Source organism: Centropristis striata, chromosome 14 (assembly GCF_030273125.1).
Source record: "Centropristis striata isolate RG_2023a ecotype Rhode Island chromosome 14, C.striata_1.0, whole genome shotgun sequence".
In the NCBI taxonomy this organism is placed as follows: Eukaryota; Metazoa; Chordata; class Actinopteri; order Perciformes; family Serranidae; genus Centropristis; species Centropristis striata.
In genome coordinates this window covers 8,376,599-8,448,687 of record NC_081530.1, presented here as the reverse complement: position 1 = coordinate 8,448,687, position 72,089 = coordinate 8,376,599, and the positions used below count along the sequence as shown (strand labels likewise).

The following is a 72,089-nucleotide window of genomic DNA, read 5'->3' as shown; positions in this document are numbered from 1 at the left end:
CTCATTTTGATATCCACTGAACTTACCAAATTTAGTTCTTCACCCGATAAAGGGTTAAGGCCAAGGGTAGACTGCAGCGTATCATTATTTCTGCAGAGAAGTTATTGGTTGCAACCATGGCCGGACATTGCATGGCATGTTAACTACTTCATCCATCTATACACAAACTAATTCTATATTCATGGTTCTTGAATTTTGCAATACTTTGTGATTATTTTATGTCTGAAGTATTCTGAAACACTACCTGGCAAACTCACACACATGCCAGTGATACAAAGCAGGACAATGAGCTCACTCACTCTTGAAATCATTTTAGCTGTGTGAAGTGTGTGATTGGGAAACAGTTCCAGTATACAGAAGTGTGTGGTGACATACAAAAAAGCATGAATTCAGAAATCAGGAAACATGTTATATATTTTACGCATGTAGTATAGATTAGATTAGATTACATTGCATTCAACTTTATTGCCATTGCACGTCACAAGTACAAAGCAACGAAATGCAGATAGCATCTAACCAGAAGTGCTTAAGCAATAATTGAGTGAATCATATTGCAATATATACAGGAATGAATTGTATAAAATGCAGTATATATAGGTATAGATTATATAATAAATAAAAATAAATGAATAAATGCAGATCTAACTGTACATTAGTGCAAGTATATCTATATATATATATATATATATATATACACACATACACACATATATACATACATACACACATATATATGCACATATATATACATACATACATATACACACACATATATACATACATACACACATATATGCACATATATACACATATATATATAAATATATACATAGTATTGCAGATGAGGATACATTATGTTCATCAACATTATGTGCGCTGTATATGAACAAGATGAAAGTGCCGTTTATTGAATATAAAACTGTGCTGAAATGTTCTTTGACTTAATTAGAGAGTTTATCTGCCGCAAGTGCAGTTACCTGTCCATAGTTAACATAGGACAAGAGTATTTGTGGATGATAAATGATTAGAAGAGCTCTCACAGAGTGCAGACCTCTGGCAAAGATATGATCTGATTATGTTAACAAAGTCAAAACAAGCAGTGGCGTAGCATAACATTTTACTAACTAGGTGCAGCCATTTCTATTTGAGTTTATGTTACTTGTTTGTTGCTCAGCTCAGTGGCTAATTCTGCATTATGGTCAAATGTGTCAAATGAAACAGTCATAAAATGATTGGGGCTTTAAGGCAGTTTTAAAAGGTGGTGTATGGCCTTATAATGATATGCAGGTTTTGCATTGACTGAATAAAAAGTCATAGACACCATATTATATTATCAATTAAACACAAAAAATGTACAATATATTTCACCATTAGCCCAGCCTTCCATGTAAACAGTATATTTTTCGTATCTTAGCTGTGAAACGCAGTAATATGGAAGAAATGAAGTATTTTATTTTAAATGAGGTATTGGTATTTGAAGACACTTCTTTTTTCCACAGTTAGGGCAATATAACTTGGACTTACCAGGAACAGATACTTTGTTTGCAGTTCCTTTGAATGTTCAGTCATAAAGGAAGATTGAGTCTTGCTTAGTGCAATTATTGTGGTAGCACTTAAGTTTTACATATTCAGTGGTAGCCAAGGTGTTAAAACACAGTTCCCATCATGGGTAAAGTCAAACATTGATCTTGTCGTCCTCTTTAGATGATATGAACATCTATACACATTGCACACATTCTTTTTAAACTAATGTGAACTTATTTTTATTTATTTTATTTATTGTCATTTTCTATTCTATATTCATGGTTCTTTCATTTTGCAATACTTTTTGACTATTTTATGTCTTTTTAACAACACCAATGCAAATTCCTTGTACACCCCAGATTCCCAAAAAGTTGGCACAATGTCTCAACAGAATGTGATCATGTGCTTATCCTTTTTGACATGTTCAGACAGATAATGTTTTGTTTTTTTGTAAACGGACACACTGAATTATGAATTTTCTATTTTTTCAGGGTTGTATGCCTAAACCTACGTGGAAATAAACCCTGTTGTGATACATTGGAGAAGAATATGACTTTTGTGGCACCTTGTCAAAACATTCAAATAACCCATCATCTGTGTGGTAGACAAGCCCAGGTGATTTTCATATACTTTGCATTAAAAAACCCCGAAAGACATAACCTTGGAGCTGCTGGGAAGAAATATTTTGTTTATTCTATTGAAACTTTATTAAAACATTAAAACATTTTCCACTGGGTACATGATGGTTTTAGAATGTTCAGCTCAAAATAAAATTAAAAAATACAAATTTCCTCTTAATTATTATGTTATTTTGGGATTAAAATGTCCCTTTAAGCCAATCTTCCACATAAAATCAGCCCTCCTAGCGACTATGAGTGACTGCATTTGCTTATTAGAACTAAACACAAAGTGCAGCTGAGGCTGTTGGAGATGTCATTACTTTTACAGGAATTGAGTCGTAAATCAGTTACGAGGATACAATTAGTACATAGGGGAAATTAAATGTATGTACTGTATGTAACTGAAGCCGTGCCCTTTAGTCTGAATATATGCAAGTCAAAATTAGATTGCTGTTAGACCAGTTGTTTATAGTACATGACGACACTGGCACCATGACAATACAAAGGGGATTTTGATGAAAGTGTTGATAACATATTTGCTTATCCGTGTCTGGCTCCTGCTGAAAGTTTCCTTTGTGAGATGGTATGTTGCTGACATCAATGGTTATGTTGTTGAAATGTTGCATACTGATGAGTATCTGAAGTATTCTGAAACACTACTGGGCAAACTCACACACATGCCAGTGATACAAAGCAGGACAATGAGCTCCCTCACTTTTGAAATCATCTTAGCTGTGTGACGTGTGTGATTGGGAAACAGTTCCAGGATGCAAACATGTGTGGTGACATACAAAAAAGCATGAATTCAGAAATCAGGAAACATGTTTTATATTGTATGCATGTAGTATAGAATATAAAACTGTGCTGAAATGTTCTTTGACTTAATTAGAGAGTATATTTGCCACAAGTGCAGTTACCTGTCCATAGTTTACATAGGACAAGAGTATTTGTGGATGATAAATGATTAGAAGAGCTCTCACAGAGTGCATACCAAGGTTATAATGGTTTTGGATTTTTCATTGGTTTTAGTTTTAATTTCGTTGTGATTTTTTTGTTTTTGTTAAGGTCACAATAAATGTTGCCTTTATTTCCTGTGTCTGATCCATCTCAGCCCCAATAAGTTTACTAAGTCATAAAACAAGATGGATAGAGTAGATTTCATATCAACCAAAAAGGTTTATGTATGAAAAAAGTTGACAAAGACGAAAACGAAAGACATTTTCACTATAATTTTAGTTAGTTTTAGTTAGTTTTGTAACCAGAAAATACAGTTTCAGTTAGTTATCTTTTTTTTTTTAAAACTGACACTAAAACTAAGCATTTTCCAAAAAATAGAAACTAATTAAAACTAGCAAACTCACTCTAAAAACTAATTAAAACTAACTGAATTTGAAAACAAAAAATCACAACGAAATTAAAACCAAAACCAATGAAAAATCCAAAACTATTATAACCTTGCACCAGGTACATCCAAACATATTACAAAAATATAACCGTCAGATGGAGTAAAGGATGCACACATCCAAGATCCATACAAAGATAGATAAACAATGAATCCTCATCCTTAAACCTCATTAATCAGTAATGTGTTTTAATGCAGCAGTATTCACCATAAAGTTGTTTTCATGGACATTTTTCTTCTTCTGTTGTCAGCCAGTGCTACAAATGTGAACATGAACACGGTTCATAAATACTATGTTGACCAGCAGTCTTTTCCAAGCTGCTGAGCTGCTGTTAAATTCTTATTTTATGATCATTGTCAGACAAGGTAGAAAGCGGTTGACGACGACAGCTGTGCTGTTATATGGGTTATATTGACGTTTAAAATGATTGATGACACAGAAGATGAGAACCAACAAAAGGTCATATTCAGGTACAGCCATAAAGCATCTGTTATCATGGCTAAATGAGCTGCCGTATTTTTACTTGGAAAACATAAACAAAATGTACATTGTCTATATTAAGCACGATAAACACAGATGCTCCTTGTTTGTGGCCATTGAAACAGTGACGGATAACATGGAGTGCAGCCAGAGCAGGGCACGTTTGGATGCTGTGTACATTAGATGTGTGATTATTCTGGCATGGTGGTGTGAAAGAAAACATGTCAGCTTCAAGTGTGTGTGTGTGTGTGTGTGTGTTGTATACGCACTGTAATATACATACACACACACACATATATATATATATATATATATATATACACACACACTGTAATATATACACACACACACACATATATATATATATATATATATTACAGTTTGTATACAACATAATACAACAATATAATAAGCCATCATTTTTGCATTTATTAAAATTTAGTAAATGACATATGTGTGTGTGTGTGTGTGTGTGTGTTGTATACACACTGTAATAGATATATTGTAAAAAATACTTTTTCTCACTGTACCAAACACCATATCTCTAACAGAAATATACTGTAATATTTAATGGTAAAATCTTAATCTAAGTATTTTCTTGTCAATTATATGGCAGAACAGCGTTTCTTTTGATGGAAAAACTTTTTGTTTTTCACGGTAAAATATGGAATAAAATGGCAATCTTAAACGGGAAATCAACAGTGCTAATATCATTTTACCGTAATATTACAAAAAGTTCTGGCAACCACAGCTGCCAGGTTTTTACCCTTAAAAACAACAGGTTTTTTTTTTACAGGAATTAGTCTTACAGCATGGCCATATATTTCATTCTTCAAGGCACTAAAGAGGTTAGAAATGTGTTCTTATTTAAGGTGGAACCTGAAGCTTGTGGCTATTTCATCTTCTGTGATTTTAGATAATACACTGGTCTATAAGAAACCTAAAAAAAGGTGAGGAAGGCAAGCTGTGATCCAGACTATGGATCAGTTCAGAAACTACAAAGACTCCACTGCATCAAGAGGCCTTGTGCTGTAGCTTGAGTCCTCGTCTTTTCTCTTTTAATCCGTGTGTGCATTGGTGCCCGTTTACTAATCCTGGGGTCCACTACTGCGCCTTTTGTCTTGTGAACATTCATGCATGAATAAAACTTAATACCTGTCTTTACTAAATCTAATCCAGTCCAACACAACATGTTCTTACTGGTTTTTACTGGGTTTTAACAGACAACAGCACACTACTCTGATTTTAGCTTCTCTTCATTGGCTCCCTATTTGTTTTAGAATTGATTTTAAGATTTTACTGATCACTTTTGAATATATATATATATATATATATATATATATATATATATATATATATATATATATATATATATATATATATAATTTATTTTTTTGTTTTTTTTCTTCATTATTGGTTTCTTATTTTTGCAGGAGTCTTGGTTGTTCTGTCAAAGCACTTTGTGAACGCTGTTTTTAAAGGTGTTATATAAATAAAGGTATTATTTATTATTATTATTATTATTATTATTAATAATAATAATAATAATAATAATAATAATAATAATAATAATAATAATAATACAGAGAGGCAGTGAGGTTGTAATGTTTTGTTGATTCTACGGTCATTTTGGAGGCTACTGTTAATTTATATTATAAAGTGAGGTGGACAGCAGGGATTGTGTTTTTTCAAGTGTCCAGTCTGTTTCAAGTCTTTGCCACCAAGTCCCAAGCCAAGACAGGCAAGTCCCAAGTTCTAAACTCTGAGTATTGACTCCTAAACAAGTCACAATGTGCGTTTCACCAAATTTTAACAGTAGACTGATCATTTATTTAATTTACAACATCATATTACATCATATATGCTTTTAGAACTTGTATTGCTTAAAAGAATTGCAACCAAACTTGCATGTCTTGCAGCAAGGTATCAAATATCTTCAAGTCCAAGTGATGTCACAGGTTATTTGTATCAAAGTCCAAGCTGAGTTTCAAGTTTTATTGATTTTGTCAGGTCTAGCATCATGAAATGTTATAACTCGAGTCCACAGCCTTCATCTGTATTTTGTTCACTTTATTTATATCAAGGAGGCATCGGTGTTCTGTTCAGTCTGTCACACGATGGATTGCACTTTCTTGAGAATGAAGCTCGTAAACAGGAGTTCCTACATTTAACACAACATATCTTGCTCCTTGGTTCATTGCCATTTTATCATATTGTGTGTGAGTGCCAAGTATCCCGTCATATGAGGAAGTTCAAAGTATTTTGCAGAGTGATAAAACAATAAAATAAGTTAGCCATTAATGCAAACAGACAAACACATAAAACAGCTTAACCAAAACCAAAACACAACTAATTTCGGTCCCAATTTCACATGGTGGTTTTACAATGACAGTCAGTACTTTTACAAAAGTACAGGAGCATCTCAATAAATTAGAATATCATAGAAAGTTTATTTCTGTTAGTAAGTCAATTCAAATAACAAATAACACATTATATAGATCCATTACACACAGAATGAAACATTTCATGTCTTAATTTATTAAATTTCTTCTAATGATAATGATTATGGCTTACATTTAATGAAGATATAAAATTCAGTGTCTCAAAAAAATGGAATATTACAAAAGACTAAATTTAAAAAGTATGTTTAATATGTAAATGTTGGCCTCTGAATAGTATGTGGATCTATATGACTCAATACTTGGTTGGGGCTGTTTGACTTGAACTACTGGAAATGGACTTTTACATGATATTCTAATTTATTGACATGTACTCAGGGAACCTGTGTCATAAAACGGCATGGTAACCTGAGATGAACTGTGAAATTCCTGTTTTGAACACAGTGTGTGAAACAGTTCTGTAATTACAGCTACCTGCCCTGCTCTCAAGCTTGTTCAATCTAAGGTTATGGATGTTAAACATGATCATGCTTTAACTTAAGTACATAAGCACACAGTTATCTGCTAACTATTTACTTAAAAAAACACAAGTCTGTCCAGTTTATTTAGGATTTTTAAATTTGTTTATTAAAGATTAAATGATAGAATTGAAGACTTAGGCAATGCAGTGACGGAATCTTGATTCATATTTGATCAGGGCTGCCTAGTTTGATCTAGGCGGTTTGATCTGAGTTTGGTGATGAGTGCTGGATGCACAGAAATAATAGCTTAGCTTAGCTTAGCATAACAACCAGGAGCCGGATTCACAAAGCATTCTTAACCCATAAGAACCCATGGTGACACCCTTAACAAACACTTTAAATCTTCTAGAATTTAAGATTAAACCCATTTATTTATCCAACCCATTAATAGGGTATTGCATTTCACTTCTTCTGACCATATATCCTGTCACAATTTTGATATATGTTATGGAGATGCAAACAAAAAGGCAAATGGTTATTTGTTTTTATTTATTATTAATTTGTTACTAAAAAAACAAATCTATTAATGTCACAATTTTGATAAATGTTGTGGAGATGCAATGAAAGGCAAATTTGTGTTTCTGTAAGCAGAAAATGTGTCTAGTTTTTTTATTTTAAAAAATGAAATATAATGAACACAAATACGTTTATGTCACATCACAGATCTTTGACATTTAGGGGTAGAATTTTTTTTAAAACATCATAAATGTGTTCTATGTGGTCCACTTGTTCTGTGGTATATCCCCCATCATTTTCCTTTAAGGATATTTGGGATTGGGTTCTTATGGGTTAAGAAAAAAGTGGCACTTTTTTCTTAACTTTGCTCTTAAGACAACATTTAAGAAGATTTGGCATTCATGATGAAATTCTTATCTTTTCTTTATTTTTTTCTTAACTTTCTTCTTAATTTTTTCCTAAGATAGAACCTGAGAACAAATGAGATTCTTGAAAACAAATTTCTTAGATTTCTTCTCATATTTCTTCACAACTTTAAGAGAAGCCCTCAGTCAGTCTGAAAACAGCTACAGTGAAAAGGAAAATCTTGATATGTATTTACTTGAACAAATTTGTATGACATTATTTTGTTTTCTGGTCATTCTGTTATTCTGTTACTCTAGTTATTCTGGCCTATTCCTAGATTACACTACAATATACTCTTAGTAAATCACAGAGGCAGTTGATGTATTTTATACTACTAAATTAATGATCTAGTGATCTTAAGTAAAAAATCTAAGAACGTCCTAAATGAGAAAACTAAGAAGTTCCTGAGACATACGACAATTCTTAAGAAAAAATGGTGAATAGCATTGAAGAACATTCTTAGGAACATCCTTTTTTTTTTCCTAAGAATTTTCTTAAGTTTTATCTTAAGAACATTTTTGTGAATCCGGCACGAACACAATCTTTTAAGATTTGAAGGCTGACATTACCTTCCACCAGGGTCGACTCTAGCCCATTTGGTGCCCTAGGTGAGAACATTAATGTTGAACAGCTCCGCTTGCTGTTTCACGGAGGGGGGGACTCCAGTGTTTGTTTGCCCATGGTGCCAACCACGCTATAAAATACAACTGTCTGTCTATATAATTATTAACTTACAAGTAAATTCGCAAAGAAGCACAGCTGGAGACCGCCAACAAAGTTAGAGACGAGAGACAATGAAAGTGCAAACCCTGTGAAAAATGTGCTTAACTGTGTTAAGCTAGCGTTGCTTTATTTCAACCTAGCTAGCAAGCTAATACAAATGAAACGTCTTCACACAAAACGGCATTTAAAAAAAGATGACATAACGTTACATTTATATTGGGACTTCTTCCCCTCCTCCTCTTTTCTTCTCTTTCGATACTGCACACCAGAGAGCTTTGACGGCCATTTCATCTTCCAAGATATATCAAAATATAAAGTATCTGTCACTTGACGTGACCTGACCTCTGTGACAGCGATCTGACCGTCTAAAGGGGGGCAAGGAAATGACCACACGTCACATGACTCAGCACCACAAGTGAGAAAAATGTCATTGTTTATTTTTTATTTTTTTCTCACTCGAAGGGTGACTGGCGGCGCCCCTCCAGCAAATGGCACTCTAGGCGACCGCCTATGTTGCCTATGCCTAGAGCCGGCCCTGCCTTCCACCATTTAATGGCAACCTCTGAAATACTGTTTTTCGATGACAAAGGCTCAGGAGAAGCATTCATGAGCTCACAAAACCCTGGATCATACTCCATCAGACATTTGTTACATGCACAAAGACTCTGAGAGGGTAAGAAATCATGATACACAGATAAACCCATGAAGACACCGAGAACACCACAATGGCAGTGATACATAGTTTGGAAAAGAGAATCCGAGCTTTTATTTTTGTCGTAGAACCTCAGGCTGGTAGTACTGTAAAATAAATTCACATTCTACACCTGTTTTCTGTCTCTTAACCCTCTGTTATGCAGGGTTGCTAAGCTACCACTTTTTATATGTGTGTGATAGAAAAGGAGGTAATGTGTCGTAAAATAGCACAATATTTTATAGAAACCCTCCTGGTCAAAGTCCGGTTGAGTGTTTAACATCTGAAGCATGAATTTGTTCCACAGAAAAGTAAACACAGTTAAAGGGACAGTTCACCCTAAAATCAAAAACACATTATTGCTATGAGAATGTTTCATGTAGGAACTGTACTAGAAAGAAAATAGATCCTACATGAAACTGCTTAAATGTATTTTGTATAATGTGATGTATTTTTTGGCACTTTGAGCAGCACTAGTGAAGTGGCTTTATAGTTCCATTTTATTAGGGAGATGGCAGACATATTTATGGCTGATATATCTAGCACTCTGCAGCTCAAACCAGAACAATGTAGATTGAAAAATCACATGCTAAACCTACCATCCGCTGAATTGGTTCTTACTTGATCAGTCATCCAATTTAGGAGAAATCCAGTTACTCTCCCACAGAAACAGCCTCGTAAGGCAAAGAGGAAGGCAAGACTAAATGATAAGTAGGTAGAAGTTCAGCTCAGTGTAAAATCAGGAAGATCCATTTTAACCCTCATTTATTCACAAATCCTTCTCTCATTCATTCCTCCCACTTCTGCTAATCAGCTGGTTATGGGTGTCCAGTCAGCTTTTTGTCACCAACTCCATCAGCCAATCATGTTCCTGCTGTAAAATGTTAAATTTGCTCTCCTCTCTGCTGCTCTCCATCCATCCATCCATCCATTTTTCATTTATCCTTTTTTTTTTTTTTTGAGGAATCATTGACGGCAAACTCTCATTTACAATGATATCGAGAGGACAGAGAAAACACAAAACAGCACAGACAAAACACATGCAAAAACATTAAAAACAGTTACAGTGAAAGGCAGAGTTATTGGTTATCACATGTAGAGAGTGCAGAATTTGGTGTTGTGGCACCTAGATTATTGTTCTGTCGTCTGGGCATCTGCTGCCAAAACTGAGCTCAAAAAGCTGCAGGCAAGGCTGCACGGTTGGTATTGGGCTGCTCCATCTGATCAAATGTTAACCGCATGCATGATTCCCTCTCATGGCTGATGGTAGATAACAGGTTAGCATCAATGTTTCAGTCAGTCTTGATCAGTGAAGCGCCTGACTTTTTATTTAATCAAATTGTGTGTAGAAACGCCGCGAGGGTCCAGCAATGGTTAGCTTGAAGTGCCTCACCCATGAACAAAAGGCCTTATCGCGATCTTTTAGCAATCACTCTGTGGAATAATCTGTCTCACTATCTCTGTTGCACTGAAAGTAAACAGGTATTCAAAAAGAAACTTAACTTTAAATCTTATTTTATACAAGCTGTAAACCTAAATGTTGCTCTTACCTTTTCTTTCCTTTTCTTGCCCTTTTTAGGTATATTGTGATTAACTTTACATGTAAATGTATGATTTGTTGAGAATATGATTTTCTTGTGTATATTCTGTGTTGTTCCTGTGGACCCCAGAAAGACTAGCTGGTTAATAAGGTACCAGCTAATGCGGATCCTTAATAAATAAACATGTATCCTTTTAAGGTTAAAAGTAGACCTAGCAGCTTGCGCATGTATGAAAAACGTGCACTGTACGTTGAGCTGTCAGTTCATAATTCTGGTTTACAGAATGGTTAAATACTACGCCTGGATACAGAGAGAGGCAGAGAACCCAGGACTGAATTGGAGACAGGACCCTCTTTTTAGCAGCCCTTAAGATCTGACAAATGGTTCTCCCGCTGTAACTAGGTAGCATAATTTGGATGTCTGATAACAAAGAAAACTAAAAGGAACATCAGCGTGCTCTTTGATTCTTTGAATTTTCTCACTCGAGAGGTAGTAATTCCACTACATACATTTTTCAGCAAAGGCATTGACATTACTTGCCTAAGGTTAGGGCAAAAAGTACATGGTTATGTTTTAGAAAGATAATCTGGAAAGTAAATCATTTCAGATAAGGGGTAAAAAAAAAAAAGATTCTTGAATTTATTTTTTTCATGCCTGAATTGATATAATTCAAATTCAATTGCTTCATTTGGGTCAGTTACTGCTTTACTTAACTGCCAGATGTGAGGTAGTAATGTAAAGCATGACACACATAAGTTAAGTTATAATTCTTCAAATAATATATTTTCCTGTTGATTTCACATCGGACATAAACAAAGGTCTTTGGGGTGAACGTCCTGTGTTTGTTTGACCAGCCACAACATCTACCATGCTCCCGAACTAGACCTTGTTGTACTATGCAGTACTACTGCACTATACTATACTGCTCTACAAAGTCTAACTGCTGTAAATACGCAAAGAGTAACACTGAGAAAAACTGCTTTGAAGTTTTTAACTTGCCAGCAAAATGGTTTATAAGTAGGTAAGAAATATGACACTTATTTCTACATGTATTGAAGATGTAGTTTTTATGCTCAAAAAATTTGACCTTTGACCCCAAAAAATTGTAGTTACTGTACACTTTTGCTGTTAAAGGTTCTAATAATAATGTTGTTGTCTTCTTTCAGCTTTTATATTTTGTTTTCAATGAATAAACATTTTCAAATTGGTTTTGTTATAAATGTATTTTAATGTGTTCAACAACTCTATTCAAAGATTTGTGTAATTTAGACTTAATATTATAAAGTAATGTTATATTTTCATCTTGATATAATTATTTCTTACTTTTTTACTTAATCACTATCTTGATAATAGTTTCCCTTTCAAATAAACGTATAACTTGTATTATTCTTGTCTTCACTTTTCAATACAATGAAGAAATACAAGGCTACACTGTATCAGGCCGTCTGCTTTGGTTTTATGTTTAAATTTGTATATATATCCAAAGCAGACTGTGGTAAGTGCAATTACTTCAGTCTGCTTTGGTTTTGAGTTGGAGGCTGTAGTTACTGCAATTTTTAAAAATCATTATTTCTCTGAAATAAAGCAAAATTGAAACCTAAAACTTTGTCACAAGATAAAACAGACATCAAGGAGATCATTTTTAGTTACAACTCAATTGCGACCAAAATTGTAGTTACTGCAGTTAGACTTTGTAGGGCAGAATACAATACAACATGTACATATATACTCTGTATCCTACCACAGCCAATAACTACTAATGTAAATCTACTTATAAGCTATGTTGGTGTGGATGACCTCCATTTTTGATTCAGTGTCTTAGATGATGATCCTAAGGGAGTTATTATAGCTGATCTGCATGAGCCTTTGATGGACCAATAACAAAGAGTCTTTTTGAGCGAGTTGGGCAATTAACATACTGAAAAAAGTGACTTAAAGATGTCTTCAGGTTATGATTAACAAATCCTAAAATATAAACTGGGGCATCAGGGGATAAAGACTGGAGTCCCTCAGTTGATTTCCTTTTTGTGTCACCGTTTCTCTCCATACCTACAGGGGCCCGGAGTCCGCCGATCAGAACATCTAAATTACAGTCGTTATTGGAAAGCCAGGTTTCAGTGAGAGCCAGCACACAGGCTGTACTGGATACCGAGCTTACCCTGGAGCTTATCTAATTTTAATATAGAGGCACTGGACATTCTCCAGGAAGTGGTCATTTCCATGATTTCCATCAGGTCCATAAAGTTGTTTTACACAGCAGACGTGCTTCCTGATATGCTTCAAATATTCTCTATCATTACCCGTCTCATCTCAACAGTTCTCCAAAGGCTGTCAGGCAGCTGTTTAGCCGACTTTCCTACACACAGTGATTACCTTCAGTAAACAGGCCCAGGTTATAACAATTTAACACATACAGTAAGTCCACTGGATGTATAACCAATGTTTGACCATTTGCTTTTATTGTTAGGCAGTGAACTCTAGTGGTTGAAAGTCATGTGACATAGTATAAAGGGCGAAAAAATCAGCTGAGGGAGGAGGTTGGGGTTAACCCCCAATTCTAAAAAAAACAAAAAAAAAGGACCTTGTATTGTTAGTGGTTAAACAACTACAAAGAGGCACAAAGTGATGACAAAAAGGTGCAACCATAAGCAAACATTAACGACAAAAATACAGTCTGTGTGTCTTGCTCCTATGTAGAGAGATGATGGGGCCTTTTACATGTTTGTGCCCAGGGAGCCCCTGTCTCATGAGGGATGTTTCCACTACAGCCCAATACCCGGAATGAGGCGGGTCTCACTCACCGAAACGCCCCTAATTTGAACATGAGCAGTCCAGAGCTGTCTTTTGTCGGGAATTTTTTGTCCCTGTTGAAGAGCGGGGTCTTTTTTCTCCCCTGAAAAAAGCCTGGTTACTGATTGGATAGAACGATAAGCAGGATGTGATGTAGTACTCGACGCCATAACAACACGCACCATTTGCAAAAGCCAGCGAAGCAGTGTGGCCAACTAAGCGACTTTGTTGCTATATTTAGCGACTTTTCATACCCCCTTAGCGACTGTTTTTCAAAAATGCGACTGGCGACAAATCCAGCAACTTTTTCTGGTGTTATTGGAGAATTTTTGAGACTCGTTTCTACCCCCCCTGGCCCCCGTGGCTCGTTAAGAAGAGTAAGAACGAGTCGAAGCGGCACAGTTCTCCTGCAGCAGTCTCTCCCAGCTGCAGATGGAGCCAGAGGGGATGTTTACCCCTTAGCATCCAGTCTGCAAATTGCTAATAGGCTAACAGTTAGGTCTGTAGCAGTACAGTGTGTATGTGCTGCTGCTGCAGGAGGTGTTCACCGGACACTCTGTGCACAGTTAGCGAAGCAGGTTAATTCACAATTACTATGTTTATGATCAGCGGAGACGCTGTGCATAATTAGCCATGCTGCTTTGTTTTATGATCAGCTGCAACGTTGTGCATAGTTGACAACGGCGACCACAGTTGAGTCCCTCTTGTTTAATCCATCGCAACATTCAAAAACCATGTGTCACCTCTGGAGTCTCTAAATCCCTCTGGGGGCTTTTTTTGTACTGGAGACACGCAGAGTGAGTGGAGATTTGAGAGGGTGTGGCCTGAGACTTTCCTGGTGGCCACTCTTCCCCCTAAGGGCAGCACGGCTATGATCCGCCCATGGCCAGCCATAAAGGTGTTTATTTAGATAACAATCTGTTGGGTCATACAAGGGCCAATTCCCTCTAGGGTACAGCTGCTGTAACCTTGACATTGGCTTGGGAACTTACAGCCATGGAAAAAATTATTAGACCCTTGTTTTCTTCAATTTCTTGTTCATTTTAATGCCTGGTACAACTAAAGGTACATTTGTTTGGACAAATGTTATGATAACAACAAAAATTGTTCAGAAGAGTTTAATTTAAGAGCTGATATCTCGCCATTTCCCATGGTTTTATTGATAATAACCAAAAACATCATCAATAAAACCATGGCAATGGCTAGATATCAGCTCTTAAATTACCTTTTTTTGAGGTGTTTTTATTATCATTATATTTGTATAATGATAACAGCTCACACAAGTGATTACGACAACAAATGTACATTTGGGTTGTTTAGTCAAGGTTGTATAATTTCCGGTTTGTTTGGTTTTGATGTAATAAACTAGCTTTGCATCAATATATATAACCCATGCAAATGAAATATGTCTGCACTGTAAATGGAAATGAATTTACATAGCTATTCATAAGCTTGGTACTAAAACCTCAAAATGTGGACACATAACAATATTCTTACAGTACAGTTCTTTGAGGTCACAGACTGGGAGAAAGGCTGCACAGTGGTGTACCATGACAGTAGAGTTCTGTGTTTCACTTATTGCAGCATGAAGTGTAAGAGCACCCTCTATGTTTCCTCATGTAGAATGATTGCATGACAGGCAGTGGTGGAAGAAGTACTTTAATAAGAGTTGCAACACCACAGTTAAAAAAACAAAAACAAATAATGGTTCAAGTAAAAGTCTTGAATTCATCAGTAAACTCTCCCACCACATAAAAATCACATTTATAAGTTGTACAAATACATCTCCCAAATGAGAGATTTAAGCACAAGATCAAACATACTTTATACTTTGAATTATCAACTTGTTTCTTTTTACTTTATTATTTCTATTTATTTTATTGTAAACTGTTTTATTGTAGTGTTATTTATCCATTAGTCTTTTTTTTAATTCCTGTGTTATTGGCTTTATTTCCATGCTTGTAAATGTGTGGCTAATTGCAATTTGTTCATATACACAGCATAAAAAAACAGCAGCTGTGGTTGCCAGAACTTTACCGTAATAAATATGGTGCAACTTTGTGTAATATCATGGTAAAATTATATTAGCACTGTTGATTTCCTGTTTAAGATTGCCATTTTATTCCATATTTTACCATAAAAAATAAAAAGTTTTTCCATCAAAAGAAACGCTGTTCTGCAATATAATTGACAAGAAAATACTTTATAAATGCTGCATAAATTAAAGATTTTACCATTAAATATTACAGTATATTTCGGTTAGAGATATGGTGTTTAGTACAGTGAGAAAGAGTATTTTTACAAAAAATAAATGCAAAAATGATGGCTTGTCTATATATATTACAGTATATTTTTGTTACCAGTGTATTTTATAGTGTATTTTTTTTTTAATGTAAAAAATACTGTTTTGGCTGATATATACATTTACAGTGTTTAATTGTTACTGAAACTGAATTAACCCATTTATCATTTTACTGTCATGGTTTAGCAGTTTTTCACCGTAAAATCTACAGACATTTTTTAAAGTGTAGATCCTGTATATTACGTAATATACTGCTGGGTTACTTGTGAATTCCCTATGGTGATCAAAAATTTAGTAATAATTAAGAGTTTGTAGCTTTTACCTAAATCTGTAAAGTAACTACAGTTATTTAATAAATGTAATGAGATAAAAAGTACATTATTTTTTTCAAGCAGATGTATAAAGCACTTTAAAAGAGAAAAGCAAAGGACATCAAAACTCTAATAAAGTAACTGACTAAATGTAGTATAGGCCTATGTTCATTTTTTTTCATGCATTAGTCAAAGATGTGGAATGCCATTAAAATGTTATCAGTTATGCACTACAGGGTCAGACAAGCTGCTGCAGGGATAGGGTTACAGAAAGTTTCCAGGAAAAGTTATGTTGTGTGTGTGTGTGTGTGTGTGTGTGTGTGTGTGTGTGTGTGTGTGTGTGTGTGTGTGTTTGTTTTTTTCCTCCACTGGCTTGTTATGCCGGTTTTTCTGGCTCATCCATTGTGACAAAGCTTTTTATTCAAGCATGAATCCAAAACAAGGAAATGTTGGTCAATGTGCAGGAACCATAACCTACACAATGCTGCACACTCACTATTGAAATCCATTTGCAAATAATAAAGACAACCTCATCTTAATAAAGACATCTCATGAAGGACAACTGAACTGAGGACATTTTAACATTAATTGTTCATTCAGGTTGTGTATTGTGTAATTCAGTGGTTCCTAACCTTTTTCTTGAGGGACCCACATTTTTACCATTGTGAACTTTGGTGACCCCCCCATTGTCCAACTCAATGTGACTTTCATGGTACCCTCTCTTTTTCTTTTTGAGATATTCAGCATTTTCGTCTCCCTGACGCTTCGCCATTTTTCCATTAGCTCTGTGTTTCAGTTGTTAGGCAAGGTTACCGCTAGGTGAGGTTACCGCTAGGTGGGGTTACCGCTAGGTGAGGTTACCGCCAGGTGAGGTTACTGCTAGGTGAGGTTACCGTTAGGTGAGGTTACCTGTGTATACTGCAGGAGGGATGTTACACATGTCCTTATTCTCGCGATATAGCCTTTATTTTTAAACTTTTCTATAGAGATTTTTCTATTTAAATACATGAATAAACGTTTAATGTAGCCCTTATTTGGTTGTTTTTGTCCCACTAATGAATTAAATGCTGACTCATCTATATTTAACACATTAGATTTATTACATCCCTTAAAATCAAGAGGGCTTCGCGACCCTCCGTGGATCTTTGGCGCCCCCCTGGGGGGGTCGGGCCCCCCTGTTGAGAATCACTGGTCTAATTTAAACCCTCCATCAATGCCCATAGGAAAAATGAGTTGTTCATGTGTTGCTCAAGCTCATCTCTTGAGATCAGTTTGAGCTTCTAATATTCATCATCATCATCATCATCATCATCATCATCATCAAACTTTATTTCAGACTCCAACGTCCATATAGACATACAATCACATACAATACATAAAACAAACATACAGCGTAAAAGGCGTTATATCACCTAATATTAAAAAAGTGCTTATGCAAATTCAGTAAAAATGCATCTAATTAATAATAGCAGTAAAAAGTGGCATATAAAAACAGTGTTTATACACTTCCTATAAAAGACACAAATACCAGTGTTTCCACATATAGGACTGGTATCTACCAGAAGTACACCTTGGATTGGTCAACTGTATAATAAGATTATTCTGGGACCCGTGCAGTCTGCATATAAACTTATACATCAGTCTTCTCAGGGTGGCCTGGAAGGTGTTTACCCCTACATCACAAAAAAGCTTGCTGGCACTACTACCCCTGGGCTTCTTGAGCAGGATTCTGAGACAGTCATTAGACGCAACTTGGAGTTTGTGCATGCTCTCTTTCTTATACCTCACCCAGTACCTCTTGTACATGCAAGAGGGTGCAGTAAGCTCTGAACAAGTTCACCTTCACTTCATCAGAGCAGTAGTGAAATTTTCTCACTATCATATTGGCTTGGACATATAGCATTCTTCTCTGTCTAAGCATGTCAGCATCATCCTCCATCTTATAATGGATGATGTGGCCTGGATATTTTTGCATTGGTACACACAGTTTCATTCTGTGATCATTTGTGAATTACTTCTCCTAAGGGACCCTTAGGAGCAAGATACACTGCAAAAAAGCCAACTTGTGTTTTTTGGCCTAAAACAGTGATTTAAGTTGGTAAAACTTGGAAATATGAATTATTGATATTTAGGGCAATAATGTAAGTTAGCACAACAAAGAAAGCCAGTTGTCTGCTCAAAAACAAGTTTGTGAGTTGTTCAAAACAAGGGACAATAGTTCTGCTAACTCTTATTTCTTTGTTGTGAAATGCGGGAAAGCGGTGAAATTCGGTCATTAGCGAAAGCTAGCGGCTAACTGATGCTAGCGGCTAACTGATGCTAGCGGCGCTGCTTGTTTCAGCTACAAGAGTAGCCATTAGCGTATCAATGCTAACTCAAAATTGTGGTCGCAACATTAGTTGACATTTCATAGCGGCAATCGTGACAATTCAGCACATTGCAGAAGCAGAAGTAAGGATTAAAAGTTACTACAATGTAAAATTATAAGTTAGTACAACTTACAGTTGAGTTGACAAAAATCTGAATTCAAAAACAAAACTTAAAATATTTAGTTTGTTGCCTTGTAATTTTGAGTTCACCCAACTTTTCTTTTTTTGCAGTGTATAAGCTAAAAAGAGACAAGCCATCACTAAGACAAAGGAGGAGATCTCATAGTTGTATGCTCCTGATCTCAATAATGTCTCAATTCAATTCTCCTTCAAAATAACCGAGACAGGGCTTGTCAGGGCCGAACAGAAGTTTTTCCCAGTAATTATTCAAGTTTCCATCAATGTCTGCTCCATAACCGAACACATCGATCTAATCAAAAAAAGGAAACAATTTTACAACAATCTTTTGACACAGATTTAGTGTTTTTATTGGAGACCTGTGAGAAAAGTTTAAGGCAATTTCATTACAGGTTAAAAGACTTCATTTTTCGCATCATTTCATAAGGCACCATCACCCCAACCCTTCCTATTTTTGTGTAAACAAAAGACATTTTGGCACAGAATATTGCGTTTAGTCTACTTAAATGATTGTGTCACAGTCATAAAGGCACTTCTATACTTCTATACAAAATTTATGCAGCACATGCAAATAATCCTTCTCTCCTTCAAAAGTGACATCTGCCTGGTAGACACACCCAGGAGATTTACATACATGATGCAAATACTTCAAACATCATCGTCTGTCTAAACAGTCGCTTCATGTTCTAGCCTTCCACAGGACATTTTGTTCAGATCATTATCACAGTCGAAACATGTTACAACAGAACTATATCATTTACACAGTCTTTCACAAAACAAAATAGATTTTTATCACATCGAAAGTGTTTTCTAGAAACAAACTGGTGCTCTGTATTTTGTCTTCTCTATTCTTTGAAAGATATGAGATGTGAAATGTGTACATATCAACCTAAAACAGCTGTTATCCTGCATTTAATTAATTAATTAAATTAGTTAATATACACCTTCAACAGGAGCAATTACATTTTGGTTCTGTTCCCGTCATACAGCCTTGGATGTGTTACGAAACAGGCCTTCAGGGCACTGGCAATGCCCTCGTCTCCAAGATATCACTTAAAGAGACACGTGCAAACCAGAAAGGTAATTATAACACAGAGACACAAAAACTGCAAAGGCATGCAAAAAAGCTGAGACAAAGAAACAACAAAGAATATAAAAAGTGGCAAAACAACCAAAAAAAGAGACACAAATGACTACGAAACAACATGAAACTACATAGAGAAACAATACAACTGTCAATTACATTACAACAACAAAGTGACAAAAAAAAACTCCAAAATAGAGACAAAAACAACTACTAACAGACATAAAACCACAGCAAGATGTGTAACGCCTACAAAGAAGCAAAAAACAACAACAAAAACAGGCTTAATAACTATAAATTCTGTGTCTTACTCCTATGCAGTAACAGGCGGTGAGGCCTTTAACAACCTGAGTCCACAGAAATTGGGACATTAAAGACATTTGTATGTTATGTTGAAACTGATACACTTATATTTTTGTATATATACACACTGGATTCTGCATTTGATGCATTGTCTTTATATTTACATTTTAAACATGAACCAGGGCATGCTGATTCATTATCCGTCCATGCTTAGACCTTGGATGAGTCATCACTTCTACGATGGGATAATGTATGCAGCAACAGAGTCACAGTAGAAATGAGAATTCTCTTGAGTTGTAAAACCTCGGCTTATCAGCCTGTTTTGTGTAAATAATTGTCTGTCAGGTAAGAGAAAGATCACGTAGGTTTATAAAACTTGAGTGATTGTTGCTTGGCTAGCTCCTGGATCATGTCATACTCGTGATTTCCAGGATGTAATCCAGTCTTTAACCTTTTGTTTTTGAGTGTTTCCCAGTAATGATTCCAGTTTCCATCAGCGTCTGCTCCATAACCGAACACTTCGACCTAATAAAAAAAGTAAATGATTTTAGAACACGAGAACAAAGCCTAGGTAAGATCTCACCATATGACTGCTTTGTCCATCAGTAATCACTAGCCCCTTTCATAGTGGCGTTTCATGCTGGGACTTTTACGTCTCTGTATTGCTCGCCCCCACTATGAATGCACCCGAAGCGAGATGCTGGGATCAAATGATCCCACCAATTTTCCGCCTCCAGAGGTAGTCACAGAGGTGGAAAATTGGTGGGACTGTTGGAAGCAGGACCACTATGAACAGGCCATCAGGGCAAAGCGGGATATTTGAAGTCGCGCGTGATGCACGCACGCTGCTAACTTGGCACAACGTCCGACCCTTATTGTCAACAAATTGGCATGCTAACTGTACACAGGAGCATGTCTATTTTTAATGTTTTTAAATCTCACTTAAAAACCCACCTCTTTTCTCTTGCCTTCAATTAAAGTTTTTTTTCCTCTGGCAAGTGCTAGGGAATAGTGTCCCCTAGTAATCCAACGGTGCTTTTAAAATTATTCCATCTTCTTTAAATTTATTTTATTTTAAATTTAATTTTTTTTTTTTTTACCTTTGTCAATTCTGTATTTATTGCACTTTTTGGACTTTTATGTGAAGCACTTTGGTGCGGCTCAGCCGTCTGCGCTATATTAATAAATTTGACTTTGACTTTCCCCTCTTTGTATGCGACCGAAAAAGGGGTCCTATGTTCCCCGGTGTGTTACTTTTTCCACCATAACTGCCAAATTCCATGGCAAATAGGCCATTTTTATTAACCCTAACCCTTTTTCAGAAAAAGGGTCCTGTGTTCCCTGGTATGTATTGCTACAGCGGAACAAAGGACCCTTTTTGGGAAAAACGGGGAACATAGGACCTTTTTTCTAAATGACATAGGGTCATCCCGGACACGTGGTGTCCCCTGCTGATCGTAAACAAACCGGCATCACATACTGTGCACCGAGTGTCCGGTCCTCGTTGTAAAAAAACGGAGGTCACTAACTGAACACATCCTGCTGCAGCACATACACACCGTGCTGCTACCGAGCTAACTGTTAGCAAATTAGCACTGTGCTACTGTGCAGCACTGCTGCTGCTCTGACTATCATCTTCTCCTACTATCCTCCCACCTCGTTCCGCGACGCCAGACTGCACTATGAAAGGGCAGAATATCACGCCTTCATATGATCACTATGAACGCCCTAAGGCGAAAATCCGGCACAGATCTTTCCGGCATTATAGCGGGAAATTGGAGGGACCGCACTATGATCCTATAATCCTCACCCCCCCAGACCCCACCCAGCCTCCAACTCTCTCCATGCAGCCAGGACTCCCCACTTCTGGATTTCACAGACAGGATGAAGAGCCTTGTGAAGATTGGAATCCAGCTAACACCTCGCCAAAATCCCTTATTTACCCCCCTTAACCTCCCACATCCAGCCCCTCCCACTCCGCCACCTCGGAAAGAACGCTCAACCAAAAGTCACTATCTGTGAGTCTGACTGATATGTGCCGGGTCCAGGCTCTGATATCAATATCAAGATTGCTCTGTTCCAGCAACAGTCAGGGCCCCATGGAGTTCAGTCAGCTTTCTCAATCCCTGTGATAATAGGTAACAGAAAAGGGATCAAACTGGTGAGAAATAAAAAGAGTTCAATTAACTCTGCCAATCTACTAAGTATAGCATGTCATCCTCGAAACTCACCAGCGTCTCCTGTTAAGGATTTACATTTAGCTCTTTTAAATATCAGATCTCTGGTTGGCAAATCTTTCTTAATCAATGATTTTATTCACAAGCACAACCTTGATTTTATGTTTTTAACTGAAACTTGGTTAAGTCAGGATAATAGTGCAGCAGTTCTTATTGAGTCAACCCCCCCAGATTTTAGTTTCTTCAGTGAATCAAGAATACATAAGAGAGGAGGTGGAGTTGCCACCCTGTTCAAGGACAGCTTCCAATGCAAAAATATGTCTTATGGTCAGTTTGACTCCTTTGAATATGTTGCCATTCAGTTAAAATCACCCTATAGAGCAATCTATTTGACCATCTACAGACCCCCGGAATATGATGCAAGGTTCTTTGATGACTTTGCCAAACTACTGTCTGTTGTGTGCATAGATTTTGAATGTGTTGTTTTAGAAGGTGATTTTAACATTCATGTTGATAATCCTGAAGATGGGTGTGCTAAAGTACTTTTAAATATTCTGGATAACTTTGGGCTTTCTCAGCATGTCACAGATCCAACACATAACAGAGGACACATATTAGATCTAATTATTACCAAAGGTCTTAATATCTCTGAGGTTGTGGTGAACGATGTTGCTCTTTCTGATCACTACTGTGTTTTGTTTAAAATGACCACCCTTGCCAATCCTACAAAAGGTGAAGCAGAGGTAATCAGGAAGCGCTATATAAATGAAAACACTTGTGCATTATTCACCCAGGACTTTACACCATCACCAACCCTGCCCTCAGCTCTAGTTGATGACCTTGTTAACAGTTTTAGTTCCAATGTTATGACTGTTATCGACTCTATCGCCCCAATTAAGACCAAAGTTCTGTCGGGGAGGAAAAAGTCACCCTGGAGAAACGCCACACTGGTTAAAGTGCAGAAAAAAGTATGTAGACAAGCTGAACGCAGGTGGCGAAAGAACAAACTCCAGGTATATTACGATATTTATAAAGAGGGTCTTCGCAACTATAATCAGGAACTGAAGAATGCAAGGCAGTCATATTTTTCAGAGATTATCAGTAGAAACAGTAATAATGCCAGCACACTTTTTTCTGTAGTAGACAGACTGACAAATCCCACAGCATCAGTCCCTCCTGAACTGCTGTCTAACAAGTCATGCAATGACTTTGCAGCCTTTTTCACAAACAAAATATTACAGATAAGACAAGCAGTGTGCAGCTCCAGCTCAGGAACGATAACACTGGTGCCTTCCCATCCTCTAGTCAAGCTAGGACATTTTACCCTCCTAGATTACACAACACTAACGGAAACGGTTTCAAAATTAAAGCCCACAACCTGCTGCCTTGATATTCTGCCTTCAAACTTTTTTAAAACTGTTTTCAACTGCATAGCTCTGGATGTACTGCAGATAATAAATTCTTCTCTCCAAGCAGGACAGTTTCCACAGACTTTGAAAACTGCAGTAATAAAACCTCTCCTAAAAAAATCTAATCTGGATTCCACAACAATTAATAACTATAGGCCAATATCAAATCTGCCATTTCTGGGGAAAATCATTGAAAAGGTTGTTTTTGAGCAAATTCATGCTTTTATGATGCGAAACAATCTTTTTAACACATTTCAGTCTGGATTTCGGCAACACCACAGCACTGAGACTGTACTTATCAAAGTCTTAAATGATATTCATCTGAACACTGATGCAGGCAAATCCTCTGTCCTGGTTTTACTGGATCTCAGTGCTGCATTTGACACAGTTGATCATAACATACTAGTCAGCAGACTGGAACAGTGGGTGGGGCTCACTGGCACTGTGCTACAATGGTTCAAATCTTACTTACAAGATAGGGACTTTTTTGTGTCAATTGGAAACCATGAGTCTGAGCGAACTAAGATCACATGTGGGGTTCCTCAAGGGTCCATTCTCGGGCCGCTTCTATTCAACATCTATATGCTACCGCTAGCTCAGATTATGGAACATCACAACATCTCCTACCATACTTATGCCGATGACACACAACTCTACATTTCAGTGTCCTCACACGACTACAGTCCCTTACTCTCATTGAGTAACTGTATTCATCAAATCAATGAGTGGATGTGCCAGAACTTTCTCCAGCTAAATGCAGAGAAGACAGAGGCGATCATTTTCGGCCCTAAAAATGAAAGATCTAAGATCAGCGCTCACCTTGGCTCTATGTCGTTGACCGCTACAAATCAAGCCAGAAATCTTGGTGTAATTATTGACTCAGACCTGATCTTCAACAGCCATCTAAAGCTTATCACTAAATCTGCCTATTACCACCTGAAAAACATGGGTCACAGGGTCTTCTGTCCAAACAAGACATGGAAAAACTCATCCATGCATTTATTTTTAGTAGGTTGGATTATTGCAATGGCATCTTCACAGGTCTTAACAAAAAATCAATCAGGCAGCTGCAGCTGATCCAGAACGCTGCCGCCAGAGTCCTCACAAACATCAGGAAACTGGACCATATTACACCGGTCCTTAAATCACTACACTGGCTTCCTGTGAGTCAGAGGATAGATTTTAAAATCTTACTGCTGGTCTACAAAGCACTGAATGGTCTCGGACCAAATTACATGCTTGATCTGCTCCCTCTCTACGAAGCATCCAGACCCCTTAGATCATCTGGAACTGGCTTGTTGCGTGTCCCAAAAACAAGAACTAAGCGGGGTGAGGCAGCTTTCAGTTATTCTGCTCCTCACCTGTGGAACAAACTACCTGTAGATCTGAGGTCTGCCCAAACGGTCAGCTCCTTTAAATCAGGACTGAAAACACTATTGTTTACTGAAGCGTACTCTTAACTTTAACACCTATCTGCTCTACTCTACTGCCCTTACTTTTTAACTACGCAATGTTTGACTTGTGCTTTTTATTATTTTATCTCTTTTTTATCCTGCTGTATCTTATTTTATCCTATTTATATTTTTATTTCTATTTCCCTGTTTTAATTGACTGTTTTTACTGTTTTCAATTGTGTCTTGCTGTTTTTAATGTTTATGTAAAACACTTTGAATTACCTTGTGTTGAATTGTGCTATACAAATAAACTTGCCTTGCCTTGCCTTGCCTTGCCTATGAAAGAGGCTAGTTTGTATCCACTTGTCAATCATTAGTGAGCTACAGTAACACTTGTCACATTCACAAGGAAATAAAAAATGAAAAAGTCAGATTTAAAAATTAACTCACCTCATCACAAATATGCAGGGCAAGAACCACAGCAATGAAGCCAGTGGAGGGATACGAGCCCCTCTTTCTCAGCCAGTTGTCATGAACATACCTCAGGAAAGCTGGATTGACCACCATCACCTGTTACCAATCACAATTAGATTTTCAACTTATCTCTATGAATAATTGCAAAAAAAATATTGTTGAATGCAAAATTTTAAACTCACCAAATCTTTGTTAGCTTTGATAAATGGTCTTACTGGCATATATGATCTGTAAGGAAATAGCATAAATGTCAAACTCAGTAATACATTATTGTATGTTGGTGTTGGTGTTGTTTCTTTGTTGGTCTTTTTTATTGAGTAAAATAAATAATAGTCATAGAAAATTATGAGACAATGGGCCCCTGTGGATTACTGATTAGCCTCTTTCTGTCATTTTGTGTCTCATATTAGTTATACTGTGTCATGATATAATTGTTTAGCTCATTTTTGATGTTGTTGTTTTGCCCCTCTTCCTGTAGTTATGCGTCACTTTGTAGTTGTCTTTGTGGTTGTATTGAATCTGTCTATAGTTGCTTTGTGTCCCTTTGTAGTCATTTATGTCTGTTTTGGGTTGTTTTGCCCTTTTTTATAGTCATTGTGAGGTTTTTTGTGTGTGTGTGCCAACAACAGAGGTTTTATATCTTTTTGTAATGACTGTTTCAGTCTTTTTTCGTTTTCTCTTGTCTGTGGTTGTGTTTTGCCCCTTTTTGTTGTTGTTTTGAATCTCTTTGTAGTAATTTTGAGTCTTTACGGAGTTGCTTTGTGTCTTTGTAATCAGTTTGTGTCTCTCTGTGGCTGTTTTGCCCTTTTTCATGTTTATTTGTGTCTTGTCTTGGTTGGAAATTGTCTCTTTGAGTGACATTTTGTATGTGAGAGCCAGTAGGTTAGGGCCCCTGACACTTTGGGGGCATTTTGGCCTGTACTTGGTACGCCAATACTGCCCTACAAAGCAAAAAGGCAGTAACTGCATTTTTTAGTCAAAAATGAGGGTAACGCTTTATAATAAGGTCCTTAATAACCATTAATTAACAAGTAATAAGGTATTGTTCTCGCTTTAGATCTGGTAGTTGCAAAAAGCATAGTTAACTGATAGTTAACTTATAATAGATGAGCAATAAAGTATATTTTAATATCAATAAGCAAACAAAATAAGATTAATAAAGGCATGGCAAAGACATCATGGTTGTTTGTAATGCCATTATTAACACTTATATAAGCTTATAAACACACAATAATGTTAATAAGCATCTTGTAAGGACTTACAAGGGCCTTATTACTTGTTAATTAATGGTTATTACAAGGACCTTAATATAAAGCGTTACCAAAATGAGTTATTATCATTTTCATGACATTCAAGGCATCCTTTGTTATGTGACAAAACATCTTATCTCAAATGTGTGTCGTTTTGGAGAAAAATGGTAGTCGTTCGTACAGTAACTGCAAAAAGCCCTAGTGAAATAAAGCAAGAGTACATAAACATCCATTACTGTATTCTTGTTATGTTTTACAAAAAAATACCCGTGTTGCTGCGCAGTGAAGTTACTGTTTCCAACACACACAGCTGATTTCGTGGCAACCTCACGAAAAATTATTTTGTGTATTGTTTGTTTTATTTTGGAGAATCTACTGCCTTTTTCCTTGGTATGGTGCCAAGTTTTTGGTAAGTAACACAAAGCAAGAATACAGAAACTGCAAAATAGTGTTAAATTATAAAATTAAATATGAGGATTGATATGTACAAAGAATAAGCCAATATAAAGTAACAAAACAGCCACATGTCCAATAATCTACCTACAACTACTTAGGCTAGATTACAGGATAACTTTAAAGTCACTTTTCTCAGTTCTGCACTTTGCGTAGTTACTGCCTTTTTGCTTTGTAGGGCAGAATAATCCAACCATGATGGCTCTTTATGTGATGCATTCACAGAATGAAAGAGCTGGCAGGTGGATGAACCACATTCATTCTCATTGTCATCCTGCTCTACCTCGCCCTCTCTATGGGCTCAAACCGGCAGGGCAGCATAGACTCACCACACCCAAGATCGAAGATTATTCAAAGCATCTTAAAACGAAAACACCCCTCATTCCCTTCAGTTGTATTTTCACTAAGACAGTATTAATTATCAACAGATTGCACACAATATTATTAATTAAATCTAACTACGTTACAAGTTGAGTTAATATCAACTTAACAGGAAGTGCCTGTCAATTAAAAACGGACTAATTCTATTGTGTTGGATTCATTCAAAATTCTCTTCAATTTAGAATTACATACACATAAAGATTATATTTAATGTGATCAAAATAAGTAGATTCTATCTCAAACATTTTTATATTAAAGTTACTTAAACAACTGCCTCAAAATCAAGGACACATTTATATTTAATACATTTTATCAAATATATTAAGTAAAATGAAATGACTACAGAATAATTTATTACAGTGTATACAGTTCAGGCCAAAAGTTTGGACACACACCTTCTCATTCAATGCGTTTTTCTTTATTTTCATGACTATTTACATTGTAGATTCTCACTGAAGGCATCAAAACTATGAATGAACACATATGGAATTATGTACTTAACAAAAAAAGTGTGAAATAACTGAAAACATGTCTTGTATTTTAGATTCCTCAAAGTAGCCACCCTTTGCTTACTAGAATATAAGACATGTTTTCAGTTATTTCACACTTTTTTGTTAAGTACATAATTCCACATATGTTCATTAATAGTTTTGATGAATCTACAATGTAAATAGTCATGAAAATAAAGGAAACGCATTGAATGAGAAGGTGTGTCCAAACTTTTGGCCTGTACTGTATATCTGTATTTCCACTGACTGATCTGTCATTGCCTATGTCCTTTAAGCACACAGAGCCCATCAGAGACTCTGATGGAGTAGAATTGCACTAAATGAGTTTCATACATAAGAAACAAGACAGCAACAGCTCCACACTAACATTACTCACTAGGCCTTGGATCATAAAGGAGAGGTCAAACTTGACTGACACCTTCTGCTTAGCAACCTAACAAACTAATAGAATGTTGCACAAAGACAGGATTAGGTAGTGGTTAGACAAGTTGTTGTAGTAGTGCCAGGTTTCATTTGCTTAATGGTGTCCAAGGGCAACATCTACAAGATGGATTGGCACAACATTTGGTAGAAATATTCATGGTTTCCAGAGAATTTATCCAAATGACTTCTTCCCTAGCGCCACAATGAGGTTGACCTTTAGGGTTTTAAATAAAATGTTTCAACAGCCAACGGATGGATTGCCATTGAAGTCAGTTGAATCCTTAATTTCATTGGGATTTATGTTCCCCTCAACATAAATTGTCAGCATGTTTGCTAACGTTTTTATTTAACGCCATCATCAGGTCAGCATTAGGATTTGTCCTGTACTTTAATTTATGACAAAAAAAATTTTTTCATTAACTACTTTCTGATTAAAAGCAAATTTGGCAATAAAAGCATGCTGAAATAAAATGATGACTGGCTCACGTCATACATGATAACAATAATCACACTGAAATTGCATTGTCAATGTTCTACATTGTCACACAAATATGCAAATGTGGCTGTCGAAACAGGACACAGGGGCATGTCAGTGTTTGAATTAAGGGTATAAATTAATAAGACAATAAAAGTACAAACAAAAATTAAAAACTAAACGTGACATACATTTATTAATTTATTTTATTTGGTTCTTTATTTACCTTTGTAATTATTCTCCTATTTATGACCTTTCACATTACATTTTCCTTTTATATAAAGTATTTATCTTATTATTTTATACATTTTTTAAATTGATAAAACATAATTCAGACAGGCCAATTTATTTATTTACTCTTTCATTGTCATGAAATAGTAAATTAATAATTTTATCAATTAGTGACATACACTGACAGTGAGTTCCAGTATTTTTGTATATCGTGTGTGTATGTGTGTGTGTGTGTGTGTGTGTGTGTGTGTGTGTGTGTGTGTGTATGTGTGTGGTGTGTGTGTGTGTGTGTGTGTGTGTGTGTGTATACATTTAAAAACACAATTAATTTAAACATGAACAAAAATATTTAAATTCAAAAACATTTATTTTTAATTAAATTTAATAAAATATATCAATTAATATAAACTGTAAATTAATAATTACAAACATTAAATAGGAAAGCAAATAAATAGGGGGGTGAATAAAAAGGTAAATAAAGAAGCAAATTATTTATGTCACCTTTTATCAACTAATTAATGCCTGCATTTATTTTTAATGTTTTGACACATTTCATTTATTAATCAAGTCATTTATTTATTTAAACGTACAGCTTCCTTCCTCGATATTATACAGTCTATGTTGGCACTATTTATTTATGTAATTAAATTTGACATGCTGTGTTTATTTACTCATAGTGAACACTCGGTCGATTTGCTGGGAGAGAATTATCAAATGCACATAAGTACATAAAAATATGACTCACCGTCCATGAAATCCTGTGCTGAGGGCCTTCATGACCCACTCGATATCCATGATTTTAAATGGAACCACCACAAGATGAGTTTTGTCGTCTAAATCCACAGCGCTCTCTGGATAGACGATCCGATGAGTTGTCTTGGTCCCCACATGTGCTTCATAGCCTTGAGTAGGACCACCGTTCATTCTGAATAACACAGAGGGACATGTTTCAAATGTCACCAGCAGAAATACACACTGTAAAAAATAATCTGTTTAGTTTACGGTAAATTACCGGCAGCTTTGGTTGCCAGAACTTCACCGTAAAAAATACAGTAAGTGGCTTTTCGACTGTAAATTAAAATTTTAATATCAGCAGAAACTGTAATTTAGACTTAACACTCCCGTTATTTGTAGGGTAATTGCGTCATTGTGACATTATGTTATTTCTCCATTAACTTTACATGAAAATGTTATATTTTTTACAGCAAAACTGTGTGTTTCCTACAGTTTATAACAGTAAAAGTAAAAGTTTTGTGCTATTCTTTGATTTACAGTAATTAAAAGTGTCTACTACGGTGATAAACATTTTTTTAATTTTATGCCCTATTTCTGATGTAATTTGACAGCGTTTACTGTAATTTCTACAAACACTTTTGACAGTGCATGAAGCACGTTTCTGTCATTAATATCTCATTGGAGGATTTACCTAATGACAATGTCATGGTAATCTATCATAGGTCCATATGGTGTTCCGATCAAATTCCCAGAATTCCCCACCACAGCACAAGTCCTGCAGTGGTCAGGGCGGGGTCCTTCAACACGTGGGCTGGATGGGAACATCTGAAACAGCTGGTCTACTGTTTCTTTGTAGAAAGAGAAGCTGCGTTTTTCCAACTGTAAACGCTGACAAGCATAGCAAACATAGATTGCTGTTAGACCAGTTATGAATAAATGATATACTATAAAAACATAATTGCAGACTACGGCTGGGCGATATGGACCAAAAGTCATATCCCGATATATTTAGGCTGAATATCAATATACGATGTATATCCAGATATTTTTATCACAAACTGAGAGTGTTCAGTCAAAGTCGAAGCCAAATATGACATGTCAAGAAGTTTTATTGAAACTGTTTATTTAAGTGAACATAAATACTGTATAACAACAGGAGAACCTTCTTTTTTTTTTTTAAATCAAAGCGCCATAAAGTGCACATTTAAATAAAAAATATCTTAAATGAAAGTAGACTATGAAATAAAACAGGCCAATCTTTTTCTGAAATAAATATATTTATATGAGAAAAGAATAAGAATTTTTTATTATCTTTTTTGGTCATTTTGTGTCATTTTGTGACTTTTTCTGATGATTTTGTGTCTTTTTGGTCATTTTGTGTCTTGTTCTTGTTATTTTGTGTCTTTTTCTGGTGATTTTGAGTCTTTTTTGTCATTTTGTGTCTTTTTCTGATGATTTTGTGTATTTTCTTAGTCATTTTGTATCTTTTTTGGGTCATTTTTTAGTTTTATTTTGTTTTATTCTGCACAAAGACATGTCGGAGTTGTTCTGATTGTGCTGAGAAAAGAATAAAGGACACTACAAAAGAACTAAATATGACAAACCCTAGTAAGGGCAGCATTTATGTATAAAGAAAGAAAAAAAATGTAACTACATAGATATATGCGATATGGTCTAATTCCATATCACATTTAAAAATATATCGGTATATCTTTTATATCGATATATCGCCCAGCCCTATTGCAGACACAATTACACCCATGATGATGACACTGTAATGTGATTATACTTTCACTTCCTGATCCTGATTTGCAAGTAGAGCAACTGTTTTCCTGCAAGGTAACAACTTACCCTCCACCAGTTGAAAGAGTCCTCCGTCAGTAGGTATTTTGCTGATAAAAATGGTTCGACAGACTGGTTGAAATGCTGCACAAACCACGGATTAGCTTCAGATAAACATCGCCGACAAGCACAGGGCCCTCCCAACACTTGAGGTGACGTATAAGGCGACATATATCCTCTCCAAAACAGACCGATCCCAGTCATACACAGCAGGAGAATGAGCATCTTGACTTTTGTATTCATCTTGACTTTTGTATTCATCTTGGCTGGTTGATAAGTGATAATCATTTCCATCTGTGGACGAAATACACCAGAGAGCAGAAGTTCTTATAAGCAAGTAAAAATAAACCTTTGCTCTGGGCACCAATTTGCACCCATATAACTGCAGAGAAGGCAAGCTATAAATAGACTTCCTTAAAGTTTTTTTTTTTTTTTTTTTATAGACGGCCGCCTATAAAGTTGGATTAACTTTGTTATCAGACACCTCTAGCCTGAGATCAGGAAGGACATGTCAAGCCAAAACAAATCATAAAAAATAACTAAAAACAAAACTGACTGAGACAAAAGACTGAGTTAAAAAACTGAGTTAAAAGAAAGCTAAATATTTTCAAATATAAAATCAAATTATGAATGCTATGTGCTTTAAACTTGGTACAGCTTATAAAAACAGGAGTTGAGACTGTCTCACCAAACTGGAAGGTGGAGTTTTTATGCCAGGGATGAGAATGTTCACTGTAAAAAAAAAAAATCTGTTTAATTTACAGTTAAACCGGTTAATCGATCTGTTTAATTTACAATAATACCAGCAGCTGTGGTTGCCAGAACTTCACCGTAAGAAATACAGTAAGCATATGTAAATGTAAATATCAGCAAAAACTGTAATTTATACTGAATAATCCCATTACTTTTAGGATAATTGTGTCATAATGGTATTCCTCCATTAATTTTACATGAACATTTTATATTTTTACAGCAAAACTGTGTGTATTCTACAATTTATGACAGTAGAATATTCATGATATTCTTTGATTTTATAATTAAAAGTATTTACTGATGCAATTTGACAGTGTTTTACTGCAATTTCTACAAACATTTTTTTCAGGGTCAGAGTATTTTCTTTTCAGTTGCTTTATTATCTGCACCTGTACTTTTTAATTTGCTCTGTACTGTGTGCTCAGTATCAGTTATCTGATGACCATTTAAATAAAAACCTAATACAAATAAAACAAATAGCTTAGCTTACTGTATGTTTAGTTTCAATTGATTGATAACCATTTAAATATAATTTTATAAAAATAAATAGCTCAGTTAATATGTTTGTATATTCAGAAACAGTCAGTTGCCTAAAATTTAAATAAATAATAAATGCAAGGGGGAAAAAAATAATGAACTTATCTACTGTATGCTTAGTGTCAGTTACCACTCACTATTTAAATAAATACTTTAAAATAAAATTTTAAAAAATAGCTCAGTAAACGTCAGTACTGTATGTTTAGTATCAGACACCTGCTGACAACCTTTAAATAAAGTACATAGATTTTTTTTTTTTTTTCATAAAATAGCTCAGTGAACGTCAAACTGGTAACATTAGTCAGAAAATGATATGAAGGCAGTTAAAATATAGACCCTATTAATATTTTATTTTTGTCCTACCTGATCAGAGAGGAAATCTACTCCATTATGTAAGCGTCAGAAGAAGAGTATCGGAGGTTGAACATCAACTGGAAGAATGCCCATTGGTGCGCTTGGTATCAATCCCAGGTACAAGTCTTCTGATAGGAGGATGGACATATCGCACAGGTGTGGTTTGTGCACAGGTGTCCAAAATCTCTCCAAACATTGAGAACAATAATACTGAAAGAGAGAGAGAGAGAAAGAGAGAGAGAGGCTTCCGTCATTATATTAAAATGTTTTTTTTAATAAATATAAACGGTTGCAAAGATGTAAAGTCCATTAGCCTCCTTTTAAAAGTACGTTCACATTTATGTTAAAATCTCTTCAACTTTGTTCATAAATAGCTATTTTTTTAGACTCAAGAAAAAATTATATAATAATAAAACAGCAGGGGGGAGTACCTCCGGGCACCAGCGGCTTCCTCTCCTCCTCTACACTGCGATAAAGACGATAAAATAAATAAATTCATTCATTCATTCATTCATTCATTATCCTTCTCCGCTTATCAGTATAGCGATAACTCCAGAGAAGTTAAACAATAATCCATAAATTGAGTAGTTCAGTATACTCTTTCCGTCGGTTCAAGATCAAATTAGAAAAGCCTCTTCAGCCCGCAAAATAAGCAGAATAGGCAAAATATAACTGCGGCAAAATACCGAAGTGATACAAATCTTTATCTTTTAACTATAAAATGACTGTAATGAGATAAACTTGTAGTAGCGCGTGAGAGACAGAGAGAGAGAGAGATGGGAGGGACTCGCGGTCAGCTGCTGCTTGTGTCACGCGCAACTGCAAAACCACAGCACGCGCAGCAGAAGAACACCTCCAATACTCACTGTTAGTCTCACACTCAATAGGTGAGATAAGAGGTTACTATTATCTTCACCCTGTTAAAATAATCACCTAACTAATGTTTTCAAGTTTTGCAGGAAACACAAAAAACTTCACCAAAAGTGTAACATACATATGACATTTCACTCAAATACCAAATACTCAAATAAATGACTTAGGCAATTTTTGAACATGCCTTTGTGACTTAAGCAAGATATGGTAACGCTTTATTTTGAAGGTGTCTACATAAGAGTCACACAAGCCTGTCAGAAACATATCATGAGCATTAATGTTACTTGAAAGTGTCATTAATGTTCATGACACATCCCATGTCATGTTTATGACACGCTCATGTCCCTCTTATGTAGACACCTTCAAAATAAGTTGTTACCAATATGAGTGTCAACAATAAAACTTTGACAAACTAAACTGATAACTAAACAATTTCCCTCTAGCTCTTCTTTGATGGGTTCTTACTATTTGACTGAGATCAATTATCTAACACTTCTAAATCTAAAGGTTTTTTTTTTTTATCTTGGTAAGAAACAAATAATTTGCAGTGCACTCTGCTTGGGCCAGTTCATTGCTGCTTTCAGCTTTAATTTATCTTGTTTTAAGAGTTAATTTCTTATTTTAAGGGTACAACATGCTTACTTCTAGATTTAATGATCTTAATTTAAGAAATCTTGTCAAGTGAAACTATCTGTCCATGCAGCAAGAAAATTTCCCTTGGATTTAGTGTTTTTATCTCGTTTTTAGACACCTCTTTTTTGCAGTGCACGTGGCTGAGCTCAGGGCATGAGGGCTTTTCTGAAATATGCCAGCTGTGACAGCACCGACCTGTTGCTAAAAGCAGCTATGCCCTTCATATGTGTAACATTAAGCCTTAATATAATTTAAACAGGGGCTATTTGTACCAGGCTGTAAACATGTTTTATTTCCACTATAAAGTTGGGCATTTTAACATAGAAGTCTATGGGGGTGACTCACTTTAAGAGCCAGCCTCAAGTGGCCATTTGAGGAACTGCAGCTTTTGGCAAATCTGCACTGGCTTCATTTTGAGCTTCGGAGGTTGCAACTGGGAAGGTACAGGGTTTTCACTTGATTATTTACAAAAACATTAATTATGAAACATGTCTTTATAGAGTTTTCTGTACTGTCAGGGTCTGGCACATATTGACGTCATCATATCAAACACAGGGCAGCAGAGAAACATCAGGGTGTTGGATGTTACAGGAATATAACATGCAAATACTGACTCCTCTCTCTCCATTGCAGGACGGAGAGATTCAAAAGATCCTTCGCTCCTACAGCCATCAGACTGTCTCATTCTAACAGAGTTACTAGACTGACTGAATTTACCCTCAGGGATAAATAAAGTAATTTTGATTTGATTTGATTTGATTAATCAACAAGAATACCAATTATTATTATTACTGTTACTGTAATATAACAGTCCAGCAGTCACTGACTGCAGGTGGTGTGCACAATAGACACTAATGTAGACAAACATACACTTACAGCACACATTCATTTTCATTTCACAAGTTCACGATCAGTTTTTTTAACTGCCATTTCTGTCACTGCGTTTCAACTGTCACGTCAACTACGACTTTTTCAACATTTCAGCAATTTCAAATGTCTCAGTTGCAAATATTAAGCAATGAGTACACATACAGTTGTTATAATAAGACAATAAATTCAAATAGTCAATTTGGCAATAGTCAAATGTTTGTCATGGTTTTGGTGCAATGTTGGAGTATAAACCCTACAGCAGCACTTTTTATTTCCCTCTGGTTTACTTCTTGATTTGCTGCTGCCAGGTTGTTTCAGGTTATAAATACATCCTCTGAATTTGTTCCGGTAACTATGGAGCTGTTGGCAGCCACAGAGCAGAGCCCAGGGACCAACCAAGGAAATAGCAGGAGTATTCCCAATACAATACATGCAGGTCTGATAACCCCTTAACAATACAAAGGACCATGGTGATCCCAGCTGACTCTCTGTCTTTCAGAGGCTGTAGCAGGCCACAGTGAAGATACTAGTATCATTGGAAAAGATCAAAGGAATCCATTGGTACCATGTGCAAACACTGGTGGCAGAAGCTCTATGTCCCAAGAATAATAGTTTTTAATTACTGAATGGAATGAAAGGTGAGCAAAATAGAAGCCAAATTTGGTATAAAATACAAAAATTAGGTGGATAAAGGCTGTAGCCATGGAGTCAAGCCCCCGGCACACGCTTTGTGCTGGCTGAAGTAGAGTTGCTACAGTGGTTATGGTCCTTCAAACCACACTTCAAACCCTTCTAGTCTAATCCTTTTGTAACCACTGTATATGTTGCATGTTCATGTACATGTCATTGATCATTTATTAGCCAGATGTGTTTCTATTGAAGTTTGGCAAATTTTCTTCAAAGATTAATCTTTTTTGGCATTTTTGCTTTTATTGAAAGCAATAGATAGAAAGAGGGAGACAGAGGGGAGGACATGCGGCAAAGGGACCTCAGGCCGGATTTGAACCCGGGTCCGCCGCAGGAAGGACTCAGCCTTAATGGTACGCGCTCTACCAGTGTGAGCCACTGGGACGCCCGAAGTTTGGCAAATTTTCTTATTAATAATTTGCCGACTTTTCTACCTCATGCAACCTTGCTTCCTCTGGGTTTTTTATGCACAAATTAAAAATGTGCATAAGCTTGATGGAAATGCTCTTAGTAATAAGACATTTGATTCATATAGCGCTTTTAAAGGTGCTCGAAGACGGTTAGCATGATACATTGACACAAATATAAAATACAGAGAAGAAAAACAGAAATGAGAGTTTATGAGTTCAGGTTTGGCGGTGGGAGTCAGTGGGGGTCTAGGTCTATAAAGAACAGAGCCTAACACTTCATACTGAGATTATGAATAAGAAGTGAGATAATGACATAAGAAATCTGCTGATACAAACAGTAAGTGACAAGTAGCTTTCCAGATAAATGTCAGTTCAGAAAATGACTGTTTCTCAGTGGCATAAGTCTTATATAAAAGATAATTTTTCCTTCTCTCTGAACGATTGGAGCAGCCTTAAACTGCACAAAACATAGCCATTTCAGACAGCAGATCGATCAAATTCACTTCCTGCCCTCCATCTGAATTTCGTCACAATGTGATGTCACGTGAAAGCAACCTAAAACTTTTAAAATGCTTTTTATAAACACACTGGTGCTCTTGAAGATAACAGGAAACAAAAAAGTTAATGCCGGGCACTCACACTTCATATCTGTTTTTTCCAGTGCAGTGCACACAGCAGAGCAAATATTGTGTCTGCCATTCATTTTAATGCCAGGAAACGTGCCAGTAGCTTTATCAGTGGTATAGTTGTAGTATTTGTCATTTATTTGTGGCTGGAGGAATTGTGTCGGTCCCATTCTCACGATCACGATATGATGTTTTTCAATGATGAGCTGATTAGATTTTGGGGGTCAAAGGTCAAGGACACTGTGACCACACATATGTCCCATTCATGAACGCAATATCTAAGGAACATTAAGGGTAATGTATTCCATTTGGGACAGATGTCCACGATGGACTCAAGGAATAACTGATTAGGATGTTGCTCACTGGAAATTGTTGAATTGAATCGAATCGTACATGTATAGTGATAACTTCCATTTTGCCGCCCCAAAAATACACTTTATTAAATTACTTTAATTCCTTTAAGTCTTCACCACATATGTAAATAAATCTGGACAGACATGGATGTAAACTGCGACTTTAAGGTCTGGTAAAGCCACGTGGCAGTGCCGGGGTATTTAGCAAGAAGGAAGAAGGAATTCCTGGCTTGCTCCTTAATAATTTCTTTGTAACTAGTAATATATTATGCTTTGGGGTGGAACTCAATGTGCCTTCTGTACAGGTTCCCTCTAATAGCTAACGTTTATATTGTCAGTTATTCCAGTTAGCTCTGCAACAGTTACACTTGGCAGTTACTGGATATTTTAAGTAGAAACCCATTTAAATGGTTATAAACTAGTTGGTGTGGTCCAACCTGTTTTATTTTATTTACACTTATAACATCTACAGGCTAAGTTATCGTATTTAGTTATTATAAATTATGAAGAGCTGATGCACTGGTATGGGAACTATTTCACTCTCTTACACACTGTGCTGACAACCTCATTTGAGATTAACAGTAATCTTGTGTAAATAAAAGTCACACACGGACTTCCATGCCGATTAAGGCTCCTGTGGTGTTTTATTGACTTAAAAAGACTTACTGAAGTCAGACTCACGACAGCCCATTTTGCTGTTAACACAAGATTGGACAAGCATCAGTTTAAAGTGCAGATCGCTTGAAACAGGACCAAAGTTGGAAAATGTATACACTGTAAAAAAAGATAAACAATAGCTACTCAATAAGAATTGAGGCGACAGATTGCACACAATATTAATTAAATCTAACTACGTTTCAAGTTCAGTTAATAACAACTGAACAGGAAGTGCCTGTCATTTAAAAACGGACTAATTCTATTGTGTTGGATTCATTCAAAATTCTGTTGATTTAGAATAACATACACATAAAGATTTTATTTGATGTGATCAAAATAAGCAGATTCTATCTCAAACATTTTATATTAAAGTTACTTAAACAACTGCCTCAAAATCAAGGACGCATTTATATTTAATACATTTTATCAAATATATTAAGTAAAATGAAATGACTACAGAAAATGTTATTACAGTGTAGTGTTCAAATAGCACATTGTAATTGTAGTTGGTTCTAACATGTCCTCTGTCTGTTCAGACAGCCTGCAGCTTTTGTTCTACAAGTTTCTCTTATCTGCCATCAGTGCACACCTTAACCCTTTATCAGGCAAAGAACTATATTTGGTAACTTCAGGTAATATTTTGAGAAAAAAGTTGCAAATTTATTAGATTGATAGAAGATTAAATTGATGGAAGTGGCAAATCTACAAGAAAAAATGTGCAGATTTAAGAGATTTAAAGTGGCAAATCTACACGAAAAAAGTCACAGATTTACGATAAAAAAAGTGGGAAAAAAGCAACTTTTTTCTCGCAGATTCACCACTTTAAATCTCATAAATCTATGCATTTTTTCTCATAGATTTGTCACTTTAATCTCGTAAACTTTTTTCTCAAAATATTATTTTCATTTTTTTTTTACACATTCTGGCAGTATGTAATATCCTCCAATATTCTCTAGGGTTGAAATTTGGAATTTGCAAGTATTTCAATGAGTGCCCTATTAAGGGTTAATAGCTGTATGCAAAAAATTCAACACAGACCGCCTTGTATTAACAGAGTAATACATTCAAGTACATCACATGTTTGCTAGTTACAAATAAATAAGTCATAAAACTACCTGATCATAAAATAACCCATAATAAGTCATACTAAGTAGTAATAAATAGTAATAATACATCTTGATACACACCTCATGCTCTTTTCTTCCCTGACTACCTGTTCCACCACACATCTACTATTCCTTTGCTCTCCTCTGTTTCTCTTTGTCTTTGTGCCCATCTTCCTCACATATGTTCAGTTCAGAGTCAGACAGATAGTGTTGTGCCCTCAGTGTGTTCCCATCAATCCTAGTCACCTGGTTCCCTCATCCACCAGCACATCTGTTTCCTCATCATCTCCCTACATATATACCATCCCCCTTTTCCCAGTTGTTTGCCAGATGGATTGAAGTTCTACCCAGTCTGCCTGTTCCAGCCTTTGCTCATGTTTCTCTGGCCTACCTGGTCATGGTCTGTTCCTGGTTTTGCCTGCGGCCCCTTGCCTGCTTAGTCCGCCTTCATCTCTCGACATGTTCTCAAGAATGAGTTTATGTGATTTCTTACGAAATATGAGTCACTGTTTCATACATGTTCTTAATGTTGTGACATTGAACTACTTGGTTAGGTTTGGGCACATTAACTACTTGTTTAAGGTGAAGAAAAAATAACAGGGTTAGGCTCAAAAGATCTACCTACGTACAGAACTAGGGTTAGGGTTATGGATGCAGTTCAGTTGGTGACATAGAACATGAGTGAAGTTTGCAATTGTATACAAACACCTGTACGTTGGGTCAAAGTGACATCCATGAATCTGTCTGAATGCTAAATAAACAGACAAGTTGTGGAATACCAACTAAATTAGGTGCATTATTTTTGCAAGAATAATTACAAACCATTCATGAGAACATCATACACCTCTTGTTATAATTGGGCCACCAAACAAGCAATACCATTGTAGACAGTGTTTGGGGGTGATGAGAGTCAGCACCTCCAAGTCTGAGGCCATGGTTCTCTGCCGGAAAACAGTGGACTGCCCCCTCTGGGTGGGGAGAGGTACTGCCTCAAGCGAAGGAGTTCAAGTATCTCGGGGTCTTGTTCATGAGTGAGGGTAGAATGGAGCGTGAGATGGACAGGCAGTTTGGTGCGGCATCAGCAGTGATGTAGGCGTTGTACCGGACCGTCGTGGTGAAGAAGGAGCTGAGCCTGAAGGCAAAGCTCTCGATTTACCGGTCTATCGATGTTCCAACCCTCACCTATGGTCATGAGCTTTGGGTAGTGACCGAAAGAACAAGATCGCGGATACAAGAGGCGGAAATGAGCTTCCTCCGTAGGGTGGCTGGGCTCAGCCTTAGAGATAGGGTGAGGAGCTCAGACTTCTGGAGGGAGCTCGGAGTAGAGCTGCTGCTCTTTAGCGTCGAAAGGAGCCAGCTGGTTTGGGCATCTGGTAAGGATCCTCCCGGGCGCCTCCCATGGTCCAACTGGTAGGAGGCCCCGAGGAAGACCCAAAACACGGTGGAGGGATTATATCTCTCTCCTGGCCTGGAAACGCCTCGGGGTCCCCCAGGAGGAGCTGGACGTTGTGGCTGGGGAGAGGGACGTCTGAAATGCCCTGCTGAGTCCGCTGCCCCTGCGACCCGCCCCGGATAAGTGGAGGAAAATGGATGGATGGATGGATGGATGGATTAATGGAGCCATTGCTGTTAGCCTAGCATCAACTTCAGTAGCATATGAAGCTTGTTGGCAGGAGCTAGCAGCAAATTGCAGATGAAGGACCGCCTGGCAGCACAGGAAAGTCCAGAGCATGGCTAACAGCAAGTCATCTGATTCAGGACAAGGGAACCGGGGCCCCGTTTAGACCATTGCTGCTGCGCTGCCCAGAAAGGCCAACTACACCAGGGCAGGTATTGGAAACACACCCAACATCGACCAGACAGCAGTTCAGACTGGAGCAGGGTGACCATGTCTTAGGCAGACCAGTCACCAAAGCTGACTGGCTAAGAAGCTACACCGGAACAGGGCAATCAGCCAGGGAACTGCCTACACACCATAGCAGGAGCAGCAGATATCAACCTGGGGAAAGAGGAGTCTGTGGTTATGGCGTCAGACTAACAAGCAGCAGGTCAGTGACGTTGGTATTAAGTATTTCAGGCAATCAGAAGCAGACACGGTAAAATATGCAAAGCAGGGCTCTTTGAAGGTGGTTCGGTGATTAGAGTATCTGATTAAAAAAATCAGTTTAATCACACACCAAAAAAATTTTGTGACACGGACACGAACATCAATCAGTAATCTTTTTTTTTCTATCTGATAAAAAAAAAAAAAGTGAATTCACAAAGAAAATGTTAAAATTTTGTCGGGAAGCAGCTGCCATAGCGTGTCAGCGTCCTCTCCTGCCATCAGTGCATACACATAACACAAACGTCAATCAGTAATCTTTTTTTTTCTATCTGACAAAAAACAACAACAGTGAAATAACAAAGAAAATGTTAAAATTGTGACTGGGAAGCAGCCGCCATATCGTGCCAGCGTCCTCTCCTGCCATCGGCGCATACACATACACAAATGTCAATCAGTACCCAGTTATTTTCTTTTCATTCAATGAAAGTTGGGCTGAAATTGATGCAAATGGTATTTGAGTAAAAAGAGTAATGCCTTCAGCTGGTCATTGACCATGATAATATATATAATATAAAAATGATGTTCATGTCGTTCGTCATTGTCAATTGGAAGACATAGTTTTCTGTTTAAAAATAAATTAAAAGTTAGCTTTTCATCATTCGATAATGGTGACGTCAAAAAAATTTGGACCACTTTGAGGGATTCTATTTTAAAGAATGGTGGTCTTTTTGAGTGAAACATGCATGAGACCAGCTGCAGTAAAACACAGCATGAATCTGCTGTCATGCCACGGCTACACTGAATGACTGCAGGTCATGGATGACAAACTAAGCCCCTCTCTGAATGAGTGCTAATGTAATTTCTTTGGTGAGATGAATGATAATGTAATTGTTCACTACTGATGGATGGTGATGCGATGCAACGACTGATGGAGTTGTCAGCCTGGTTTAGTGAACACAGCCATCTGTCAAGCCACCATCGCAGTACCCATTCTTCACAGACTTATGATGACAACTTTTTATTAGGTGATAAACAAGCTTTCCCCAGTGTTTTAGCAGAGGTTTACTGCAGAGAGGTATGGGCTGCACATGCTGGCCAGATTAGTTTCTGAGCACAAAGACATTGTTTTCGACTGAATCTCATCACGTATTGTGCAATAGATGTCAACATAGTAAAATTACAATTGATAGGGAGAGGGCAAAATAGAGGGGGAGAGAGAGAGATGCACAATGACAGCAATAATACCACCATAATGATGTATGTGACTAATGATGATATATGTAGTGGTGGTAAATAGAATCAGATAAGAGCAGTAGTAGCAACAGTAATAGTAGCAATAATAATAGATGCAATAAGACTAATGCTAATAGTCATAGTAGCTCTTTTATTATTATTTTCTCTTATTAAGTTTACTGATATACTGTATGTTTTATGTGGTAATTATGTTTGATGTATGTTTGTGTCTAGTTTAGTTTTAATGGTATTCAATGTGTTAAAGTTCTTATTTATTATTATTGTTTTATTTATTTATTTAGGTTGGTTTTGTGATTTTGTTGTTGTTGTTCTTTTTCTTTTCTTTTTTTTTTTTACTGTGTTTGTCCATTGGTGATTTATGTTGTGTTTTGTTTAAATTAATAATAATGATAATAATAATAATAATAAAAATAGTCATAGTAGCAGTGAATATAACAGGTTGAAATTGACATGAGAAGTTTGTGTAAGTTTTAATAGCATTAATAATAACAAGTATGACTAATAATGTTGGTGATAGTAATGGGTGTCTAGCAAGACCACAGCAGCAACAGTCCCAACCACAAACTATAGTGATGACTATACTGCCCTACAAAGCCTAACTGCAGTAACTACATTTTTGGTCAAAGCTGAGTTATAACTAAAAAATAAACCCCTTGATGTCTGTTTTATCTTGTGACAAAGTTTTAGATTTCAATTTTGCTTAATTTCAGAGAATTGATTATATAAAAACCACAAAATCCAAGTGTCTAACATGACCACAGAAGCAGGTGCAGCAACAGTCCTGGCCTAGCCAGAATTCACAATGATGAGGATAGTAGTAGTAGTCATATAATTAATAACAATAATGATAATGATAATAATTATAATAATTGTATTTGTATTTTACTTTTAAAACAAAGTTACAAGGTTGAATATTACTGCAGCACCAGGCGCAAATACCTCAGTGTTTGCTTACTTGTAGCGGCCATCTCTAAAATCACATCCACAACCATATTTAACACGGCTATTTAATATGTTTCTCTTCATAAAAGACAGGGTGATTAACACCTGTAGCAAATATACAGGTAAAGATCTAACAGTGGGTACTGTCCACCTGCTTGGCCACAGTAATGTTAGTTGGATTAAGTTGCATAAAGCCAGCTTTCAGGCTAGATGTCCTTTCACAAAAGTGCTGGTATTAACAACACATAATAGGTGAATATAAAGACTTTGCAAGTTTACATGCAAACACAGCCAGAGCGATGCAGGTGGATTACAGGTAGGGTGTTTGGTGTGAACGGGGCAGCAGCAGTGCAGTGAGATGTGCTGGCTGCTGTTAGGCTGGTGTGCATAAAGCATGACTCAGCATACTGGCACAACTCGCTCTATTGTTTATAGGCACAATACAGTGTCAGCTTTCAGGTTTTAATAATGGTAAGAGGCCCACATGAATAATTTAGGGTCATTTAACTCCTCTGCCCAACACCTTCGCCTCACTCTGTCGGTGACTCTCCACTCTGTCATCGACCGCCTCTTGTCTGCCATGTTGACATGCTTTGGCATTGTCTGAGCTGACGTCAACATTTCCACTGATCCACAGATAGCAGATTGCTAAAGGAGGCACCAAACATGACAGATACATATCAGAACAATAGGCATGTAAACAGAGGGCTAGAACTCAATGCCTCTGTCATGGTCTGACTGCCACTCCCTCATTCCTGGTGATTTTAATCCTTCCCTTGTGTTTCTTGTAAATGCCCTATTTGTCTTCTCATTAGTCCCTTGTTTATCTTCTCTCTGTCAGTGTGTGTGTGTGTGTGTGTGTGTGTGTGTTTGTCTTGGTGTGGTGATCCTTCTCCCTCCTGCTGCCATTCCGCCCACACACCTGCAACTCATCCAGTCATCAGGCTCCAGCAGTGAAACAACCCCAGCTCTGCACTCTTCGCCAACGTGGCACTGATGCAACGGCCAAACTAAGCTCTATTCTTGTGTTTAGCTGATACGTGTGTTTACTAGTGCCTCAGGTCTGATCCATGCCAGTGATCCTTCACTGTCTGCCTTTCCTGCCAGTGATCCTTGACTGTCTGCCTTTCCCAGCATCTCTGCAGCCTGTCAGCCCAGGTTCTGTTTCCACCATTAAAATATGGCCAAGATCGCTAAAAACTAGGGCCGGGACTTTAACGCGTTAATTAAGATTAATTAATTACACAAAAATGAACGCGTTAAAAAAATTGACGCATTTTAATCACACTTATATTTGCACCGCGGAACGTTTCTCACTGGATGAGTTTCAGGCGGACCGGTTATACTGGAGCACCAACTAGCGTTCATGAGTTCAGACAACAACAAACCACAGTGAACATGAAGGAAGAAGCTGATGAGACGCTTTGGTTGGCCCCGTGGATGATGGGACATTTCGTTACAAAAAACCAACGGATGGAAGCGTCGATAAGAGCATGGTTGTGTTGCTATGCAACAAGGAATTCACATATCACCGCAGCACATCCAGCCTCAAGTATCACCTCAATGCAAAACATATAGCAGCTAGCGGCTAGTGTGGTAGCTAGTGTGGATTGTGTTTTACTTAAAAAACCAAAGTATTATAGTTTACAGAAGGTCTACTTACCCATAGGCTACCTGACTTTATGAAATGTACTATATTTCTAAATATGCTATTGCTACACTTGATGGCAATAATTGCACTGGTCTGTTGGACTTGAACAAAAATAAACAATATTTTTGTTGCTTAAGCTTATTTATTCAGTCATTATTCAATGGTATACTAAAAAATCCATGTAAAAAAAAATTACTTCTCACTGTTCTCAGGTCAAATATTTATATGCGATTAAAATGCGATTAATTTCGATTAATTAATTACAAAGCCTCTAATTAATTAGATTTTAAAAAAATAATCGAGTCCTGGCCCTACTAAAAACCCATCTCTCTGACCTTTTTAGATGAAGTTGAACTGTAAACACGCATTTGTCTGATTACAGTTAACAGTTCAGGCCTAGTCCACACATATATAGGTGTTTTTGAAAACAGCCCACACACACAACCTTCATCTTAGGTCACTGAAAAATGATTTCTTTTGTAAAAGTTCTTCCAGTGTAAAGTTTTTGAGAAAGTCTGTTTTCAGTGTTCACTGAGGGGCGAAAAAAAGTTTTTGCAACTGCTGACAGCACCACGGATTACGCATCACTTGCAACCTCTAATCAGGACTGATTCACATGAGACATGGTATTGCGCTGATGATTTCAATTATTAATGTGCCATGGTTATTCACTTGAGGCTGATATATCAGTTACGAGAGGTGTAGCCTCAAATATACTCCCAAGCAAATGCAGATTCAGACACATACACACATTCAAAGCTCTGAAGAGAGAGAAAAGTGAAAAATATAAGCAAGACATGGAAAGCAGGGAGAAAGCAGTAATATTTTCATCGTATTTTAATTATTATTTCACAAATTTTCAAAAATGATATGAAAAGGAGTTTAATTCATTTATTTCTCACAACACACGTGTATTACTGCATCCTAAAATAAATGAGTTTAAATGGGCATCCTTTAAAAATGCACTCAGTTGCTGCCCTCTAAATATGCTCATAATTTTACTGTAACTGTGTGTTAGAGAATTGATCTTTGTGAATTTTTTTTTGCAATGAATCTCAATAGTGTAGAATGGGGGAAATTAAGCTGCAAATGTATGGATATTATTATTACCTAACATTATTTTCTCTGCAGTGCACTTGGAGTTGCAATTTCACAGTTTTTATTGGTTTGTTTGTGTCTGTTTAGTGGCTGGAAAAGCTGTGAATCCTTTTCTGAATTATCCCCCAACTTTTTGAAGCTGTTTCGCACTTTCATGTAGAGGTGAATGTGGCTGAAATAATACTGGTCCTTGCTAAGAAGTCTCTTTTAATGATACATTAATGCATGATAACTCTTCCACTATATCGAAGAGAGGGCAGCTGCATCTGCAAGTCTGAGGCTAGAGTCACAAATATTTTAAAATAATAGAGTGAGCTCTTTTTTCAGTGTTTTCAGGTTTTTCATTGGCCATTTTTCTTCTTCTTCTTCTTCTTCTATTTCTTCTTCTTCTTCTTCTTCTTCTTCTTCTTCTTCTTCTTCTTCTTCTTCTTCTTTGCATGACTGGTCAATATGACTTTAGAGTAAGTATACAGTCATGGAAAAACAAATCTTTAATTTCTTGTTCATTTTAATGTCTGGTACAACTAAATCTACATTTGTTTGGACAAATAAAATGATAACAACAAAACTAGGTCATAAGAGTTGAATTTAAGAGTTGATATTGACACGTTTTCCATGGTTTTCTTGATACACTGTAAAAAAAAACTAAAAAAAAAACTGTTGTTTTTACAGTAAAAAAAGGACAGCTGTGGTTGCCAGAACTTTACTGTAATCAATATGGTGCAACTTTTTTTAATATTACATAAAAAGATATTGGCACTGTTGATTTCACCGCTTTTTACCATATAAATATGTTTTTTCATCAAAAGAAACACTGTTTTGCCATATAATTGACGAGAAAATACTTGAAAAACCATAAATTAAAGATTTTACCGTTAAATATTACAGTATATTTCTGTTGGAGATATGGTGTTTAGTACATTTAACAGTGAGAAAAAGTATTTTTTTACAAAAAATAAATGCAAAAATTATGGTTTGTATATTACAGTATATTTTTGCTACAAACACGGTGCCAGTGTATTTTACAGTGGAGTAATGTTTTTTGGTTTGTTTTTTTAATGTAAAAAATACTGTTTTGGCTGATATATACATTTACAGTGTTTCATTGTTACTGAAACTGAATTAACCCATTTATCATTTTACGGTCTTTTACTGTCATGGTTTAGCAATTTTTTTACAGTGTAATAACCAAAATCATTATCAAGAAAACCATGGATCAGATATAATCATATCACCTGTTGGTTTGGCCAAGGACTGCTGATTGTTCCAACAACCCAATAGTACTACATATTTAGAATTTGACCAAAATCCCATTAGTTAGTCAGGCTATTATCTGGAAGAAACACACACACACACACACACACACACACACACACACACACACACACATCGGATTTGTTGGGAACCAGTGACTACCAGCCTTAAAAAGAATTAGTTTTCTGGTGTGACAATGCTCTAAGGAATGGTAATGAAAGTTTAGGCACAGAAACCAATTGGTTAAGGCTATGAAGGAGAAAAAAAACTCTATTCTGTGTATTTTCAGAGTAGCAGTGCTTTAGAGCATTTGTTTTTCTTTTCAGTAAAATTGCCAAATGGGGCAAATGGGATTTAAATCCAATGGGAACTTTTTTCAGACTATTGGGCCATTGGGCATGGCAGCTCTTGACAACACTTGATTTGTGTTTTCCATTTGGGTGGAGATTTCTTTTTTTTTTAAGCAGTGCTTTTGTGGATTGGATTTCAGATTAAATTGGCATCACTGTTCTGGTTGAGGAAAAGCCAAGAATATCTCACACATAGTTACTGCATTTCTTGTTTATTTACTAAACGCCCCATCAGTGACCTCACGGTCTAAGTTACCTTTGTTAATGTGTACAGTATCTGGGAAATCTGGAGTTGTTTTTCAGTTGTCCTCGCTCTATTTATGTGGCTCACTGAAGCTGAGCTGGGTGGAATACTGTACCACCCCCTAAGGGCTCTGTGACTGGAAACCCAGGATGTTGCCCAGCAGGTTGTTTACCAGCTCTCACCTGAGAATCCCCTGCCACCTTAAAAAACCTTTTTAGTATGGAGTTGAGTGGGACTGAATCCTGCTCTACTCAGCTAGTGTGTGTTCCTACTGGTAAGACGTACTGGTACACAGAGGCAATAATGCTAAATTTAATTTTAATCATTACCCATTTGCAGTAGCCACAGGGGTTTCTGTTGTCTGTTAGATTCACATGGTTTGCTATTTAATATGACTAAATATTGCATCTGTTTACAATTTCTATGTCAGGTTGGTAACAATTACTTTCACATACACAACTCGGTAGCCTGCCTGTTACCATGGAGGCTTAATTACATAACATTCCCACAGGTATGTAACAGAGGCCCTTCTGTTCCCTTCCCTTATCTTTAACACCTGCAGTCCTCAGGATGATTACAGCAACTACATCCTGTTTAATTACACTGGTGCGTAATGCACACCTTTGCCTTTCTGGTAATATCTTTGTAGGAAAGAGTTTGCACATCTAAACCTCCATACAAATTCCTTTGATTGACACCATCTCTAATATGCAGATTTTCCAAAGTGGAAAAAGCGTTCTTTGACCCATTTCTCCAAAGTGGCAACCTCTTGAACTGAATAATAAAACAAATGAAAAAGGGGCCAATAACTGTAGTTCTGCAGATGGCCACTTGAGGCTTGTGGCTCCAAACATTTAACAAGAACAAAGCATTCTCATCCCAAAGTCAGATACTAATTCTTTGTCGTGGCCCCCTGCGTCTGATATTGTCATGCCAACTCAATTCAAGAAGCTGCTGCAATACTCTCAGGAGCCATGGTGCCAGTGTCCCATTGCCTCTTAAATTGTTGTCAATACTACAAAAAAACTGTCTGTATGTTTTTCTCCCGACAGCCAACAGAGGGACAGCAACCATCAGTCATGGTGGGTGGAGAGAGACTTGGCGTGGTTGAACACTTTAAGTACCTCGAGGTGATCTTTGATTCTGATCTTAATTTTAAGTAACATGTTAAAAAATTCACAAATACAATTTAATTTATTTTAGCAAATTTCAGACATATACGACCCTTCTTGACTATGGAGTCACATTAATCAGAGAGTACTTTAAAACCAGTCAAGTCTCTCTTCAAGAGAACACTTAAAATTTTTGTATAGTTAAAAGTATTTTGTAAGTATAAAATATTGGACTTCGATAGCTACCAGCTGTTTTTGGATGTTTGTCTCATTTTTAAGGTTTTGCATGGACGAGCCCCTCCACCATTACAGGATTTCATAAAGGAAAAAACCCCTAGAGTAAACACCAGAGCACTGACTCGGGGAGACTGTGACATACAACGGTGCAGAACTAAATTTGGCCAAATGGTGGTGTCCATCAGAGGAACACAGTGGTGGAACACGCTGCCAGCTCATATTAGAATCTGTGACAGTTACACCACCTTTAAAAAGAGCCTTAAACAGTGGTTGAAAACAACCTCTTTGTCTTTTCTGTTCTATATATGAACTTTTAACCTCAATGTGAATCAGGATTTATTTTTTGTGTAAGATTTCTACATGTTTTATCAATTTGTCATGATACATTGTCTGTATGTTTTTTATACCAACCTTAGGACAACAGGTGAAAATGAGCAACTGTACTAACGCCAGCATATTTATATTGATGCTTTTGCTGATATATTGATTAATGTGCATTGTCCTAATCAAATAAATAAATGAAAAATAATACCAACCCTGGTGGCACCCTTATGCGTCCTTTTTGGACGTGTCAGGGCTGGTGTGTCAGTTTCTGTTAGTAGATCAGTCGACTAAGGTTAGGGTAAAAGAGCAGTGTTGGGCAGGAGTCCACCCCTCCTGCCCACCTGAAGCGGACTTTGAGCTCTTTATACTAATTCCATGACTCTAAACATGCAATATTGCTGTGGATGGGTTTACAGTGGAGTTAATGGAAAGCCCTGTATGTCTCATGCAACTATGGGTGGTTAGTGTCCTGGTACTATATGTCAAGGGCCACTACAGAGCATGGGTATCTGAGGAGTTGGGATGAAGAGGATATGTTGTATACTTTACACCCTGATATAATTTTGTGAAGGAAATTTGGTGTTTCCTGCATGGTGGGACATGAGGTAGGCGGCGACCTACTTGATATTCAAGACACAAGGCATTGTGGTAACTGACTCTGTGAACTTAACTCTGATAACACCATGAGAGAGGGGAACATGTAGACCAGTGGGCTCTGTCCTGAGATGTATAGGGCAGGAACATAGGACCACATTGAGACTTGCTGAAGAATCAATGCTGGGAAATACAACAGATATAAGTCGTGCGGTGTATGGGACTTTGTTGTACTGTAAAAGAGCCATTCGGAATTGTGCGGTGTATGGAATATGAATGTGGTAATAAAACTTGCTTAACAGAGTATTGAGTGCTTTGTGTTTGGCCAGCTCACCCATTAACTTAGTGCAGTTGTCAAAATTGCCACGACAATTTTTTTTTACAGAATATAAACATAGTGCTTACATAGCAAATTCTGTCGAAGCTGTAACATATGAATTAATTGCTGAATTAATCCTTGAGCAATTTTGTATAATTATCTGTGATTGTAACTTGAGTTAATACTTAGTTAGTGTATGAAACTGCAGTCAGTGTGTGAAACTACATCTTTTTTGTTATCAGGGCCTGCCTGCTGTCTAGGCGGGTACCAGGCAAACAAGTAGAAAAAAAAAAGTACCTTACTGCGTGTTGTGCCTGCTCATATTACTTTTTAAAATATATTAATATGTTCATATTTTTCATCAGGTTGAGATCCAACAGATATTATTAGGTGGTGTGGTAGAAGCAGAAGGGCCAGGCTCTTCCTCTGAGACACATCCATCAGTCATGGAGAAAGATCGCCCAAGCCCAGCAGGAGAACCAGCCGTGCTCAATTAGTTCAGGCTCCAGCTCTGTCTACCTGATCTATGGACCACATTTAGAACTGCCCAGCAAATGCATAGTCATTTCTTTCTGCCTCGTCAGGTGCATCAGTATCACTGCCTTATTATTTTCATAGTTGTGTGTCATGTTTGGAAGATCTGAAAACTCCTCGCTAAGAGGCCTTTTTTGCAACGATCAGGGAGCGATTCATCTTTCTACGTTGGCATTTAATGTCACACGCAATCAACTCGGCCTACAGTGCCTATATATTATGAGGTACAATGCAAATGTTTTGCACCACAGACGCTGCTTTAAAGATGAACAGTACTTTAAATGTAATGTTAAGTTTTTTAGTCAATATGACTGAATGGTTTAACACACATTCATATTCCCTATAGGATGACTTTGGTGATACTTTTCATCAAGAGCCACCAGCCTGTCAAACCAGAAAATCAATTTTGTTGAGGAAACTCAACTCTTTCAGTGTCAACAGAAACATTTTAAGGAGTCCAACTTAAGGACCTCAGCTCCCTTTGGACGATGCAGGTGGTCCAGAAAGCAAAAAGAATTTTAACCCAACCTGATCACATTCATGACAGTGAATTTGCAATCATGCCCTCAGGTCGGCGGTATTAAGTGTCGATTTGGAAGACAAACCGTTATGCAAATTATTTTATCCCCTCTGCCATAAGGCTGCTTAATGCACAAAATGTATGGTCACTGGTTGTGGTTGTTGTTGACGTCAATGCACTATTTATTAATTTCTTCTACTGTTTTGTACTATGGACAGGCTGACTGTAAAACTGGATTGCCCTTCTGGTACTAATTAACTATTCTGAATCTGAATCTGAATCAATGTTTTCACTTGTCAAGTGAAATATTTCTACATTATTTTGAGAAAACATTTTTGCATAAAGTTTGTTACAGAAATTCCTGTCCGCCACAGCATGGTGACCAAGCTAAATATTACCTGATAAACATTTTTGACCATGTTGCCATGCTAAGTAAGTAGTTCCCCCAGGGTTCTATGACACATAGATCCTGTTTCCACTTTTACAGTTGTAAAATGCATCTTGGGCAATCGGGACACAAGTGGACAGATTAGACACATTGCCGTTCACACCTGTGTGTATCATGCGTCTCCAAGGGTGTCCAGCTAGGGTTGCCAACCGTCCCTTGAAAAATGGAATCGTCCCGTATTTAGAAACAAAAGCACCCGTCCCGTATTGAGGTGAAAAGGGACGCACTTTGTCCCGTATTATTGTGACAGTCAAAAAATAGTCAGTAAATGCCAATAAAAAATGAATAACAGGGCGCTTTATATGTAAACTTACGGTAAACTTGTTCCCAGGCCAGCCATTCAATTGTATTCATGCTGCTCCAAAAAAATAAGTATATCAAATTGTTATCAGCAAACTCCAGTGCATTCTTGAAGACCAGGTCCCCATGTGTTCATGACATGACTTTCATGCCTTTTTACTGAATCAATTTGGAATTATGGAATGCCAAAATCTTCCAAAATGGCCATTCAATTGCATAGATGCAGCATTTTAAAAGCCAATAAAAGGAGTAAATCATATTGTTATCAGCAAACTCCACTACAGCCTAATTGTTATTTTGTATTAAAGTGAATTGCCGGATAATAATTTGTTTTTCACTCACAAAAACAGGCTAAAAAATGACACCACGCAAGGAAGGGTGAAGGCAATTGGGTCGGCCAATACCAATACCAATACCCAATGAGTTGTCCCTTATTTATTTTGAAGGGAGTTGGCAAAAAAAAAAAATGGCACAAATTGGAGGACTAATATGTGTTAACAGAATATTAAACTGGGGAAAATAGGACCCTGGGAAAAGGCTTCCAGTACAGCCTCACCAGCATGACTGTAGACTTTTGATCATTATCTACTTTACATTGATTACACAGTAACATACCTGGCATATGTTTCTCTCAGGCTCAGTCAGATATTGGCATTCAAATATGCGCCCATTTTCACCTAATTCTAGGCTCAGTAGCCTGCAGTCTTGATTATTATTCCATAAATAAGAGCAAAATGAGCTCCAATTAAGAGGTAATTGCAGCGCTGTTGAGCAGTAACAAGATGCTAATGAAAATCCCAGGCTTATGATGGGAGGGGGAGATTGCTTTTAAAATTAGGCTGCTTCACCAGTTCTACTCTCTGCGGATGATGGAATTAGACAGCATGGCTCTAGTTAAGGGAAGTCTTGGCTAATTACTCTCAAATCCCAGTGAAGTCCATTTGTGGCAATAATTGTCCTGTGATTGCCTTCGTACCCTCTCATCTCTCAGAGCTGCTCACTCTTCCTATTTGAACTTCTCACAGACTGCTCTGTGCAGGTTTTTGGGGGTCTTGTCCTTATTAGCACTTTAGTTGTTTGAGCCAAAGTTGATTGTCTGATCACATATAAAGTTAATAAGCAGAAGGTACAGCAGTTATATAGTAAATGAACAAGAATTAACCCTATTAACATGATTGTTTTATGTCAATAATGTAAACAAATGATGTCTTGAATGTTATAGAGACGAAAACATGGGTTCATTCTTTGTTCAAATCATGTGTAATCTAAATGTGTGTCCTGATTGGGTTGTGAGTAGCAAAAATAATTTGTTGTGCTTTAATGTATCAATGGTCTCATTTTCATCTCATCAGTAGTGGTGTGGGAAAAAAAACAATATAGCATATCATTTTTCAGGACATTTTGCATTGAAATATTGCATGGATACACTAATGCCATGTATCAATATTTTATTATATCAATTATTCAGATTGCAGATATACATTCTACTGTTGAGCTGGACTATTTAGACTGTAATACAAACTGATCCTGAATTTATAAATGATTCATAATTTATTTAATATTGGTCGGTCTGTCTGCTTGACAACTCTACATTGCTGCAATAAAAATAATTTAGGTGAAATGAATTCCAGACATTATCTTATTAGATCAAACAGATGTTCACAAAGTTTTTTTTTCCCACAGTCCAAAAACACGCAGCTGACTCTAACTTGCCCAGTTGGAGTGAATGAGAGCGTGATTGTCTGTGTATGTGTCAGCTCTGCTATAGTCCAGGGTTTCCAAAATTCAGCTGGGATCATCTCCAGCCCCCCACGACACAAGTTCAGATAAGCGGTTATGGATAATGAATGTTATGATAATACTCCTCTCTGAAACCCAAGCATTGATTTTATTGATGTCGTTTTGTCTCCTTTGTAAGTTGTTTTATTTTTCGAAAATCTCAATAAAACAAAATCATGATTTGTGAGATATATTGAATCAAAAACTGTACAAAGATTATGCTCAAACTGACTTTGTGTCCAATCAATCCCAGTTTTTTGTAAATATACACACTGAATTTAATGAATTCTGATTTTATTTACAGTTTACACCACGTCCTAACTTCTTTGGATTTGAGGTTGTAGAATAGAGGAAAAACAATACCACAGGTCACATACTTAATTGGAAATTTGTTGAAATGTCTTACAGTGTTACTATTTTCCTACCAGAAATGTTGCAGTGATACAGTTTAGAGTCTGGAGTGTTGGCATATGTTCTAAACAAGAGCACAAATAAGGCATTTTCTCAAGCAGAGTTAGCAGATAACAACTGCCATAAAGCTACTTTGAGTTGTATTTATGTCCCACTGTGGTCACTGTATGGTGGGCACTCACAGACCTCATGGTGCATTCAGGAGCTCGTCATAAATACAGGACAATATGTATTTAAAAACAATTCAGAAAGCCTGCAAGCCACACTGCATGTGAACAGCTGAAAACCCTAATACAAAAGTACAAACAAATGAAAATGTCATTAAGCAGGTAAGGGGAAGAAAGCAACAGGATATGCCAGGTGTGATTCATAGCCCTCTGAGCCTGTTCAGGTGTGTCGCATATCTGATGAGTCTCAGCTACATCTATCAATTCCCTGGAACAAAAAGATGAAACACTGCCAACGAACACAGACAAGGAAGGGCCGACCCCGAGGCTGTCACAACCCTGATCTCAGAGGCTTGTTCACTGGCTTGAACTCAGTTCAGACAAAAGCAGAACTGACACAGCTTGTTCATTGTTGTCGAGTTATCCTCAACTAAACCTCAACTCAGACCTGTAGGCGAGACCAGGGAAGATTTGGTAGCATCAGAGGAAGTACAGAATGCAAATGGAATTCAACTGCCGTGATAAAATGCAACCTGAGACTTTGTTTACACCTTTAATGAAACACACCTACTGTTGTTCATGCAACTATTCCAAAGAACCTTATCTTTATTATGCCGCACGCATAAAACAGCCCTCATGTGACCTCAACCCTAAATGACCAATGTGTAAGATTTTGGGAGCTCTTTTGACAGAAATGGAATATAATATTCATAACTGTGTTTCCATTAGTGTATAATCAACTAAAGATAAGAATCATTGGGTTTTCATGAGCTTAGAATCAACCCTTTATATCTACTGTACATAAGGAGTGGATCCTCTTCCATGTAATCCGTCATATTGCACCACCTTGTTTCTACAGTAATGCAGAACAGCTGTCACCTGTAACAGGCCACCGTAGGTTTAACTACATCCATGGAAAGGGAGGGATGAGCAGGGGCGAAGTCAGATGTTGTAGATATTGCTGGCTCAGCCATAACCATTTAGAGCAGCTGTATGCACAATGTTTCCAGCCTTTTGATAATAGACTGCCTAACAATCTGTACATCATTGGGAAAAACATGAAAACATGATAGTTCTCCGATTGTCTTCATTATTTTGGAATCCTTAGCGCAACGTAGGGCTGGGCGATATGGACCAAAAGTCATATCCCGATATATTTATTTAGGCTGAATATCGATATACAATATATATCCAGATATTTTTTTTGCAAAGTGAGAGCAAATGTTCAGTCAAAGTCATAGCCAAATATGACATGTCACAAGTAGTTTTATTGAAACAGTTTATTTAAGTGAACACAAATACTATATAACAGGAGTACCTTTTTTTTCAAACCAAAGCTCCATAAACATGCACATTTAAATAAAAAAATATCTTAAATAAAAATAGCCTATGAAATTAAATAGCCCAATCGTTTTCCTAAATAAATATACTTATATGAGAAATGAATAATGACCATTACAAAAGAACTAAATATTACAAACCCTAGTAAGGGCAGCATTTATATATAAAGAAAGAAATTAACTTTATAGATTTATGCGATATGGTCTGATTCCATATCACATTTAAAAATATATCGATATACCATTTTTGTAGCAAAAAAAATACTGTAATATATATACAAGCCATCACTAATTTTTGCATTTATTTTTTGTAAAAATACTTTTTCTCACTGTTAAATGTACCAAACATCATATCTCTAACAAAAATATACTGTAATATTTAATGGTAAAATCTTTAATTTATGCGGCATTTATAAAGTATTTTCTTGTCAATTATATGGCAGAACAGCGTTTCTTTTGATGGAAAAACTATTGATTTTTTACGGTAAAATATGGAATAAAATGGCAATCTTAAACGTTAAATCAACAGTGCTTATATAATTTACCGTAATATTACAAAAAGTTGCACCGTTATTATTACGGTAAAGTTCTGCCAACCACAGCTGCCGTTTTTTACCGTAAAAACAACAGGTTTTTGTTTTTTTTACAGTGTAAGAGTGGACCTGTAGATGGCAATATTTCCCCAATAATACCACTTTTGCTGTAGTGGTTTGCAGAGAGTGTCAGAGACACTGAGGGGAAATTACCCAAGTTGAAGGTATTTTATAAAGCTGAAATATTTGTGGCTTTTGAGACAAGATTTTAGGGCTGCGGCCTGAGAAGAGCCCCCCTGCTAGAATACAGTTGGTTGCAATCTGCTAAATCCTAACACTGTTCCTTCAACTAACCCTGGCTATAAATACCCAGGTTTTATTTCTTTCATTCAGACAATGGGAAAGAAGTGTGTCACCCATGATATAAAACAGACATCTCTATTTCACCCTGAGGCACAGTACCTGCTTTGTCACTGACTCTTTCATTGGCACCACAACCCAGTAACTCAGCACTGCAGCGAAAGCTTTATAGATAATATAAAACTGAGACTGTCTTATCCACAGAAATAAATTGTCATTCTTCACCCTTCAACACGGACATGCATCCTTTTTCAGAGTTTAGCTCTCAGCAGCTAAATCTCCATCATCCCCACTGAGTTCTGTGTTTACCTGCTGAGTCAGTCTTTTATCATTCTGTGTAGCAGCGCTCCTGGCGCCCAGATAAACTGATAAAGTGAGGGGTGTACGTTCTTATGGTCTGCTGTCATAAACTGATAAATTGTAGCAACCATTTCTAGGCAAGGGGTAAGGTTTTTCCTGCTAAAATGTTTGAGGTGCAGTTATCTGATGTCTTGCCACCACGAAACAAAGCAATATAAATGCAACAAAGCTGTTTATTTATGATAATCAGTTATATTTTCACCCTGCAGGTTCCTAACTTTGGCAAATAGCTACAAGGTGACGACCAGGTTTACTGCCTCTTCTGATGCCAAAAGGAACTGATCATTGTGATCATGGTAAATGATGGTTCAGTTCAAATTAACCCTTTATCAGGCAAAGAACTATATTTGGTAACTTCAGGTAATATTTCAAGAAAAAAGTTGCAAATTTACTAGATTAAAGTGGCAAATCTACAAGAAAAAAAGTTGCAAAAAAAATTCTCCCAGATTCACCACTTTAATCCTTAATAGGGCTCTCATTGAAATACTTGCAAATTCCAAAAAACCCTGGAGAATATTGGAGGATATTACGTACTGCCAGAATGTGTAAAAAAAAAAACATTTGAAAATATTATTTTGAGAAAAAAGTTTACGAGATTAAAGTGGCAAATCTACAAGAAAAAAATGCGCAGATTTATGAAATTTAAAGTGGTGAATCTGGGAGAAAAAAGTTGCTTTTTCCCCACTTTTTTCTCATATATCTGCAACTTTTTTCTCGCAGATTTGCCACTTTAAATGTCTTGAATCTGCAACTTTTTTTCTTGTAGATTTGCCACTTTAATCTAGTAAATTTGCAACTTTTTTCTTGAAATATTACCCAAAGTTACCAAATATAGTTCTTTGCCTGATAAAGGGTTAACACTCATTATTATCTTTTTTTTTTTGCTTCATCAGCCTCAGCTTTGCTTTATGCCAAGTAACAAATGTTAGAATGCTAACATGGCAAAAATAAAATGATGAGATGGGAAACACACTTGTTCTTGGAACTTATATAAAAAGTAATCTGGCAAATCTTGTTTATTTCTATTTATTTGTTATTGTTGTGTTTTTCAAATATGTTATGTACAAATTCGCCCATAAAGTTGGAATAAAGTATTTTTTCCCACTTTCCATGAAATGATTGTAACAATGTGATTTATTCTTGACAGATAAAATGTATATCGTCTCAAAACTGTATTAATCAATCTCTTCCAAACATATCACAATGAAAATAAAACCACAATTAACAGAGGATTGTGTCTGAAAAGAAAATGATTACAACTTTATGGGCAACTGTGTATTTTGTGGAGCATTCAGTAACCGTATTCAGCTAAGTGCTATATAAATCAAGTTATATCATTCATTTTTATTATCAGTCTCACTTGTGATGCAGCAACCAAAGCTACAATTATGCAGCAATCATGTTTCCACCTAAATGTAGCTGACAGAGCAGATTTAAAAGTACAAATGCTGATGATAAAGCAACTGAAATTATTTTACAGTGGCCCTGAGAGCTTAACACTCTGCTAATATTTAATATGAAGACATCTTAATGACATTTGATGTGAGAAGCTCTCAACACAAGGAAAACTGTCTTCAGGGGACACTAAAAAGAGACCCACATGGCTCATGTTGCCATTGTTTGTGGCTGATGAAGTCGACTCTATATAAAGTTTGACACTCTTTCAAGTCAAAACAGTGAATTTCTGTGGTGTTGTCATAAAAAATAAAGAAAAATTCAATCCACACTCTGACCCTGAAAAGAAATAGCTGTAACCAGAAACATTTTCTCCGTCTGGTCTCATTATTTTTTGCAGAGAGGCACTCAACAATCACAATCAGACTGCAGGTGTTCAACATTTCTCTTCCCTGGCATGAAAACTCCATCTTCCAGTTTGGTGAGACAGTCTCAACCCTTGTTTTTATAAGCTGTGCCAAGTTTAAAACCTGTTACCATGCAAGCTTACACATAGGATATATGGGATCAATACAATGCTTGTATTAGCTTAACCGTTTGCAGTCCATCTATTTATTGAAAATACATGTTTTATTTACAGTAATAACTTTATTTATGTATGATATGTAGACAAGTTGAGAAAGCCAGTTGAAAGTGCAATCAGGAGCTTTCACAGTGTGCCATTTATGTTTCTAGACCATTTTTTAATTGTGAATTTTCTTTCTACAATGAAAGCTATTACTATTATTAAGTTACATGCACATAGACTGTATGGTAGTTTTTTTTATTTTTTTATTTTTCTGCTGTTTTTCTGTGTATAAATAGTAAAGAAAAGAAATGGTACATTTCCATAGACACCTTTGTCTTTTGTTTGTATTTTGGGTTCCTGGCAGCTTTATACTTCGTTAATTTAAATAAAATGAAAAATCTGACTGATAGCCAAGTTGTGTGGAGAAAAAGGAGCCATGCATGTGATGTAAGGACAGACTGAAAGATGCTGAACAGAGACAGAAATGAATGCATAGGAAGTTGACAAATTTGAACCAAAGTCTCCTGGACTTCAGAGGTTTAATTTGGTTTTATATGTAAAAAGATAAAGATTAAGCTTTCTTTTAGCTCTGCCAGTTGTTGTTTCGTTTTTGTGAAAGGCCTTATGACTTGATCTGGCATGACATCTCTAACTGAACATTTCCTCCCTGACCTCAGGTTAGAGGTGTCTTACTGGAATTTATGAGTCAGTGGATTCCAATGTTGGCACATCAGCACATGTTGTATTTTCTCACCGGTAGACTGCAGCACACAAGGTCATTTATATAACGATTCAATCAACACTGTCAGTTAGCCCTGTCAGCTTCTACATGTGAGATTTTCAACTTTTAAAACAATTATCAAGCAGTAAATATATATATCTTTAACATTTAACAATAATGTATCTAATGTCTATATGAAAAGGCACTCTCCTCAAACGTCTGCACTTATAGACACAACATGTCTGATATGGGTTGAAAAGAATATGAATTTATATGATACAACTGGTGCATTGTTGTGTAACCAGTGTCACGTTTTGGCTTTTGTGTAGTTTGAGTGAAATGTGCATGTCTCTTTTGATTATAAAGCAGGTCTCTGATACTAAACTACACTCATTATATTGTAAAAAAGGCTCAAAACACTCTGCAGAGAAATGCACACAGCCTGTATGCAGAAACCATATTTAGTTAGAAAGTGTTGCTATTATGCCGCTACAGTCATTCCCCGGCTGCAATGATGGCGCAGAGACACCGAGCATGAAGACGTGGAAGATCTGAAAACGCTGACCAATCAGAACAGCCTGGGCTTTTTCGGGAGTGCGTTTTTTAAAGAGACAGGCTCTAAAACTGAGTGTGAATACAGGTATATTCAGACAGACAGTATGAAGGCATACGAAGGTTTTCACATATACATTTGCATAATATGTCCACTTTAACAGTGCTGTTGGTCGTAGTTGTCATAGCAGCTAGCTCTGTTTATGTTGCTTTGATGCTGCAGCAGTAAGAAGAAAAGAAGAAATGTGTTACTTCCAATTAGTGTAATGACTTAACCCTTTGATGCCCAACATAATTAACCCAACATATGGACACCCCTTCTAATGAACAACATGGGTAAAAAATGACCTGCATTCATTTCCACATCTTCAACTGTATCAACAGCTAACTAACTAATTACTTGTACCTTTCTGACATGAACTTACTCTCAAGGTAAGCTAAACCTAATCAAATTTTATGTACAGCTATCTTTCACACTTATCAAATATTTTGTTAGGGTAATGTTAGAACAATTGAAAAAAAACAAGATTTACGTGTTCCAGATGTATAAAGGGAGCTGTGCTGAGCTGTGAATATGTTCGTACTCCCAAACAAAGATATTTTTCCCACCAAATTCTATTATAAATGCATGCGGGTCATTTTTGACCCATGTGTGTAAACTTGAAGTAGAAGTACAACAGCTGTGCTTGTTCAAAAAGTAGGAAAGGAAAAGATAAAAAGGATGATTTCTTAAAAAATAAATAAATAAATATTTACTAAATACATGGAATAATGAATGATAAGATGTATTTATTTCAAAGATGTACAATAGAAACACTCAGCCATGCATGAAATAACATTGAAAATGGATACAGGTCATTTTTGACCCATGTTCTGGGGTAGAAGGGTAGTGACACAAAAAGGGATTTTATTCAAAAATGAAGAAAGGAAAACATAAAATTAGGATGTATGATGATCAAAAATAATGATAAAATGTATTTATTGCAAAGATGTAGAAAATAAAAACTCAGTCGGGTCGGTCACTTAAGACCCATGTTGTGCATCAAAGGGTTAATAAAGACTATTATTGCCCCACTCAATGTAATCAGTTTTTATTTTATTTTAAGGAAACTAAACTTCCAGTGCACTGTCAGGCTCAGGCAGAGGTGGAAAACACCTCACTCCCCGGGCACTTTAGGCTCCACCTTGTCTGGCACCTTCAGGATGGAGTCTAAGGTGGAATTCTATTTATAGCATTTTTAAAATGAAGCAAATGTATTTCTCACTGTGTAGGTCTCGGATTAAGCATGGACAAGTTTATACAGAGCGCAGTTTATATGACATGCAGGTGATTGACAGTGCAGAAAAATAGACAATGAATTGGATGGATTTCTACTGATGGGTTGAAATGTAAAGGCAATCATATGCTTATAAATAAACCATATGCTAATAATTGGTAAGGATATGAAAAGCCTGGGAACGGGCTGTTCTGTAGCTTCAATGGGAGAGACAACTTTAATGGTTATTGTTTGAATTATTATATAATAATTGAGTTAAGAGTTAAATGAATAGAATAGAATAGAATAGAATAGAATAGAATAGAATAGAATAGAATAGAATAGAATGCCTTTATTGTCACTATACACATGTACAATGAGATTTGAGAGCTGACTCCAAAAAGCAGTGCGACAATAAATAAAATACATAAAAATATACAACATAAACATAAACATACACATAAATGTAAAGAAAAATAAATATAAGATATAATGTAAAACATAGGCAAGAAAGGGAAGTAAGGTGCACAGTCTTCAATTTGCCAGAAGCAGATATGATGCTATTTAGTGTTCATAAATATATTGCACATTGAAGGACAATTTATTGCACAAATTATTGCACATTGCCAGTTATAGTATATTTTAAAAAAGCATGCTTACTGAGAATAAAGTAGTAATGACACTGTAGCAGAGACCCAGTGGTGGAAGAAGCACTGAGATGTTTTACTTTTAAGTAAAAGTACTTAAACCATGCAGTGAAAATTACTGCAATGTCCTTCATTGAAAATGTTACTCAAACAAAACTATGTAAGTATCATTTGCAACATTTACTGAATGTACTAAAACAAATCAACACATCTGGAGATATGTGGTTTACTGAAGGCTGTGAAAACTGTAACTGTAAGCTGTCAGACAAATGCAGTGGAGGAAAAGTGCAGTATCTACCTCTGGTATGTAGTGGATTACAAGTATAAAGTTGCATAAAATGGAGATGGAGATTGATTTGTAGTTCAGGACCGTACGTAAGTAAAAGTACACCCCTGCATAAAACTAACCTTAAGATCACAAGCCAAAAAAAACCATAAATGTATCATTTATTGCTGTCTCCTGTAAGTAAAGGAATGGTTTGACATGTGACAGGTGGGTGTGTATGGGTGTCTATGGGTGTGTTTGTGTGCCTAAAGATGTCAACCAGAATGAGGAGACTGGTTCAGTGAGTAACAGCCGGCAGATGACAGAGAGTTCCTCCCTGACGACAGCTGAGGACAGCAGACACAGTTCTTATCACTCGCTTGATGACCTGAAACATTTTGTTTTGTCATTTGGAGTATCAGTCTGTTAACCCTCTGGGGTCCATGAAACCACCTGCACATTACTTATTCATGACGTGAAGACATAAATCAGTTGCCATTTTTAAAAACAGATTAAAAACCTATCTTTTTTCCACAGCATTCGATTGAACTGTGTGCGTGCGTGTGTGCATGTGTGGTTGTGGGAGTTGGTGCGCATGTGTGAGTAAGTAAGTGTGTATGTGGTGAATATGGCATAGCTTGTCTACCTGCACTCTTCAATTAATTCGTAATTGATTTTTTTAATTAATTGTTTGTTTTTGTTTTGTTTTGTTTTGTTTTTTAACTTAAATTATGTATATCCATTGTGAAGCACATTGAATCTGCCTTGCACTCTATAAATAAAGTTGAATTGAATAAAAATGAAGCCACGTCGAGTCTTGTCATCAGCTTCCCTCTAAAGTTCTGGCTTGAAACTCCATTCCAGATTTTTTTTTTATGATATTTGGCCAAGTAAAACCAAAGATAGTGTCAAATATATTTTGTATAAAATATAGAACTAGATATTATCGTCATTTTACTTGTTATATGATATATCTGCAACCTGTGTTCATATTTGCAGCATGTACATTTCTGTGTGTGAAACATAATTTTCAAGATCAGATTTTATGTTTTCCTTTGTTTCTTTTGGGTTCAAAATTTTGATCAAGTAAGTCAGAGTTAAAGGTAACACTTAACACACAATAACCATCATTTATAAATGGTAAACAGATACATACATCATTTATTAATGTTTAACTAACTGAATAATTTATAAATGGCAAATAGATGATATATTGATATAAGTTTATAGTTACTTTACCATTAACAAACAATTCAATTATAAAAGAAATTGGTTGAAAACATTTAAAGAGTATAGCACTTTGTAAATGGTTAATAACTGGTTTATAAACCATCTATAAACATCACTTAGTTGGTTATTGTAAAGTGTTACCAAGTTAAATATTAATTATCAGGACATACAGGTGAGGTTGCGCTGAAAAAACTGATACCTGACAACATGGCATGGTAAAGATTTTTTAACAGATTTTTTTTAACGGACATAATAGCCCAAGATTTCAGAGGGTTAATCCTGTTTTCTTTATTTAGTGTAGGGTATATGTTTTTCTCTCATTTGTCACCATCATAGTACCAAAGCTAAGGTCAGTTCTTTATTTCAACATTGTAAATAAACATTTAAAAAACATCATATCCTGCAGTCTCTCCTTTAAAAAACAACTAAAATGAGATGCAAAGCAACTACAGAGGGACTCAAAATGACTACAAAAAGGGGCAACATCAGACAACAGGAAAAAAAAAAAGAAGATCAAAACAGCGTCCCTGTGGTTTACTGGTAGAGCAGCCGACCTGGGTTAGAATCCGGCCAGAGGTCCCTTTGCTGCATGTCTTCCCCTCTGTCCCCTTTCATTCTCTCTGTCATGATCCAAAAAAGCATGAAAAATGCTATCTAAAAAATCTTTTAAAAAAAGATCAAAACAAATATTTAAAAAAAAAACACAAAATTATCATGAGGAGCCACAGAGAGATGCAAAGATGCACAAAATGAGGCGAAACTATAAAGTCTGTCTTGCTCCCAGTGGTGGAATGTGACTAAGTATATTTTCTCAAGTACTGTACTTAAGTATACTTTTGAGGTACTTGCACTTTTCTTGAGTATTTACATTTTATGTAACTTTATACTTCTACTTCACTACATTTTGAGGCAAATATTGTACTTTTTACTCCACTACATTTAGCTGACAGCTTTAGTTGATAGTTGCTTTTTATGTCAATGTTTAACATGAAAACATGATAAAGCAAAGGGATTAGACATTTGTTTTTAAATGATACCTCATAACCTTATATTAAGTTTAAATGAGCCCTGTCTTTACAAAATTAAAATGCTGCTTACATAAATGCATCAATACAAATAATCCAATAATATATTTAGGATATACTATAAAACAATCTGAGTGGGGACATTCTGCAAGTATTTTTACTTTTGATACTTTCAGTACTTTTTGATGCTGATACTTTTGTACTTTTACTTAGGTCAGTTTCGAATGCAAGACTTTTACTTGTAGTGGAGTCATTTCACAGTTTGGTATTAGTACGTTTACTTCAATAAGAGATTTGAATACATTTTCCATCACTGCTTGCTCCTCTGTACACTGCGAAAAACAAGATAAAAACACTAAATCTGAGGGAAATTATCTTGCAGCATGGACAGATAATTTCACTTGACAAGATTTCTTAAATTAAGATTGTTAAATCTAGAAATAAGCATGTTGTACTCTTAAAATAAGAAATTAACTCTTAAAACAAGATAAATTAAAACTGCAAGCAGCGATGAACTGGCCCGAGCAGAGTGCACTGCAAATTATTTGTTTCTTACCAAGATAAAAAAAAAAACCCTCAAGATTTAGAAGTATGAATATATCTTGTTTTAAGGGTAAATGTCTTATTTTAAGTGTTCAACATGCTTATTTCTAGATTTAATCTTTAATATAGATCTGATCTTAATTCAAGAAATCTTGTCAAGTGAAATTATCTGTCCATGCAGCAAGATGATTTCCCTCAGATTTAGTGTTTTTATCTTGTTTTTAGACACACCTTTTTTGCAGTGTATGAGAGGTCTGGGGCCTGTTGTATTGTCTTGTATACTGTATGACATCTAAGGTGCAAAAAATGATTACTATCAAAACAATTGAGTCATCATGCTGTTAATATAAACTAAGTATGTTTGTGCCATTTGTAATGAAGCATGCCAATCATTTTTTGTCTTTTTATCCTTTGTTTCCTGCTAGCCTCTAACATAAATGGTTGAACAGTTGCTGGTAGGCATTGCTTGCAGTGCCCCCAAGTGGTGTTTGGTACACATTACAACAAAGCCCCCCCTCCCCTAGCACCATCACACCTATATAAAGCTTTGTCACAGACACACAGCATCACTCGCTCTTCTAAAACCAGTACCTCGACTATACTGCCAACCTCTCAGCATCCCCACCCTCTCTACAGGGGCTTTTAAAAAGGCATTCTGGGTAAATACAATTAATCATAACCTGTTTCCAAGGTTGGCATTTTCCTTTTGCATGAATTTATTCTTGCATCTTCAATATTCTGTGGCTTTTCATTGATGAGCTTGGGTGCACATGTAAGATTGATGCCATTTTAAGGGTTATTTACATTCCAAATGTCAACCAATCATACAGTTTAGTCTCTGGAGTAGATGCAGGCACTTGAGGATTGCCTCAAGTGATTACAGTAGGGATTTTTGAATTTCTGTGCTTATTAAAAAAATACTGCATCTAGCTTTTTAGGCTACACAGTCCCTTAATTTATATAGATAAGGGGACAAAGACTCGGTTTGTGAACATTTATTATCATGACATTATTACAGATGTATTCAGATTTTCTCCAATTTTCTTTCTTTTGTCCTCATTCTTTAATCTCTTAAATCCAGTATCGTTATTGTCACATGCAAATGGCTTCACAATATGCACATTTGTCACAATGCATGATAAACTTCCCAAATGAAAGCAGCAATATTGTCTTTTGCTGCTCTATTGTCGGCTATTCTAAGCAGTCTATTCATTTAGACAGAGGAAGCTTGATGTCTGTATAAACAGGTGGCCTATCCGTGGCATGTAAGGAGTTAAATTTCTAATTAAAGCAGTGTGAGGCAGCGCTGATAGTGTTGTCTGAGAATTACAAAGCACTGGAACTTTTACTATTGCCATTTAAAGTGCAAGTCTCCGGTTAAACCTTGGATGGGTTTAATTAAATAGCAGTCAGGAACTCATCACAGTAATGTTTAATAGTTTTTTTTTTCTTTCGTAGTCAAGGTGATGACAAGCAGAGAAAAAAAAAAGACAGGAAAATTATTAGACAGGCCGCTCCTTCCTCCTCCTTCCTGTTTTATTAAGAAACAATCAAGCGAACAAACAGGGGAACTTGTGTATGTAGGTGTCCGTTTAATTCAGGCACAACAGCAGTGATGCAGAGATGATTTCATGCTTTTGATTGAACACGTGCCATATTTAATCTCATTTAACTGAGAGTTGCTTGTAAGGCTAATCATATTCATTAAAAAAAAGTTTATACCTCAACATAACACACCATGGTGGACTTCCATATACTGTAGCAAGTTGTGGTGCTTATCTTCCCTGTACACAATTTTTCTCATCTTAAAACACCTCCACCCACAGTCTGCCCAATAGTGCACTCATGATCAACTAACTGAAAGTATGAATCAGCACAAGACAACCCAAATATGTTTCTCAGTTTTTTATTTTGCCAAGAAAACCCAGGGAGAGTCATCCAGCTGATGTAAGGATATATTTTCTAGATATTTCCTTAATTTATTGCTGACAAGATTGGATTATCAATAAGTTCAAGCGGCTAACTATCCTTGGGGGCCCTCAGGGTGCTAAAGTCCCCAGGTTCAGATGATGGCAATTAGTATGTGGTATTTGATTACTTGCAAATATGCACCACTAAAGCATAATATCAGCTGAAATGTTAAGTGCCTTCAAGAAGCTACTGCTGTTTTTATCCACATTGGTATATCCCTTAGGAATGGCAGCGCTGCTTGGCTGGTTAGTGGTTGTGTTGACTGATTGGTTAGTTGGTTGGTTGGTTGGTTGGTTTGGATGTTGGTTGGTTGGTGGGTGGGTGGATAGTGGATGGGTTGATTGGTTGTTTTTTGTGTGATTGGTGGGTGGATGGTTGATGGGTTGGTTGGTTGGTTGGTTGGTTGGTTGGTTGTTTGTTTGGTTGGTTGGTTGGTGAGTGGATAGTGGATGGGTTGATTGGTTGTTTTTTGTGTGATTGGTGGGTGGATGGTTGATGGGTTGGTTGGTTGGTTGGTTGGTTGGTTGGTTGGTTAGCTGGTTGGTTGGTTGGTTGGTTGGTTGGTTGGTTGGTTGGTTGGCTGGTTGGTTGGTTGGTTGGTTGGTTGGTTGGTTGGTTGGTTGGTTGACAAGTGGATAGTGGATGGGTTGATTTGTTGGTTGGTTGGTTGGTTGGTTGGTGGGTGGGTGGATGGTTGATGGGTTGGTTGGTTGGTTGGTTGGTTGGTTGGTTGGTTGGTTTGGATGTTGGTTGGTTGGTTGGTGAGTGGATAGTGGATGGGTTGATTGGTTGGTTGGTTGTTTGGTTGGTTGGTGGGTGGATGGTTGATGGGTTGGTTGGTTGGTTGGTTGGTTGGTTGGTTGGTTGGTGGTTGAAATGCATGTGTGAAAGGTGCTATAGCATTGTTACCAAGCCACTTCCGGGGCTGAAAAGTGAAACCAATAAGCCTCAACCCGAGGCTGGTTTCCGGACTTAACACAACTTACCACCAGAAATGAACATGTTTACAGCCTGGTGCAAACAGCCCGGCTCAGCTCATCCCTGATCTACCTCTTTGATAGGAGGAGACAAATTGGCCAAAGCAATGGCGGCCTCCCAGTTTGAGCTTCAGTTTGTCAAGCAGTCCACATTGAATACAGTTTTTGCCTGTCACCTAATATTGAGGTCATGTCTTGTGTCGAGTTGCTGTGATAAGATCTACATTGAATTCAATTTTTTTTTCAGTTGATATTTCAACAAGGTCTCATAGAAATATGTCTTCACAGTCTACTAATGTGTTCTGCAGTTTCACTTTCCAGGATTATATTCAGTTAAGGCAGTTTCAGGGGAACAAAGTTCTATATTGTTGTGCCACAATGAAGTTATAGACTTATGGCTGAGGTGGGTGCTGCTGGTAAGAAATTTGAGACTTACCAGATACCAGAGATACCAGAGACTTGGTTTTGGGACTTGAGTTGCACATGTATTAATTTATAACATTCCTTAATTCATAAATAGAAAGCATAATAGGAGGGACCTTTTCTGTGTCCTTACATGGTATCACATAACCACAGACACAGGGCACACATAGGGGAAGGATAATATTGCAGAAGTACAGTGTGTACAGTGTTTCAGGTTAGGTTGCTGGGCAAAAGTTTGTGTAGTCTGCCATGCACTGTCTCTGATGGGTAGAGACAGGACAAAAGATGTTACGCCATTCACATCACGTTCAAACGTTGTCTTGTTTGCATGATTATATCCAATATGCAGGACAACTGAACAGAGCAAGCTCCTAAAGTTACTCATATGTGGAAAAGAACAATAATAAAGGCAGTAAACTCAGCATGGTCATGCATATTTAAGGAGATGAAAATGCGTCAGCTTTGATGAATGCCACTGCATACTGTGTCATCTGTACATTAATGCTCATACTGTATGAAGGTTATTGAGTCTGAAAAGGCAAAAGAGAGCCAAGATTTAATAACTGTGCAGCAGCGATGGCTACTTCTGTGCAGAGAGGCACTTGATGCAAGGTCAGAGCCAGGAGTGCTGTGGCCACTACATCAGTGGCTTTACAGAAACTGAATTAATTCAGAATTTCAAGATGTCACAGGCTACTTTTAACTCTCTCTGTAAGGTCCCATTTCTGACTGGGGTCACTGACACAAATGAAAATATGTGCAGCAAACATCAACACAATTATCCTGAGATAGAATTAATATTTTGAGAGAAGATGCGTGTGGCCAGACTTTTAGTTTAAAACATTAGAAAATGTAACATTATCAAGTTTCGATGTTATGTCAAAGACGTTTGTTTTGTAGGAATATAAAATGGAATTAGCATGCTAACCAGCTAGCAAATGCCTGCTCGGTAAGGAACGTAGTTATTGGCTGGCCTAAAAGTCACTAGAAGTTGTTAAATGACGTCATTCCCTAATTTGCATAATTTACCATGTGCATGTAATTCTAATGGACGCTGTAGGAGAGAGGAATAACACCCTAAATATGTAGAACTGCAAATGCGCTGTCTTCTGTCACAATTCCAACCCTCCTCCTTTATCCAGCTTGGACCGGCAAAAGTGACCCAAAAGAGACTGACTCTACCGGGGACTTTGCGCATTCGCGATTTGCAGACTGGACGCTGAGGGGTTAACATCCCCTGCTCTGTAACTGCAGCTGGGAGAGACTGGTAAATGGTAAATGGACTGCACTTGTATAGCGCTTTGGATAAAAGAGCTATACAAGTTACACTACAGACTGCGCTCATTCACCCATTCACACACACATTCATACTGGTGGCCACCATTGGGAATTCATTAATTAACCGATGAACGCAGTATCGGTGGGCCATTTGGGGTTCAGTATCTTGCCCAAGGATACTTTGACATCTAGGCTGCCAAGGGGTCAGGGGACAGGGCGACCGCTCTACTAACTGAGCCACAGCCGCCCGGGATAGACTCCTGCGGGAGGACTGTGCCGCTTGTGAGTGCTTTGGGGCGAGGGAGGGGCCGCCAGCAGCACCGGCGGCTTGTTAAGAAGAGTAAGAATGAGTCTCCAAATGTCTCCAATAACACCAGAAAAAGTCGTTAGATTTGTAGCTAGTCGCTTTTTTGAAAATAGTTGCTAGGGGCTATGAAAAGTTGTTCTAAAATCTAGCGTCAAAGTTGCTAAGTTGGCAACACTTGTAATACCATTTGTCCCTCAAGAGGCGCTAGTGAATCACTGTAGTATCCATTCTGCCCTCATAGAGGACGAAGAAGTAGACACAGCTAGCTGTACAGCTGTTAGCAGCTTTACACATGAAATTAAAATTAGGCTGAAAATCTGAACTGAACTAGGCAAGCGAGCTGGGCTCTAGGCTACGCTAATGCAGTGTTCATACTACAAGTGACTAAGCACCAGAATACAAGCTTTAGCCAGTGACATCAAGCTAACCAAGTAAGCCTATGTAAGTTATATTTTTAAATGCACAATGTAAGCTGTACTGTGTTATTTAGCTAAATTAGCTGATGGCATGCTCGCTTTTTGTGTATCGCAGTGCAAACAGGGATTCCACAGGGCGGCATAACGTGATGCAGATGCAGTTCACAGACATACACAAGCCCATGAGGATATAGCTCGTCAACAAGCGCTTGAGCAACACTTAAATTCAAGTACCGGCAGTAGTCTCTTGTGCACATGCTCTATGGTCTTATTGATGCAGATTTAAGTATTTGGGGTATGGGGTATAAGTCATTTTTTGGCTTCATGCACCACTTTGCAGCTTTCATAGAAACGAACAGGGCCCTGCCTCCACCACTGTATCCATTTCTCTTAATACATCCATGATCTAACTGTGCACAATCATGAACCGTGTCATTGCTGCATTTAGTAAATCATGTCATTCTTGCAGAAGGCGAAATAAGGCCCCTATTTTTTTAAGCTTAATGTTACCTCCAGTCTGAATGTAGTGAAATATAAAACACCTCCTTTTAATGATATATCAACATTCAGTGGCTAATAAAAATTGAAGACCATTCCTGAACAATACTGAACACTTAAATTCACTGTCAGGGCAAATTAAGGGTGACTGGAGGAAAATCTAAATG

General features: G+C 36.8%; 1 protein-coding gene across 3 annotated transcripts; it reads right to left on the bottom strand.

Moving 5' to 3' along the window:
- Nucleotides 1-19,875: 19,875 nt before the first annotated feature.
- On the bottom strand, nt 19,876-34,180 carry LOC131984305 (CMP-N-acetylneuraminate-beta-galactosamide-alpha-2,3-sialyltransferase 1-like). 3 transcript variants are annotated; one of them, XM_059349164.1, is made up of 9 exons: nt 33,889-34,180; nt 33,467-33,667; nt 32,502-32,545; nt 31,823-32,107; nt 30,663-30,859; nt 29,982-30,161; nt 25,697-25,742; nt 25,491-25,610; nt 19,876-20,585 (listed from the first exon to the last, which is right to left on the bottom strand). In XM_059349164.1, the coding sequence occupies exons 4-9, from the start codon at nt 32,105-32,107 to the stop codon at nt 20,418-20,420; spliced, it is 996 nt and encodes a 331-aa protein (XP_059205147.1). In that variant the 5' UTR covers nt 32,502-32,545; nt 33,467-33,667; nt 33,889-34,180; the 3' UTR covers nt 19,876-20,417. The 3 variants fall into 3 exon arrangements, with proteins under 3 accessions (XP_059205147.1, XP_059205149.1, XP_059205150.1); XM_059349166.1 differs by lacking the exon at nt 32,502-32,545; XM_059349167.1 differs by lacking the exons at nt 32,502-32,545; nt 33,467-33,667; nt 33,889-34,180 and having other exon boundaries at nt 31,823-32,277.
- Between the last annotated feature and the right edge of the window lie 37,909 nt (nt 34,181-72,089).

What these genes read in the sequence shown, in the direction of transcription:
- LOC131984305 (XM_059349164.1), bottom strand. Translation starts at nt 32,107, where the DNA reads ATGGAAATGATTATCACTTATCAACCAGCCAAGATGAATACAAAAGTC. An exon ending in ACTCTTTCAACTGGTGGAGG is followed by an intron (nt 30,860 to 31,822) that starts GTAAGTTGTTAC and finishes TATGCTTGTCAG; the next exon opens with CGTTTACAGTTGGAAAAACG. An exon ending in CCCTGCATATTTGTGATGAG is followed by an intron (nt 20,586 to 25,490) that starts GTGAGTTAATTT and finishes TTTTTTTATTAG; the next exon opens with GTCGAAGTGTTCGGTTATGG.